This window comes from Vitis vinifera, chromosome 8 (assembly GCF_030704535.1).
Source record: "Vitis vinifera cultivar Pinot Noir 40024 chromosome 8, ASM3070453v1".
In the NCBI taxonomy this organism is placed as follows: Eukaryota; Viridiplantae; Streptophyta; class Magnoliopsida; order Vitales; family Vitaceae; genus Vitis; species Vitis vinifera.
This window is the reverse complement of record NC_081812.1, coordinates 19122412-19192304: the sequence shown is the minus strand read 5'-3', so window position 1 is coordinate 19192304 and position 69893 is coordinate 19122412. Positions and strand designations below refer to the sequence as shown.

General features: G+C 35.6%; 7 protein-coding genes and 1 non-coding gene across 14 annotated transcripts; 5 read left to right on the top strand and 3 right to left on the bottom strand.

Moving 5' to 3' along the window:
• The first annotated feature begins 297 nt into the window (after positions 1–297).
• On the top strand, positions 298–4818 carry LOC100259738 (glucomannan 4-beta-mannosyltransferase 9). The gene is made up of 9 exons (XM_002283636.5): positions 298–1260; positions 1366–1464; positions 1535–1787; positions 2575–2685; positions 2831–2967; positions 3102–3215; positions 3314–3513; positions 3881–4075; positions 4182–4818. The coding sequence occupies exons 1-9, from the start codon at positions 931–933 to the stop codon at positions 4342–4344; spliced, it is 1602 nt and encodes a 533-aa protein (XP_002283672.1). The 5' UTR covers positions 298–930; the 3' UTR covers positions 4345–4818.
• A 601-nt stretch (positions 4819–5419) lies between these two features.
• LOC100854858 (pentatricopeptide repeat-containing protein At5g12100, mitochondrial) lies at positions 5420–8531 on the top strand. Its single transcript, XM_019221405.2, has 2 exons — positions 5420–8060; positions 8135–8531. Exon 1 carries the CDS (start codon positions 5533–5535, stop codon positions 7990–7992), a length of 2460 nt encoding a protein of 819 aa, XP_019076950.1. The 5' UTR covers positions 5420–5532; the 3' UTR covers positions 7993–8060; positions 8135–8531.
• A 2805-nt stretch (positions 8532–11336) lies between these two features.
• On the bottom strand, positions 11337–12527 carry LOC100264932 (type II peroxiredoxin E). The gene has a single exon (NM_001281263.1). The coding sequence runs from the start codon at positions 12466–12468 to the stop codon at positions 11830–11832; it is 639 nt and encodes a 212-aa protein (NP_001268192.1). The 5' UTR covers positions 12469–12527; the 3' UTR covers positions 11337–11829.
• A 4089-nt stretch (positions 12528–16616) lies between these two features.
• Positions 16617–22538, top strand: LOC100242642 (bifunctional enolase 2/transcriptional activator-like). The gene is made up of 17 exons (XM_002283596.4): positions 16617–16900; positions 17399–17462; positions 18425–18489; positions 18583–18630; positions 18923–19009; positions 19088–19168; positions 19543–19644; positions 19722–19802; positions 20516–20590; positions 20707–20769; positions 20857–20934; positions 21170–21364; positions 21515–21565; positions 21668–21756; positions 21863–21914; positions 22007–22063; positions 22192–22538. The coding sequence occupies exons 1-17, from the start codon at positions 16835–16837 to the stop codon at positions 22270–22272; spliced, it is 1335 nt and encodes a 444-aa protein (XP_002283632.1). The 5' UTR covers positions 16617–16834; the 3' UTR covers positions 22273–22538.
• A 7611-nt stretch (positions 22539–30149) lies between these two features.
• Positions 30150–30232, bottom strand: TRNAL-UAA (transfer RNA leucine (anticodon UAA)). Its single transcript has one exon. It is a non-coding gene; the product is annotated as a tRNA-Leu (tRNA).
• On the top strand, positions 30226–35069 carry LOC100247727 (splicing factor U2af small subunit B). Of its 5 annotated transcripts, XR_786486.3 has the most exons (7): positions 30243–30617; positions 31335–31421; positions 31515–31596; positions 32905–33031; positions 33134–33650; positions 33784–33818; positions 34773–35069. XR_786486.3 is itself a non-coding variant. In XM_010655732.3 (6 exons), exons 1-5 carry the CDS (start codon positions 30381–30383, stop codon positions 33630–33632), a joined length of 1032 nt encoding a protein of 343 aa, XP_010654034.1. In that variant the 5' UTR covers positions 30226–30380; the 3' UTR covers positions 33633–33650; positions 33784–35069. The 5 variants fall into 5 exon arrangements, 4 of the variants coding, with proteins under 4 accessions (XP_010654034.1, XP_002277445.2, XP_059595177.1 ...); XM_010655732.3 differs by having other exon boundaries at positions 30226–30617; positions 33784–35069; XM_002277409.5 differs by lacking the exon at positions 33784–33818.
• A 2385-nt stretch (positions 35070–37454) lies between these two features.
• Positions 37455–41465, bottom strand: LOC100252840 (histone deacetylase HDT1). Of its 2 annotated transcripts, XM_010655733.3 has the most exons (10): positions 41355–41465; positions 39459–39529; positions 39145–39359; positions 38984–39009; positions 38849–38902; positions 38598–38764; positions 38317–38427; positions 38128–38218; positions 37802–37952; positions 37455–37718 (listed from the first exon to the last, which is right to left on the bottom strand). In XM_010655733.3, the coding sequence occupies exons 1-10, from the start codon at positions 41365–41367 to the stop codon at positions 37655–37657; spliced, it is 963 nt and encodes a 320-aa protein (XP_010654035.1). In that variant the 5' UTR covers positions 41368–41465; the 3' UTR covers positions 37455–37654. The 2 variants fall into 2 exon arrangements, with proteins under 2 accessions (XP_010654035.1, XP_059595175.1); XM_059739192.1 differs by having other exon boundaries at positions 37455–37952.
• A 224-nt stretch (positions 41466–41689) lies between these two features.
• On the top strand, positions 41690–64262 carry LOC100247778 (delta(14)-sterol reductase-like). 2 transcript variants are annotated; one of them, XM_002283540.5, is made up of 13 exons: positions 41690–42510; positions 42600–42717; positions 43320–43390; positions 44535–44591; positions 46213–46304; positions 52308–52355; positions 52588–52708; positions 52792–52838; positions 55294–55375; positions 55744–55820; positions 55919–56038; positions 63668–63742; positions 63829–64262. In XM_002283540.5, the coding sequence occupies exons 1-13, from the start codon at positions 42469–42471 to the stop codon at positions 63980–63982; spliced, it is 1104 nt and encodes a 367-aa protein (XP_002283576.1). In that variant the 5' UTR covers positions 41690–42468; the 3' UTR covers positions 63983–64262. The 2 variants fall into 2 exon arrangements, with proteins under 2 accessions (XP_002283576.1, XP_010654036.1); XM_010655734.3 differs by having other exon boundaries at positions 42323–42510; positions 63876–64262.
• The last annotated feature ends 5631 nt before the right edge of the window (positions 64263–69893 follow it).

Here is a 69893-nt window from a genome sequence, read left to right as displayed (position 1 = left end):
ATTACGTAATTTTGAACGACGTCACATGCACGTGCTTGTCCTTTTCTATTTATTTTTTTAGTTTTTTATTTACTTTTATTAAGAAAATAAACCGTATTGACGGTTGATTTACAGTTGATTACCAAACAAAATACGTATAGTTCGAATGGGAGAGGCTCTGATCGGTCCAATAAACAAGTGTTAAGTGCCAAAACGTGAAATGGTTAATGACGGTGGTGACCGATGACTAGAGGGTGGTGACCGGTGACAAGGCGGCGGCGATGACATGTGTACGTTATAGTGGTGTCTTTTTACTTGTTTATGTGTAGGCCGCGCCATTCGTAGTTGGAGCAGTTTGAGGACGTGCTGCTTTGGAAGGGCAAAGAAACAACACTATTAAAGAAGAGAGAGAGGAGAGAAGGAGGCCACATTAAACCCAGACCAGAACCAAAGAAAGCTTATATAAGATACTCTCTCTCTTCATCTCGGCACAGCTTTCTTCTTCCGCCTCCCTCCTCTGGTGCTACATTTATTTGTGTTGCTCTCTACTTCTGTTTTCTCTTATTAGAGGAGCAGAAGCTCTGGTTCGTGGAGATTGTTGGAGAGAGAGGGAAGAGAAAGCTGGGCTTTTTATGCGGCTTGCCTTTAAGGCTTGCTTGTACGAGTTTAGAGGATTGAGATTCGAACGGAGTTTGTTCTAGTCATCTCTTGTGTGGCTGAGCCAGGCGACTGACATTCCAACTCCACCACCATTGTTTTGCGTATATCGGAAGCAAAACCACCAGAAAAGAAGAAATATTCGTGCTCTTTTCGCAAAGGAACTTCTTTAAATTCATGCAGATCTAGTGGGTTTCTTTAACGAACTGTGCCGTTCAGTCATCTGATACTCTTGTTCCTAGCTTCCTACTCGCTTCTCCTCTGTATTTGCTTTTTTCAGAGCAAAAGACAGAAATGGATCGGCTTTCGTCGACAACTCTTCTTCCTGATGCACTTCAGGGAACGAGAGACGACATTTCTGAGCAACTTGGGGTAGTTTGGAGTCAGATCAAAGCGCCAGTGATCGTACCTCTCATGAGCATTGCGGTGGCCGTGTGCTTGGCGATGTCACTGATGCTCTTCTTCGAGAGGGTCTACTTGAGCATTGTCATCGTTCTTGTAAAGCTCTTTGGGCGAAAACCAGACAAGCGTTACAAATGGGAGCCCATGAAAGACGATGTAGAGTTGGGAAACTCGGCTTACCCGATGGTTCTGGTTCAAATCCCAATGTACAACGAAAAGGAGGTGCTCTCTCTTGCGGTTTCCTTCTGTGGTTTACTCTGTTTTAGTAAAATTTTCTGTTTAGTTTCGGTTTTGATTTTTTTGTCTTTGTTTCATACATGTCAACAGGTTTACCAGCTCTCAATTGGAGCTGCATGTGGACTCTCATGGCCCTCCGATCGTATCATAATTCAAGTCCTGGACGATTCAACCGACCCCACAATCAAGGTATCCACATCAAATTCTCAAAACATTCCGATCTGGGGGTGTCCTAACAATTTGGATGAAAAAAATGCAGGACTTGGTGGAGCTAGAATGTCAGAGATGGGCAAGCAAAGGCATAAACATCAAGTACGAGATAAGAAACAACAGAAATGGGTACAAAGCAGGAGCTCTCAAGGAGGGAATGAAACACAGCTACGTTAAGGAGTGCGATTACGTAGCCATCTTCGACGCCGATTTCCAACCCGAACCTGATTTTCTGTGGCGCACCGTTCCCTTTCTCGTCCACAACCCTGAAATAGCTCTCGTTCAGGCTCGTTGGAAATTCGGTACTTTTTTCTCTCTTCAACTCGACTCCATTTTTACATTCTAATCTCTTGTTTTCCCTCTACAACAGACACACACCCCCCTCAATTGAGTCAATTCTAATTTGCAAAACTGTCGGTGGGTCTGGAAGCACAGATCCTACCCTCACAACACCGGTTACCGCTGTGACAATCCCCACCGTTGATATCCATAAAGTTGTGGGAGTATTGGGCTGTTCTAGACAAGTATAGGAAATGGTAGGGTCCCACCTCTTGCGTGGTGGACCCTGGTCCAGACACGTGTGCCTTTTTTTGGCAACTAACCCCATGTTGGTGAAATTAATGGCATGAAGTGAAAACTAAAAACCCTACAAGTCTATTTCCAGCTGGAGTTTTGCTAATTGGAAAAAGTCCCAGTCCTGACGTACGGAATAGTCGTTTCTGGAAGTAGCAAGAATCGAGTTGGTATTGGTGATTGGTAAATGACGAAATAACCTAGGGCTTTTACTGAAAAAGCTGTCTTTGAAAAATGCTGGATTTCGGGGGCGTATCTCCCACCAGGATCCATGTCACAGACGCTCAATCACAAGAATTGACAAATTTGGAACTGCCGAAATGTTAAGGGCACTTCTGTCTTTCAAATCTTCCTTGCTTCCCAGCAGCAGCATGTGCGATCGCAGCGGTGGACCTCACTGCTTTACCAGCCGACAGTTGGAATTTAATTTTCTCTTTTCTCTCCCACAGTGTTCTGTTAAACTATTTAATAATAGCATCTGCCAGCTAGGACGCTGATGTGGCAGTTTCTTTGCAGTGAACTCGGACGAGTGTTTGATGACTAGGATGCAAGAGATGTCATTGGATTACCATTTCACCGTGGAGCAGGAAGTGGGCTCCTCCACCTATGCCTTCTTTGGATTCAATGGTGATTACCCAAGTTCCAGAATGATTTCGCTTTTCTTTTTATTTTTTTTTTTCCTTTTTTTAAAATTTATTGTTCGAACTTGGAAGGTGCTTAAAGATTAACTGAGTGAACAAAGGAACTATATGCTATGGTAATGGAAATACAGGGACAGCGGGTGTATGGAGAATTGCTGCACTGAACGAAGCTGGGGGATGGAAGGATAGGACAACAGTGGAGGATATGGATCTGGCAGTGAGGGCTAGTCTCAAAGGCTGGAAATTTGTCTACCTTGGTACTCTCAAGGTATATGCATATGTTATAATACTTCTGTGCTTAAGGCTTCCCAATTTTTGAATTTATTTTCTCGGACTGATTGATGTCTCTTTAGAATCTTGTTTTGTTGATGTTTCATTATTTGACTTTAAATTTTTCGATAGGTTAAAAATGAGTTGCCTAGTACCTTTAAAGCCTACCGCTACCAACAGCATCGGTGGTCGTGTGGCCCTGCTAATCTTTTCAGGAAAATGGTAATGGAGATTGTAAGAAACAAGGTCAGTGTTGTTTCTTGACCTCCACATTTGAAATGAAAATTTAGAACCTAAAATCTAGGTGATTAACTCTCCCTTTTTCTTGTTAATGTTTACTGCAGAAAGTGTCTTTGTGGAAGAAGGTCCATGTGATTTACAGCTTCTTCATAGTTAGGAAGCTTGTAGCTCACATTGTCACCTTTGTCTTTTACTGTGTGGTACTACCAGCAACTGTTTTGGTTCCTGATGTTGAGGTTCCCAGGTGGGGAGCAGTTTATATCCCTACCATCATTACCATCCTCAATGCAGTTGGAACTCCAAGGTTTGGTTTCTTGCAAGCTCAGTTTTCTTCTCCATTGGGTTGCATAAGCCCATGGTTCTCAAAATCTCAACTAAAAGTTCAATTTGCTTTTAAGACTGCCATTGGAGGAAAATTTTCGAAATGGGCTAATGGGCTTGTCGAGTTCAGTACTATTCATTTTGAAGATTGTTGTTGGAGTCCACCGGAGCCTTGTTCTTGAAGAGAAAAGAAAACACACAATTTCTTTCCTTGTAAAAGCATTCTTCAATAGTACAATTCTTTACTAGAAGTTGTCCCAAAACAGACCCACTTGGTTGCAGTTCAACTTTCTGGATTGCTTTCCCATGGTTTCTATTCCTCATGTCGCTTTAATTAATGTATCTTTCAGGTCACTCCACTTAATGGTTTTCTGGATCCTTTTTGAGAATGTCATGTCCCTACATCGGACCAAGGCTACCTTCATTGGACTGCTGGAAGGCGGTAGAGTTAACGAATGGGTTGTAACTGAGAAGCTAGGAGATGCTCTCAAAGTTAAAGCAGCCACTAAGGCACCCAAGAAACCACGATTCAAGATTGGAGAAAGGTAGGTATTAGTAGTACATAATTCAAATTTCACCCACACTGGGCATTGCTAGAATGATAAGACTTGTGAAGTTGATGGTGTCTGATTCATGTTTAAATGTGAACAGACTCCATTTGCTGGAGCTTGGAGTTGGTGCTTTCCTCTTCTTCTGTGGCTGCTATGATGTTGCCTTTGGAAGAAATCACTACTTCATATACCTTTACGTTCAAGCTATTGCCTTCTTCATTGTGGGGTTTGGTTATGTTGGCACCTTTGTTCCCAAGTCTTAGAGGGAAATCTGAGGTGATGCTGTACTTTTTTGCTACTCGGCCGGTCACTCTGCTTGTGCCTCTCTCTTCTTCAGCCTATCTATGTGGCGTTCCTAGCTACACTTTCCCATAACTTTTACATTCCATCTTGTAAAAAATAAAAATAAAAATAAAACCCTCCCCCCACCCCCAAAAAAGAAAGTCTGCAAATTCTTTTAAGACAGGACATAAGAAACAGTTGTTTCTCTTGTGAATATCCAAGAAACCTCAAGAACAGAACCAAACAAAATATTGTGGGAATGCAATAGGCAGAGAAGAAGATCAAGGAGGAGCAGCAAGCCAAGGCAGGTTATCCCATGGTGGATAGTTTTAAACATTTCGGAATGGTTTGTTTTGTAATTTTGTAGTTATTTTCCTTTCTCTTCTTTGTTGTGGTTGGGATTGTTTTGTGAGAGAGAATAAATCGATGGGAGCAAGATAATTTTTGCACTAAAAGTTTCATGTTGCTCTACACTTAACTGTTATGACTTTGTTTGAAAAGGAATGAACATATGGGAAAACAGGATCAATTTTACACTTGAACTCGACTCTACCTGAGTAGATGGAAAATTGATCATGTAGTGCAGGAAAGCACAAGAAATTAAAATACAAAAATATGATCCTGCTTAACGATTCAAACATGCTGCTTTAAATTCCCCACCCCCACCTTGATTTTATCACCAAAAAAAAAAATCAAATATAATATTTTAATTAGTTTAAATTTAAGTTGAATAAGTTTTAGATAATATATAGAAATAACTTGTTTATTTTAAATCTACTTTTTTTCTTTTGTTTTATTTTTCTTTTTCTCTCATTTTTCTTCAAATTTTTCAAAACTAAATATAACTTAAAATTTGAATTTTTTTTTTTTAAAAAAAAAAAAATATAACACTTCTAATCATTTATTTTATTTTTCATTGAATTCATATTTTGAAAGAATAAATTCACTTCTTATATTTATACTATCTTTTTAAAAGTCGAGTTGATTATTTAAAATTTTTTAGCGAAATCTTCCTTTTTTTCTTTTTCTTTTTGGCAAAAAAACTCAATATTTTATGGAAGGCTGTGATTCTAATTTCTATGAAGCAAGTTGCAACCATGTCCCATAAATAAGTGGTAGCGCCAATCTTGCAAGGGCGTTAAATCAAATAAAGGGTGAAGAGAAGGAAAATGGCGAAACGAATCCATCTCTCAAAATTCTCCGTCGGTAGTACCCTGAACAAACCCCAAAAATCCCTCTTGCTTCCTTCCTGCAAGCCCTTCTGCTCTCTCACAGAGAAGCAAGAACCTACGTCTACTACAAACAACAGCACCACCAACCTCCAAGGTCAAGTCCAAGAACAGGCCCGCCATGAACATGTTCAAAAGCTCCAAACCCTCCTCCAACAGGGTCGTACCGAAACCGCGCGAAGGCTCATCAGGTCTATGCTTCTACCCAAATCACCTTTCTCTTCACCCTCTCATCTCTACACTCTCTTCTCCCTCTCTTCAACCCCCATGAAACCCCTTTTCTCCGACATGCTCTTATCCATTTGTTCCGAGTCCAAAATGGTTTCGGAATCTGCGGAATTGTACATGTTGATGAAGAAAGATGGTGTATTGCCATCCGTAGCGTCTCTCAATCTGTTTCTTGAATCTTTGGTGTCGACAAAACGGTACGAGGATACTCTTCAGTTGTTTTCGGAGATTGTGGAGTCCGGGCTTCGACCGGATCAGTTTATGTATGGGAAGGCGATTCAGGCGGCAGTGAAGTTAGGGGACTTGAAAAGGGCTATTGAGCTTATGACTTGTATGAAGAGGGGAGGGGTGAGTCCGGGTGTTTTTGTGTATAATGTTGTGATTGGTGGGTTGTGTAAAGAGAAGAGAATGAAGGATGCGGAGAAGCTATTTGACGAAATGCTTGATAGGAGGGTGGCACCCAATCGGATTACCTATAACACGCTTATTGATGGGTATTGCAAAGTGGGACAGTTGGAGGAGGCATTTAATATTCGGGAGCGGATGAAGGTGGAAAATGTGGAGCCGACCATTATTACTTTCAATTCGTTGCTTAATGGGCTTTGTCGGGCACAGATGATGGAAGAGGCACAACGGGTGTTGGAAGAGATGGAAGTTTATGGATTCGTTCCGGACAGATTTACTTATACTACTCTTTTTGATGGCCACTTGAAGTGTGGGAATGTGGATGCTTCAATTACCCTTTCTGAAGAAGCAGTAAGGAAAGGGGTTCAGATTCTTGATTATACTTGTAGCATTTTGTTGAATGCGTTATGTAAGGAAGGGAATATGGAGAAGGCTGAGGAAGTTTTGAAGAAGTTTTTGGAAAATGGGCTTGCTCCAGTAGGGGTGTTTTTTAACACAATTGTGAATGGATACTGCCAGGTTGGTGATATTAACAAAGCATATACGACAATTGAAAAAATGGAAGCAGTTGGGTTGAGGCCCAACCATGTCACTTACAATTCCTTGGTCAAGAAGTTTTGTGAAATGAAGAATATGGAGGAGGCAGAGAAATGCATAAAGAAGATGGTGGAAAAGGGAGTTTTGCCAAATGTCGAGACATATAACACTTTAATTGATGGCTATGGGCGGAGTTGCCTTTTTGATAGGTGTTTCCAGATTCTCGAAGAAATGGAGAAAAAGGGGCTAAAGCCCAACGTTATAAGCTATGGTTGTCTCATAAATTGTTTATGCAAGGATGCTAACATTCTTGAAGCTGAAGTAATACTTGGTGATATGGTACACAGAGGAGTGGTGCCAAACGCACAAATATACAATATGCTGATTGATGGTAGCTGTATAGCGGGGAAGTTGAAAGATGCTTTCAGGTTTTTTGATGAGATGGTGGCAAGAGAGATTGTTCCCACGCTTGTAACATACAATATTCTTATAAATGGGCTCTGCAAAAAGGGTAAAGTAATGGAAGCTGAAAACTTGGCCTCTGAGATCACAAGGAAAGGTTTGAGTTTTGATGTGATCACATACAACTCCCTAATTTCTGGATATTCTAGTGCAGGAAATGTTCAGAAGGCTTTGGAATTATATGAAACTATGAAGAAATCAGGAATTAAACCTACTCTAAATACATATCATCGTCTCATAGCTGGATGTGGCAAGGAAGGACTGGTGCTAGTGGAAAAAATTTATCAGGAAATGTTACAGATGAATTTGGTTCCTGATCGGGTTATATATAATGCACTTATTCATTGTTATGTTGAACATGGAGATGTCCAAAAGGCATGTTCTTTGCACTCTGCCATGGAAGCCCAGGGGATTCAGCCTGACAAGATGACCTATAATTGCTTGATTCTGGGGCACTTTAAAGAGGGTAGGATGCATAAAGTAAAGAATCTTGTCAATGATATGAAGATTAGAGGATTAATTCCTAAAACTGAAACCTATGACATACTGATTGTGGGGCATTGCAAGCTAAAGGATTTCGATGGAGCTTATGTCTGGTACAGAGAAATGTTTGAGAATGGTTTCACTCCCAGTGTCTCTATTTGTGACAATCTTATCACTGGCCTTAGAGAGGAGGGAAGGTCCCATGATGCTGATGTTATTTGCTCAGAAATGAATATGAAAGGAAAGGATGATTGTAGAGCAGATGAGGATGCTTCTGCTGTTTGAAAATTGTAGTGAGTGTTTGTTGGGGTTAAGCTCTCAGTAGAGTAATTCGTCTACAAAGAAAGGCCTAGGTATATTGGGAGACCTTTACCATATTTTGATGTTTCTGTTAGCTTATTATTTCCTTGTTGATCCCAAAATGCAGGCAGGGGCTTAACTGGTCTCGAAGGTGGTAGATGAGGTTCTCCATTCAAAATTAGCATTAAAGCAGATATGTTCAGAGGACTAAGCGCTGGCAGACCTTCCACAATTATGAAGATTTGGCAGGGAGATATTCATGCTGTATAAGTTTTAACAAAATAATTAAATTGATCTCCAAAGAAAATGAGGTATCTCATACTTATAGCTTTGCTATGTTGTTCAGAGTTGTATATCTACTCTAGGCAGAATTCCTTTTCATATTTAAGGGTGTGGAATGGAGATATTTATTTGAATATGTTTTTTGATCTAAAAATAGAAATTGTGCCACATACTGCAATATGTTGGATTGAATTATGAGCCACATCTTATGAGATTCTTTTCAAAAGCTTTAGTTGGTATAAGTTCTCGGAAATTTATAACACAGATTTGTTATGGATCAATGTGGTTCCTCTAACTAAAGATGATTCATGTCCCTGTGAGCTGTACCCTTTTTTAAGCAACATGTGTCTTTCTGGGTTATTATTCTTTGTTATTACTGAATGATGAAGAAGGGATTTATATCTTGTTGAAATAAATCTATACACTGCTTGACAAATCATTAGATATTTCCATACAGATGTCTTGATGGGGAAAATTAAAACTTAGAGATGTGGTTATTCATCCTTTCCTAGTCATCTAGGAACTGAAGACAATCGATTATGGATATGAAATATATGCCACACTCAAGTATGACTCATTCTTAGTTTGCTGCAAGTTGACCAATCTTTCCTTTGAATATCTTTAGGGCTACAAGAAACCTGGGTGGGAAATTTCTCTTCTTTTTTATTCCTTCTTGATACTGGTTATAATGTAGGAACTAATATGGTTTTTCTTAACTGACTTAAATATATTAGATCCCAAACCTGAAGCGTGTTTGAAGTTGTTTATCTATAGGCTTCACATTGATTTGCACATGAGAAAACCTACCAGAATATAAAAAGCACAATAACTAACAACTATTGAGTCGAGGGATATGGCAGTGAACAAGCATGTTTTATCGAGTTAAATTAGTTTTCCTCACTCTTTTTCTCACTTCATATTACAAATCCTATTATCAATGATTCTTAGGGATACTTTCTGTGAACAATTCTAGTAACACACCTCGTTCAATTTAAGAATCCTCGCGACAAATAGTATCCTAACCTTCAACAATAGCTTCCAATAAATGAAAAATAAAAAGTAAACAAATTTTTGCCTAAATTATGGATGTAACTTTTGTGGAAAGCGTTACCCAGCTGATGTTGTTAACTAGAAAAATTGATAAGAGGAATTGAGATGAGAGTCCAACAAAGAGAATTAAGTTAATTTGATTTAGAGAAAAAAAGTCAGAAAAGTTTTAAACCATTATATTTAACTTCATATGATTAGAGGTAAGTAGATGGTTGCATCGCGTGAACTCAAGGTGCTTGATACTTCCTTTCTTTTTTTCTTTCCCAGATAAGTAATCTCAATGAATATGTTGAAGACATCAAAGAAACTATATATCCAGGTATAGAGGACATATGATGGGTAACAAAGGGCTTAGTCTGAAAAAGAGAGGACAAATAACTCCTTCCTGTCTTGGGCCTCGATCAGACCCAACTCGTTTTACAAAATCAATTAAAAGCATCTGGAAATTTTTTAAGTAGTTTGGTATTTGTCACTCTCATGGCACGGTTGAGAAAGAGATGCCAGAAAAGAAAAATGGGATGCTGAGGTGTATTCCAAGGATGGTTGAAGGGTAGTTAGTCACTGAACACCTGAGAGGTGTTGGACTGTTGCCATCAAGCCAATTGACCCTCCTCGGTTCTCGTATTTTTGTTAGGTAGATTTTCTTAATGGCGAGGGTTACTGCTGGAAAGTAGTCAAATTCTGGGGTGGCAACAAGGAAACCAACAGTAGCACCAAGCAATAAGCTGAAAATACTGTAGTTGAAATGAAATGAAAGGAGGGAGTATCATCTCCCTGCTCACAGGATCGTAACTCAATACCCATAGAGCACACAATAAAAGGAAGCTGCTTACACAAAGGGAAAACAGAGAATCGGAGTAGACTTCCCATTTGATGCCTCTCAATGAACTTGGGCAATTTCCATTGCAATTGTGAAACCACAAAGACCCAGGTGATGCCCTCAGAAAATCAATGTGTACTAATGTCATAAAATAAATATGGTACCGATGGAAATATGGTGGGTTCGAGGTTCTAGAACTTGAGATTTAAATTGCTTCTGCAAAATTTTACCATGAATTGTAACTTATATAGCTCACAAATCTTGTGATTTTGAATGACAAGTGGATGAACTTGTTACAAGGGTTATAGGATGATACAACAGTAGAGCGTTACCCATTGAAATTTAGTTCGTGTGTACACCCGTTGGAATGATGCTGTGGGGTGAAAATTCAGAACGAATCAACCCAAGTACTTAGAATCAGACACAGGAAACCACAAACCTATTTTACCATAACGTCACTCCCTCAGTAAGGTTAGCTGTTCAAAAAATATTGAAAAGACGTTACAACTCAACATATGAAAAATACGTCAAAGAAAGTATGGAACAAAGTTTGAGATTTTGGGTCTCCCTTGTTGTCAGAGGTTATTCCTGCACAACAGGCCAATATTTAGAGTTTCCTTTATGATCTTCCAAGCCTACAAAATGAGAGGAGAAATTCAGAATAACTGAAAATTCAAACACACCTCCAACAATTTATGCTAGGATTGTCCCAACTGATTTGAACAATTCAAAGGAGCATTTGAAGGAGAGAATCACTCTTGCATGATTTATGCTCTTTCAAACTGCATTGCTTCAACCCGGAGAGTATGAAGTATTCCCTCTCCATGCATATTATCATATACTAAAGCAGGATGAGAAAACAGCAATTACTCCCATAAATATTTATTTTCTTTCTCTTCTCTGTTTTTCTATCCATATCTTTTTCCCTCCTCATTTTTCTGTCTCCTTTAGTTCTTCTCTCTCTTGCTGCAGATTTCTACTAACATGAAATGTAAATTGCAACGAGCATTCCTATGGTAGATTGCCATTGCTTTAATAATTCAAAATTCAAATATCCCACATCCAAAATGTCACAAAACTTCAATGCCATAATTTTGGAGCAACCTCTCTGACAAAAAAAATGCAAAAATCTTCTTGTAGGAAGGCATTTCAATTCACAAAGCTTATAATATATTAATGAAATCAATATTGCAAAGCACTCTGATGATTAAATCATTTTACAAAATAAATTTGTGAATCAAACCCTATTCTACCACTGGGTGAGTAATTAAGTTGCCTACCTACCTCACCCAACCCAACAAAGAACATAGAACTACAGCTAATATTCTCCAAATGCCCCAATTCATCCAACAACCAGCATTCCACATGCTTAAATTCTTGTCTTGTCCAAAGGACAGCACCAAGAAATCAATATATTTGCACAAGACAACGCCTAATTTAAAGGGATTATTACGGCATCCCCACGAATTAATCAAACGGAACTGAAAATTACCCACACTTTCCCCATTCCCAGTCAGCATATGAGGCTTAATTGATCAAGAAAGACAGAGAGATTTCAAAACCATGGTTTAGCATTGCCCGAAATGCAGAAAAATTTATTATCAAAAGCAATCCAACAACGTGAATTCAAGACCTGAAATCACAAAACCGAGAAACAACTGGTAACCAAATCAGAGAAGTTTGAGGATATCCTCGGCGCCACTGAACGTAAACGCACCGCCCTCCTCCAAATTCAAGACCTTGACAACTCCATCGTCCACCAACATGGCGTAACGCCTCGACCTCACTCCCAGACCCACAGGCTTGTCGCTGAGATCGAGCTCGCACCCAATAGCTTTGGTGAAGTCCCCATTTCCATCCGACAACAGGAGCACTTGGTCCTCGATCTTCAAGTCGGCCTTCCAAGCCTTCATGACGAAGGCGTCGTTGACGGAGATGCAGGCGATGGTTTCGACCCCTTTTGACTTGAGCTCGCCGGACTTTTCAACGAAGCCGGGGAGGTGTTTCTGGGAGCAAGTGGGGGTGAAGGCGCCGGGGACGGCAAAGAGGATGGCTTTCTTGCCCTTGGTGAGGTCGGAGACGGTGGTGGTCTGGAGCTCGCCGGCGGAGTCGAAGTAGGAGAAGGTGGATTCTGGGAGCTTGTCACCGACGGCGATGGTAGCGGAGATGGCGGTGGAGAATCTGAGGGGCTTAGGGTGGCGGAGTTTGAGGGAGAGGGAAGCGGGTGGGAAAAGGGCAGATGCGGAAGAAGAGAAAGAAAGGGATTTGGCGGAAGAGAGAAGCCTGGCCATTGTTAGGGTGGTTGCCATGGCGGCTGCTGCTGCTCCTTAGATTCAGGATATTGCGGAGTTGGAGTCCTGTGCCTTGCTTGGCTGCGTTTGATTGTAACGAGCTTGGGTGATTTGGGGGCGATGGGAGCGATGTGGAATCACGTGAGCATGCAGGGGATTGGCACGTGACATGGCCGTTTTCCATTTTTTGTTTTTTTTCTTGCTTATTCAATCTCATACATCTGTGGCCACGTATCTCGCGAGCGAGACTCACGATGCCTCTGATGGTAGGGTTTGGGCTCTCTCTCGCCCTTCGGAGCGTCCATGGGCCTATTAACTAGCAATAGGATGAACAATAAATAACCGTCAGCTTCGATTGATTCTCTTCTCCATGTAAACACGTCTATTACCGTCTTTTTTATCTCCACCACATGAATGGAGATAAGAAGGTACAACGAATTATCTTGACATAAATATTTGGAATTTGAAGATATGCAAATTCAAACCCATCGTCAAGGGGAACGGGGCATACCCCACAAACAAAAGACGAACGTATTCGGTATTCCCCTGTATAATCGAGACGCTACTGCCCCATCGTAAACTTCTACTTCTCATGTTCTTCCTATTCCTCCCTTTCTCTGAATCTCCGTTATTTTTTACGTTGGAATCTTAGATGCTTTTGAAGTTCTTAGGAGCGACATGAGAGAACCAATTTCCTCGTCAGTCAAAAAGTCCACGCGCAATCAAAGAGAAGTTTGCAGGGAATGACGTCGAAACATGTATCTTACATTTTCAAAGACTCGCCCAGATTTGAGATTCCGCTGGTCTGCCTTTGCAACAGATTTATCAAATGTGTGTGTTAGTTTGGTCTGACTTGTGCATTTTTATATTTGGATTAGCTCCAACCAAACTGGCAATTTGCCATTTCTTAAATGAATTAGTTAGTCTCAGGCACCATTCCAACAAGGCACAAGGCCTATTTGACACATTATTTAAATTAGTTCTAAAAATAATAATTATTTATTATTTTTAATAATAAAATTCTATTTGTGAACTCAAAAGTTGAAAATAATTCTCATAAATCATTTTTTGTAAAGGTATTGCATAAATATAATGCAAAATTTTTCAAAATATGCAAGTGTTTGGCAAATAGAAATGTAAAGGTTGCACTCACTCTTACAAGCCTTGTATTGGAGTTTGATGGTTAGATATTTTGACTACTTCACATGGTTACATTTTCTACCACGATAAGCATGACATGACCTACCCTGACCTACCCACAGCCAATAATAAATCACGTATTGGATAAATTATGATTTTGAAGTTAAGACAAAGCATCCAATGAACATTTTATACCAATTTTTACTTTATAAAATGTAACTATTGAGAAAATTTTTAAATATTTATCCTCACTTTCAAAATAAATAATAGTTCAAAAAAATATTATATTACATTTATCTAGGCTAAAAAATAATAATATTTTGTATAACTTTAATCATAAAATATAAAATTATATTATTAAATAAAAATTTAAACACTCTAGTTAAACAATATAATTTTTATTAAGGTTAAATTTGCAAATATAAAGAATTTTCACACTTAATTGTTTTTTTTTAAATCAAGAAATTAAAATTTAAAAAATACCAAACATTTTTTCATTTTTATTAAATCAGGATTAAAGTTTGTTAGTGCTTAATTCTTAATTTTATCAAAGGCTGCCTAAGTTTCCTTTAATTTGAAATTCATTTATTTAATAAAATAATTCCAAAAAAATACCATTATATGCAAATAGAAAGAGTAAAGTAATTTGAAACTAATTTTAGTTAATTGTTTTTTAGTGTCTATTCATCATCTAAAATTTAATATTCTTTTAATATATTTTATTGGTATATGACGAATTTTATTAATATATTAATTTAATTTTATAATGAGATTATTAATTACATTAAATACAAATATATTATTCAACATATAAAATTTAGAAGCAATATTAAGCATATCATGTACAAGTCATGGTGCATGCGCGCATGAATCAGTTGATGCATCAGATGGTCAAATGCCAAGCCGCAAGCTGAAATAGTCGCATATTTTAATTTTCAATTTTTCAATGAAATAAAACAATGTTTGGAGTCAACACTGTTGGCCACAATAAAATGTCGACACCTCCAGAGTCCAGACAATTGATCGCTGACTGTATATAAAGTCCAAAGCGTATACTGAAAAAGCCATGCGCGAGAGGCCATCGACACGCCTAAAACTGCCCCCCTTTTATTAATTATTATCAATTTTCTTTTGGCTGTAGGTGCAACCACCCACCAGATGGGGACATAATGCAGACGTACGGTTGAGAGAGGCCTCCAGAACTGATAAAATCATCCCAACACTTTGCCGTTTCTGAGATATTCGAAAAAATCGAAGGAAAAAATCTCTCGAGTGCTAAGATTAAAAATGGACTTCACTGGATGGCATCACCTTATTTTTATGCAGCATACAATTTCATTTCTTTTAGATTTAATTTTAATGGCTATTGAAAGGGTAGGGTAGCAGAGTAGCAGGGTGATGGAGAGCAGGGAACTGTGGTCCCGACTCTTACTCCTGACTCTCCTCAACTACTACAGTCCTAGTCAGCACATGTGCCTCCAAGAAATCCGCCATATCCCACGCATTTGCAGCACCCATGAGCATGACAATCGGTCTGGAACTGTTACGTGGTGTCCGTGTTCTAAATGGCCCCTTTTAGCCATTAAAATACATTTTTTTGAGTCATTGGTTCAAATGACCATTTTTCTTTCATACTTTGTTTCATAATTTTTTTTATTAAAAAAAACTTTTTTTTTTAATTTGAGATTTCAATACAAATTTAAAATAAATGGTTAATTTGGACCATAATTTCAAAATATACCTAAACCGCTAAAGGGCCGATTTGACCAAAAATTATGTTACATGTCTTTAGTGGAGTGCTTAATGAATTTTGGATGAAAATAGCCCATGTCATGAAACAAATATTATCTTTAAACTCTTTCTCAAACTTGCACTCAAATTAGTCTTGACTTTGGGCCTATGAGTATTATGGGCTTTTTTTTTTTAATTGGGTTAGAATCATAATTTAGACTTTTAGACCACCTCTCAAACTTAGTTTCAAAACAGGTGTTTTTCTTGTTAAGATATATAAAGTTCAGTTATTATTCTAATAATAAGAGTGTTTTAAATTGAAGTATTTTTAAAATTTTATATATATAATTCGGTTATCCTATTTTATGCAAAAATATAGGAGATGGAGACATTTTGAATTTTCTTGTATTATCTTTTCATAATTTTAAGGCATGGTAACTCTTATTAAATTGTGAATCATTATAAATTTTGTATATTATTATACTTAAATTTTTTGTATTGATTTATTGTCGTTTTCAAAAAAATAGGATTAAGGTGTTTTAATCATTACCATTTATCACACCTATAAATTACCAAAATTTATTTTGATTAGATCGAAATCAAATTTTAAAATGTAATTTATTAACTTGTAAAAGAATGACATTTAAAAAGATGATTTCATTTCAAATAAAAAATAAAGGCATCCATGAGGTTCTTAAGTTTGAAAACATGGCCCAGATGATATTATTTGAAGAAAAAAAATGAAAATGAAAAAAGGGCATTTTGCTCAAAATTGGTGTTTCATTTTATAGGCAAAAATCATTCGAGGGCGCGGAGAATCGGATCGTAAAGATGCCGGTTTGATTCCTTTTTGGGTAGTTGGCAGAGCATGCGGCTTCAATTGTAAGTCAAAAACCACGTGAGGAAAGTCCAGTCGCCAACGGTAAAAAAGTGTAAAACATTAAGATTTTGAAAAAGAATAGGAAGAAAAGAGAAATGGGAAAAAAAATCATGGAAATCTCATTTGGGTTGTCTTCCGTTGTTGGGATGTCATTTGTTTTGAGTATATTTGGTTCTATGGTCTTCCCAAGATTCGAACTTGGGTCCAACCCTTAAAGCTTAGGATGTTACCCTCCTGGTACTATGTACGTTAGTACCAACAAATGACGTCCTAAGTTTTAAGGCTCAAAGTCAAATATACTCAAAACAAACGACGTTTCAACAGTTGTGTTCTAAAATTAATTATTTTTATTTTTAATTAAAAAAATTTAAATAAAATTTATAAATATAAAATCAATGATATTACAATAATAATTACTTATACTTAACTAAACCCCGACCGGAAGACGAAAGCTATGAGCCTATGAAATGATAATCACGGGGCGGCCCTAAAATCAAATCCCTATTTCTTAATCGGACGGCTGTTATTAACCCAAGCTTCCCTAAAAATACCCCAAGGTTCCCTGTCAGTCGTGTGAAGCCTTCTAAGCTCTCTCGATTTCCTTCAGATTCCGAAAGCAGATCTAAGCTCAACATGGTCACCATCCAGTTCGTGAAGGCGAGGCAGATCTTCGACAGCCGTGGCAATCCTACCGTCGAGGTTTGATTTCCAAAGATCGATCATCACTTTCGATGCTTTCTGCGTTTCTAACAGATCGATCATCACTTTCGACGATCTCTATGTCACCTTCGATCTGTGACAAGCTACCAAGTAGATCTGTTTATGTAGTTGGTAGCTTTGATTTGAAGCTGTGTTTGTGAATGAAATGTGGATTCAGCTGTAGAACTGTCAAAAATTATTATTTATTATCGTTAATATAAGATTTATCCCAGCTGAATCAGTTACCTTCAGTCAACGGAACAAGTTTAATTGAGTCATTCACTGGGTTTAATATCTATTCAAATCGTATTAAATCGTTTTTTTTAATGATTTATAAGGGTATTTCCAAATATCATTTTAGGCGTTGTATTTGTATTTATTGTGATTAATTTGGAACCATGTGATTAATCATTCGCCTGAACTGCGAGATTTGAAAGTCTCAGATCGGTAACGTCTGTTGATTTCAAATATATGATTGGATATGGGGCTTTGATGTAGGTGGATATTGGTCTATCAAATGGTGCCAAGGTTAGCGCTGCAGTGCCGAGTGGTGCATCCACAGGTGAGACTCTTATGGTTTAACTGGTTGGATTAATGATCTCTGTCTCTGTGTTCATGTCTTACTAATTATTGTTTATTTCTTTTCAATTGGGGCCGCACCAAATGAAAAACAAAAACAAAAAAAAAAAGAAAAAAAGACAAGAAAAGGTGATATTGTTGGAATAAGGATTCTTGGAAACGATAGGATCACTAAATCAGTGATTATATGTCTCTCAATGATTTGGTCTTTCTGAAAAGGCTAGGAAAAGGAATAGGTCGCATTCTTGAGCGATTGGGAGCATTTTCCTTTCTTCGTTCCCACTATCTGAGGTCACTTTCTTACGAAATTGGAAGAGTTGTTCCCTATCATTTTCAACAACGTAATGGAGGGTAAAGATTTTTTGAAAATGTAGAAACCATTGAGGTTGTTTTTCTTGCTAGGAAGGCCCCAATCTTTCATTGGAAAATAATTGTAGGAATATTTTAATAGCTCAAATACTGATGGTGGATATTTTATTTTGATACATTGAAAATCTACTGCCTCTTCAATCAACTTTGGGGGAAAAAAGGTTATGGCTTCCTACCTGCAAAACATGTTTTTGCTGGGTATGCACAAAGAAAACAGAACCAAAATGCTACATTTGACAGTCAGTTGTGAGCCTGAGGATTTGTCTCACTGCTTCACAGTTTTAGTTGTGGATAGGTTTTTTTTTTTCAGTGTTCTAAAAAATTACTCTCTGCATGTATGCTACCTTTTGGTTGCCTTGTAAATCTCTTTGGTAGATATAGTTTTTTATTTGGAAGTTTTAACATTGCTATAGCTAGTCATCAGTGGAAGAATGTTTCTATCTTCCATAACTTCATTTGTAGAAACTCTTGTTTTGAGAAATCTTATTTTAGTTGTGTTGTGACATTTCTATAACTGATGCTTAAAGATGTCTACTCTGTTAACATTTTTCTCATGCTATCTATTTTGCTTCTTAGGTATTTATGAAGCCCTTGAATTAAGAGATGGAGGATCAGACTACCTTGGAAAGGGTGTATCAAAGGTCAGTTATCACGGCCGAGTTCATATAGTTCTTGTTGAGAATGGATACCCCATGCTAATATTATTATTATGTTTGGTTCTTTGGCTTATTTAGGCTGTTGCCAATGTCAACACAATTATTGGCCCTGCATTGATCGGCAAGGTTGGTCCCATCCAGCTTCTTCACCCTGCAACTCTTTTTCCCTCTTTGGATGCTAATAATATATATACTTGGGCAACCTTAACATCACAACTCAGCAATGCTTAACAAGTGGAAAACTTTTATTTTTTGAACCTTAACTTTGATGTGTCCTGAGCTCAAGTTGGTTGAACTTTGAATTGATTAGCATTATTTAGGAATTGAAAAACAAAATCTTTTAATGATAAATCATCGTATATTGCTCTAAGATAGCTTCCTGCAACTGAAACTAAAATTTTCTTATTGGTTTGAACAGGACCCTAGTGACCAGACTGGCATTGATAACTTCATGGTTCAACAACTTGATGGAACTGTGAACGAGTGGGGTTGGTGCAAGCAAAAGGTAGTGGACCAAATAGCTTTTGTGTACACATTCTTTTTATAACACATATTCACCAATGTTCCAAATTTGTTTTTGCAGCTTGGAGCTAATGCCATACTGGCAGTGTCCCTTGCAGTTTGCAAAGCTGGGGCCATTGTTAAGAATATTCCCCTTTACAAGGTACGATATGGCCTTCTTTATATAATTTTATTTATTGCCTTATGTATTGCCCTAGATTTCTTCCTTTTTCTTCTATGGATTTATTAAGGTTGTTTTATGTCAATTGCCCATTTGGTATTGCCAGACATTGTAAGTGCAAAAAGAATGGCACATAAAATGCTGCATGTTATAGTCATCATCTTTGCATTATATGGTTGTTTTTCTTGACATCTTTGTAAAGAAATTTGAGAATCTGTTGTGTTGCTAGCCCGTATTGTATTAGGCACCAAATGATTACTATAATCAGTTGTAGGTCCTACTGTATTAGGTATATTATTCTAGGTGTTTCTTGTGGGGCTATTAGGTACTGATATTACCATGTCTTTTGAATACAGCATATTGCAAACATTGCTGGCAACAAGCACTTGGTGTTGCCGGTTCCTGCATTCAATGTCATCAACGGTGGTTCACATGCAGGAAATAAACTCGCAATGCAGGCATGCCTCTTGATATAACCTTCGATTTGTTTCTTAAAGATGCTCCCTGGTTGAGATTTATCCACTTGTGTTTGCAGGAGTTTATGATTCTTCCCATTGGAGCTCCCTCTTTCAAAGAGGCCATGAAGATGGGTGTGGAAGTATACCACCATTTGAAGGTGTTTGTTATTATTTATTTATTTATTTATTTTGGTACATTGCCTAGAGGACTACAACTACGTCATCACCTCTTAACTCTGTATAATACTGCAGTCTAGTTTACCATTTAACACTGAAAACATGCATTTCTTGTGCTTGCTATTCTATCCTGTTACAGAACAGTATAATTCTATGGAAAAACGCTGCCTAAAAATAGTAATTGGATGCCCAAATGCTGGGAAAGCTGGGGAATTGTCTGTTCTTGACCCTTTTGTGTAGGATATAATGATATGCATTTTCTTTTCTTTTGCTTTTTCCCCTCCTTAAAATTTTTTTTTTTGATAGATAAAGGGAATTATATTAATCGGAAAGAGGAAGCACCAAAACAGTGCCCTCTAAGTATACAGGGAGTATACAAAAGCAGCACAAAGGCTCGAAACCAAGGGGGGAGGAAAGAAACAAAACACTTCACCTTCCCTTATTTAGAGCCTAGCCAATAAAAAAAGCTAACAAGATAAAAAGGGCTCAAAACTATAAACACCCTAACCCAAGACGAAAGATTACATACAAAAGAATATTTCAGTCTTTGAGCAAGTATGAATACACCTTGTTGAGTAAGTATGTTGTGATTTTCTCATACATCATAAATTTCATTGCATTCAGTACTTACATTTGCAAAATCTCTCCCACTGTTTGGTCTTCTGCTAATTGCTATTTTCTCTTGCTTATTCAGGCTGTGATTAAAAAGAAATATGGTCAGGATGCCACAAATGTTGGTGATGAAGGTGGCTTTGCTCCTAATATACAGGTCAATTTTTCATGAAATGTCATGTCAGTCAGTTCCCCTGCTCATGATGAGTCAACCTCTTTTGCTGTTAATTTACTCACAGCATCAATGTTTTCCACTTTTTGGTGTGAGTTCAGGAGAACAAGGAAGGTCTTGAATTGCTCAAGACAGCCATTGCTAAGGCCGGTTACACGAAGGAAGTGAGTTGTTTTCAATTGTGTCAATTCTCTTAATGGTTTTTAATACATTGTTGGAGATTACAAAAAGTGAGATCCCCTTTTTGTCAGGTTGTTATTGGTATGGATGTTGCTGCATCTGAATTTTATGGGACAGATAAAACCTATGATCTGAACTTCAAAGAAGAAGTGAGTTTGCTTTCGATCTTCTTTGCTGCATGCACTTCTGGTTTTTGTAGGTTAATTGATTATTGAATAAAACTGGGCTGGATTGGGCCCTCCTCTGGTTTGGTGAACTTCCTCCCTCTGTTTTTAAGACATTGGAACTATCTTTTAGGTGCTCTTTCAATTTATAAGATCGTTTATTTTTGGCTCAAATATGTTTTTATTACTCATTTATTTCTGATCATTTGTGTTTATACAGAACAATGATGGCTCAGAAAAGATCTCAGGAGATGCTCTCAAAAATTTATACAAGTCATTTGTGAATGAGTACCCTATTTCATCAATTGAAGATCCATTTGACCAAGATGACTGGGAGCACTACACCAAATTAACATGTGAAATTGGAGAGAAAGTACAGATTGTGGGAGATGATCTCTTGGTTACCAATCCCAAGGTTAGCATGGATGTTTTGGTTCTCTAGTGATCCTGTTTGAATGTACAGAAGTGTATATGGACTGCACAGGAAATGACAATGGAACACGAAAACTATTATGTAGTTTTGCTGTCTTTTTTCTGACCTCTACATACCCATTCATGTCTGCAGAGGGTTGAGAAGGCAATCAAAGAGAAGGCTTGCAATGCCCTTCTTCTCAAGGTATTGTTATAGTAGATCATTTCTTTAAATGGAGATCTCATTTTCACATTCAGAATTAGGAATGGAATAACAGTGTCACTCTTTTACCCATTCTGGAAACAGGTCAATCAAATTGGAACTGTAACTGAGAGTATTGAAGCTGTAAAAATGTCAAAGAGGGCTGGGTGGGGTGTAATGGCCAGCCACCGCAGGTTTGGAGATTAAATCTGAGCAGAGTCTATTTTGGTTACTGTATATTATATTCCTCATTTTTTATACAGTTCAAGTTGCTGACATGGTTTGATGATTTTGTTTCAGTGGAGAAACTGAGGACACTTTCATTGCTGATCTTTCTGTGGGTTTGGCCACGGTAATTATATGCTTTAAATTTGAGGGAACATTATTTTTAGAGCCCTTTGGTGTCTCAACTGATCTTTCTTCCCCTTGAAATTGCGTTGGCAGGGTCAAATTAAGACAGGAGCTCCATGCAGGTCAGAACGACTTGCAAAGTACAATCAGGTTAACATCCTTGCTCCTTTGGCCTTCACTCCATCATCTTCGTATATAGTACTTGAAGTTGCACTTTCAAAACTTTGATTAAGCATGGTTTGTTCAAATTATGCTAATGTTCTTTTGTACTTTCGCAGCTCTTGCGAATTGAAGAGGAGCTTGGCGCAGATGCGGTTTACGCTGGTGCAAACTTCCGCAAGCCTGTTGAACCCTATTAAATTTTGGTAAGTGTTGAATCAAGACTTGTTAATGCGGAATTTACATTCCACTCTGCGGTCAATAAAGTTTTAAGTAGAACGATCAACCTAATGGGGACTGAATCCTCTCTTTAATAATTACTGTGGAAGTTTTGTTCTGAGAGCCAGCATAGTGCTGAACCTGAGAAATATTTTGGTAGTAGGGGGGCGTGTTTGCTCCTCTATATAGCCTATAACCAAGTTGCCTTTCCTGTGTGGTTATAGAAAGTTTATCCGTTTCTGTTTCCTGTCTTGTTTTATTTCTTCACCTGGATTCTCTATCATGAATGGAGAGCCCCCAAGATAATCATAATCTTTTGTGCTGCGTATGTAATTTTGTTATCAAACAAAACAAAAAGGAAAAACTCAAGCTCAGGATCCTCCAAAAAAATGCAATCATTAAAATAAATAAATTAAAGGTGAAAATCTGCTTATCAGGTAAGCATCTGTATGATGAGATCGTCTGTCTTCGGGGCGAGGTTCGAGCAGCAGCTAGGGAAAGCTTTGGGACTAGGATACAACAATATTGTTGGTGAAAATCTGCCCCTTTTTTTTTTCCAAGAAAGATTTTTTTTTTTAATAAAAATTTTATAATATAAAAAAATTATCATTGTAATTTCAATTATTATATATAGACCTCGGGGGCATTGTTGGCATGGTCGTAAAATGATTAAGGGTCTTTTTAATAGATTTCTGTTTTTGAGAATATAAAAAAAAAAGAAAAAAAAAATCATCTTTAATAACAAAAAAAAATGGAAAATATTTTTTTGTTCTTAAAAGTATAAAATATGTTTTAAGATAATATCTTTTGATTGTTTTAAAAAATAAATATAAATATAGGGACAGGTAAAAATTTATTTTTAAAATATATTTAAATACATACAAAAACATGTTAATAATATTTTAAGTTTCTAATCAAAATTTTTATTTACAAAATATAATAACAGAATAAATCTATTTTTTAAAATTGTATTTAAAAACACTTTCAAAACAAAAGTCTAAAAAGTTAGAGCTTGAACTCAACTTCAGAACTTCAAATATGTTGAAGATGATATATTTCTATCGGTGAACCTGCTAAGGTGTGTTTATATTTATTCTTTATAGTTCAAATTATCTCTTAACATAATTTATAAGAAGCATTTAAAAATACTACAAAATTTATTCTAAAAATTCACAATATTTTCAAAATAAATGTTCAAAAACTTGTTTTTAATCTAAAATTTCTCCTATTTGCTTTTTAAGTTGAAAAAATGTTTCTAATTTAAGAACAAAAAAATATTTTTAAAAACAATTATCAAACAACTCCTTTATTTTTTAAGGGTTCGAGAATTGAGGAATGAGTTGGGAATGAGGATGACATGCACTTGAATAGAATTTAGGTTAACCAAGCCGTATGAGCAAATAAAACGACTCATATAGTTCAAATTGTTGTAAAACAAGGACAAATACAATGCAAATCAAATTGAGAAAGTTGAGTATTAATGAGTATTAATGGAAGTCATAAATAATACTTAATTAACATTAATGTGGTGGCATTCATTACTACAATTATAACACTCCCCCTTGGATGTCCACCACATTGAAAGAATATGTCTCATTAAAACATTGTTAGTAAAAAATCCTATAGGAAAAACTTAGAGAAGGAAAAAGAGTATAATATTCTTTTCTTGGTATATCAGGATTGTCTCGCTAAAAACCTTGCCAATAAAACTTAGTAGGACAAAACCTGGACGAAGGAAAAAATAGTACAGTACACTAACACCCTTTTACAAGCTTACTCCCCCTCATATCGATATCCTTGAGTTGATGCATTTCAATCTTGTGTATTAACTTCTTGAATGTTGAGGTTGTCAATGATTTTGTGAATAAATCTGCTAGATTATCACTTGAGCGTATTTGTTGCACATCGATTTCACCACTCTTTTGGAGTTCATGTGTATAAAAGAATTTTGGTGAAATGTGTTTAATTCTATCTCCTTTAATATAACCCCTTGTTATTTGTGTAATGCAGGCAACATTGTCTTCAAATAATATTGTCGGGTCACCTTTGATAGAGGAGAGTCCACATGATTCCCGAATATGCTGGATCACAGACCTTAGTCATATACATTCACGACTTACTTCATGAATTGCCAGTATTTCTGAATGATTTGATGATGTGGCTACCATTGTTTGTTTGACAAATCTTCATAAAATAGTAGTACCATTGCAATTAAACACATACCCTGTTTGTGACCTACCTTTATGTGGATCTGAAAGATATCCTACATCTGCATAGCCAAGCAATTGTTGCTTTGATTCCCTTGAGTAAAATAAACCCATATCAGTAGTCCCGCGAAGATAACGCAATATATGTTTGATACCATTCCAATGTCTTCGATTTGGAGCGGAACTGTATTTTGCTAATAAATTGACAGAAAAAACAATGTCTGGACGTGTACAATTGGCAAGATACATAAGTGCACTAATAGCACTAAGATATGGTACTTCAGGACCAAGTAACTCTTCATCCTTTTCGTAAGGACGAAATAGGTCTTTTTTCACATCAAGTGATCGGACAACCATTGGAGAACTTAAAAGATGCGTTTTATCCATATAAAAACGCTTCAAAACTTTCTTAATGTATGTTGATTGATGTACTAAAACTCCATTTGGAAAATGCTCGATCTGTAGGTCGAGACAAAATTTTGTTTTTCTAAGATCTTTCATCTCAAATTCCTTTTTCAAGTAATTTGTTGTTCTTGTGAGCTCTTCATGAGTTCCAACAAGATTTAAGTTATCAACATACACTATGATAATTGCAAATCCGGTTTCTGATTTCTTAATGAAGATGCATGAGCATATAGGGTTATTCACATACCATTCTTTTAGCAAGTATTCGCTAAGGCGATTGTACCACATGCGTCTAGATTGCTTTAATCCATACAAGGATCGTTGTAACTTGATTGAGTACATGTTACGAGGCTTTGTATTATTTGTTTAAGGCAATTTAAATCCTTCAGGGATTTTCATGTATATATCATTATCCATGGATCCGTATAAATATGCTGTAATAACATCCATGAGATGCATATCCAGTCTTTCTGAGACTGCCAAACTAATTAAGAAATGAAATGTGATTGCGTCCATGACGGGAGAATATGTTTTCTCGTAGTCAATACCAGGTCTCTACGAGAAATCCTTGTGCTACTAATCGCGTTTTATATCTTATGATCTCATTATTCTCATTGCGCTTTCGTACAAATACCCATTTGTACCCAACAGACTTTACATCTTTAAGTGTTTGGACTACATGTCCAAAAACTTCTCGTTTTGTTAATAAATTTAATTTTGTCTGTATAACTTCTTTCCATTTTGGCTAATCATTTCTATGTCGACATTCTTCCACATTTCGTGGTTTGGGATCTTCATCATTTCTTATGACTTTAGAGGCCACTTGGAAAACAAAAATATTATTAATAACAATATTATTTCGATCCCATTTTTCTCCCATGTGTACATAACTTATTGAGATCTCGCAATTATCAGGTATTTGTGCCTCTTCAGGGGCTTCTTGTTCAATATGTGCCTCTTCGGGGGCTTCTTGTTCAATATGTATCTCTTCAGGGACTTTCTGCATTATTTGTGCCTCTTCTAGGGTTATAGATTTATCAATTTTAAACTGATTAGTCATTTTAATGGCCTCTTCTAAAGTGCCAAGTTTTTCTTGGGTTCTCCTCTTCCAGGGAGTTATATCCTTTGAGCCTACAGGTCTACCACGCTTCAGGCTTATCTTAGATTCATTTGTTAACCGTCCTACAAGGACATCAGTCCGTGCTGGAGTATTTGCAGCCGGGATATGTGACTTTGTCACTTTCTTTGTATCAATGAATGCATCTGGTAATTGATTTGCAAGATTTTGCAAATGAATAATCCTTTGAACTTCTAGTTCACATTGATTTGTACGAGGATCAAAATGGGTCATAGTATATGTCTTCCAACTAATTTCTCGTCGTTTTTCAGGAATTGACTTTTCTTCCCCTATTGACGGGAAAACACTCTCATTAAAATGACAATCCGCAAAACGGGCTGTAAAAACATCACCTGTCAAAGGTTCAAGATAACTTATGATAGATGGAGAATCAAAACCTACATAAATCCCAAGCCTTCGTTGGGGACCCATTTTAGTGCGTTGTATAGGTGCAATTGATACATATACTGCACAACCAAAGATTCGTAAGTGAGAGATATTTGGTTGTTTTCCAAGCACAAGTTGTGAAGGAGAGTATTCATAGTAAGTTGTAGGTCGAATACAGACTAAAACTGCAGCATGCATAATAGCATGTCCCCAAGTGGAAGTAGGTAATTTGGTTTTCATTAGTAATGGTCGAGCTATTAATTGGAGACGTTTGATGAAGGATTTTGCTAAACCATTTTGGGTATGAGTATGAGCAACAGGATGTTCAATATTTATCCCTACTGACATGCAATAGTCAATGAATGTTTGAGAAGTAAATTCGCCGGCATTATCAAGACATATTGTCTTAATTGGATAATCTGGAAATTGTGCTCGTAATCTGATTATTTGTGCAAGGAGTCTAGCAAAGGCAACGTTACGTGTAGAAAGGAGACAAACATGTGACCACCTAGTAGAAGCATCTATTAAGATCATAAAATAACGGAATGGTCCACATGGTGGATGGATAGGCCCACATATGTCCCCATGTATTCTTTCTAAAAAAACTGGTGACTCAGATATAACTTTAGTAAAATATTGTCTGATTATCAATTTACCTTGTGAGCAGACAACACATGAGTATTCATTGGGCGAAAGAATCTTCTAGTTCTTTAGTGGATGCCCATGTGAGTGTTCGATTATTCGACGCATCATTGAGGACCTTGGGTGACCTAGTCTGTCATGCCAAAGGACAAAAACTTTTTGGTCGTTGAACTTCTGGTTCACGATAACATATGATTCAATAGGCTTTATAGTTGTATGATACAACCCAGAGGAGAAAGCCGATAGTTTTTCCATTATAAGCTTCTGACCAGATATAATGGAAGTAATGTAAAGATATTCTACATTATTTTCACTCATAGTTTCAATATGATATCCATTTCTGCGGATATCTTTAAAACTGAGCAAATTTCTTCTGAATTTACTAGAATATAAAGCATCATTTATATGGAATCTAGTTCCATTTGGCAACGTTATGTTTGCTCTTTTAGAGCCTTCAACTAAGTTTGTAGTACCAGATATGGTATTTACATTAGCTTTTATTAATGTCAATTCGAGGAAATATCTTTTATCTTGAAAAATCATGTGTGTGGTTTGCATAGTCTGCGAGACATTCATCATCCTCATTCATCTTGAGACTAAATAACACATGGATTTTAGATATAACTAAAAAAACAAGGCATAATGTAAATAACAAAAGAAAATCAAATGTAAATATAAGACGTAATAATATATTATTTCATATATAAAGTAACATCAATTAATGTTAATTTTCTCATCATTTATCAAATGGTCTGTTTTTTCATTGAGACCTCCAAATAAATCAATGTCATAGTAGGTTAGGTCCAATCCATCACATTCGGTAAAGTTCATCTCTATATCTTTTCCTTTTGCTTTTATTGATGCTTGGTAAAGGTCAACCAAATGTTTGAGCGTACGATAGGTACGTGACCAATACCCCTTCATACCACATCTATAACAATTATTTTCATGGTTCTTAGGAGGTTTATCTTGTAAACGCTTCCCATTTTCTTGTTTTGCCTCAGTATTGTTCCATTTCGTATTGTTCCACTTCTGGTGATGCAATGAGGCTTTTATTTTCTGAGAATTATTATTATAAGAACCATGGTATCAGGGATTTCTTCCACAACCACAACCACGTTTTCATCCACGTTCACGAGTTTGAGACGATATTGCATTCACTTCAGAGAATGATTCAAATCTAGTTGGACGAGACTGGTGATTTTTCATCAAAAGCTTTTTTTTTTTTTTTTAAAACCTTCTGGAGATGATGACGAAGGAAAATCAGTGTTTTTGTGTGATCCTGCAGGGATGCTTGATTTCCTTCTTTGATCATAGCTCCAAGATTATTGTATCAAGATGTATTTCAACATCAAGGATCCAAGATAGAGAGTTCTTTCTTGAAATATCCAGTGCCACAAATTTGAGTTTTGTGAGATTCGATATTGTTAAATAATTTCAAATATATGACAAAACAATATTGTTAGAATCAATTATAATAAATTGATAGTATTGGTATAACTTTGATTATAAACATAATCAAATAATTTGTTTATAACTTTTAAGAATATGTAACAAAACAAATCAATAATAATATAAATATGTCAAATTTTATTCTATATAAATAACTTCAAGTTTAAGATACGAGAATTACCTTCAGAGCAATTCGTGCTGATAACGTGTTGTAAAACAAGGATAAATACAATGTAAATCAAATTGAGAAAGTTGAGAGAATGAAAAAAAAAAAAAGAATGAGAGGAATAACTTTTCTTTCTTCTTCTCAGGATGTATATTACAAGAGACGGGAAGCCCTTTTATAGGCTTTCCAAATGGTTTTCATCAATATCCTCATTAATGAATATTAATGAAACTCATAAATAACATTAATGACTTCCATTAATGAGTATTAATGGAAGTCATAAATAATACTTAATTAACATTAATGTGGTGGCATTCATTACTACAATTATAACACAAATATCCTCTTTCATTTGTGTTGTCATGATTAAAAACAATTTTTTTTTTTGTTTTCAAAAACATAAAATTAAGTAAAACATAATTAATAAATTTAATTCTTTAATGAATTGTTAATTTTTTTAAAAAAAATCAATCCAATTAATAGTAAATTAAATAAAATATATGAGAACATGATGTTTATAATTAAGTATTAAATGTGTATATATAATAAAATATTTTAACTTATTTACATGTTAAAAAAATTTAAACTTTATTAATTATTTATTTTAAATAATATATTATTAAAAAATATTAATTTTAAATTATCATTATTAATTTTTTATAAAGAAAATTACGATGTTGATATCTTTATATTCGTAATATATACTAAAATAATATATTTTTATAAAAAATATATATAATTTGTGATTTTATTATAATATTACTATTCATGCATAAAAAAATATTTATTTTAATTTATTTTCAATTACAAAACTTTTTTTTTTTAACTTTAATTAAATTTAATTAATATTATATAAATTGAACTTACACATTTATTTTTAAAAACAATATACCCAAACAAAAATTTGTTTTTTCTTTTAAACTATCTTTAAAAAATAACTCTCCAAACGCCCTTATTTTTATGAAACACTAATCTTTAACATAAAAAACAATTTATAAAAATAAACATTAGAAATTAAATAAATCAAATTTTTTTTTCTTATTTTCAAAAATACAGAAATCTCGTGATACAGTTGGTGTTTAAACCGCAGTTTTTGAATTTTAATTTTATTGAAATAAAAATTAAAAGATAAAGTAAAATGATATTTTTATTAAAAAACATTTTTATTTTTTAAGAGTTCTGTTTCTAATACTTAAAAGATAAATATTTTCATATGTTAAAAATATTAAAATACTTTTTAAAAATCATTATCAAATGATTCTAAATGTTTAACTATAAACTAAAAAAATTAATTTAATAGTTGTATTTGTAATGTATTAAAAAAATATTTTTTTGGACATAATTAGTTAGAAAATTATCAGAATCATTTGAAACCATTTTTTAGATTTTTAAAAATGATATCAAAAAATAAAAAATACCTAATTTTTTTTTTAAACATATTCAAACGTTCCGAAACATTTCGAAAAATAAATTTGAAAAAGATGCTGGCTGTGGGGTTCGAACCCACGCGCACTTATGTGCAGAAGATCTTAAGTCTTCCCCCTTAACCTCTCGGGCAAACCAGCTGAGCTAACTTCACTTGGATGGCAGATGGCTCGGGTTATGTCATATTTATCCTATAGTTTTGGTTCAACCCTTTATATACGGTTGACATAGTTTAAGCCAAAGAAGAGAAACCCTAGATTGAGTGGGTGCGAGAGACGCTGTTGTTCAATGGCAGAGCACTTGGCATCTATATTCGGAACAGAGAAGGATCGCGTCAACTGTCCGTTCTACTTCAAGATCGGAGCTTGCAGGCATGGAGATCGATGCTCCAGGCTTCACACCAAGCCCAGCATCAGCCCCACCCTCCTCCTTTCCAACATGTACCAAAGGCCTGATATGGTCACCCCTGGCGTCGATCCTCAGGGCCAACCTCTCGATCCTCGCAAAATCCAAGAGCACTTCGAGGTTGTATCCTTCGTCCTTCCCTATTTTTTTATTTTTTTTAATAAATTTTGATCGTAATTCATTTGTTGTGATTTTTTTTGTTTTACATTTTTTATTGTCATGGAAGTCGAATGGGTTTTGATTTTTCAACTTTTTTCTCATAAACCAAACAACAAATTAGGCTTCTTATCTCTTGTCGGAACGCAATTCCTGAAATTAAATTAAATTAAACTGAAATTTATGTTTGCTATATATAAAGAATTGGGGTCTGACAAGAATTGAGAAAATACTTTTTTCTTGCATATTCTTTAAAAGATGCTATGATATACAAAAACAATTAAAGAATAAAAGGTGATAAAGATTCTCCCAAGGATATCTCCATCCGTAGCATGGAAAGTCAAACACCCTCCATATCTCCCATAATATCTCCATGCGAAAATCACATATCTTCATATCTCCAATATACAAATGCATTTCATAATGTATTTTAAAAGGAATATTTCCGATATAATCACACTATTCACACCAGGTGGCTTGAAGGGAACCACTTAGACGTTCTGTATTGCTTTAGCTAGCTGATGGATTTGTGTATCCGTCGAAGCTGATAATTTTGAAATGCATTCAATTTTTACTCTTCTACAATTATTATGAGTGCTGTTGCCACTGATGCCGATATTTTCTGTGGTGGTACTGGTTTCTGTTGGCCATAATGTTATTGTTTTTTATGCTGTTTTGCAGGATTTTTATGAAGATTTATTTGAGGAGCTGAGTAAGTATGGAGAGATTGAAAGCTTGAACATCTGTGACAATTTGGCTGACCATATGGTATTCTTTTGCTGACATTCATTCGTTGTTCTTTTGATTTTCCTTTTTTTGGCCTAATAAATGAAACTGACTTTATCATATGTCCGTTAACAGGTGGGTAATGTATATGTTCAGTTTAGAGAGGAAGAACATGCTGCAAATGCACTTCGAAATTTGAATGGAAGGTTTTATGCAGGTTATTTTACCTCTATCCCTTTGCCCTCCTAATGAACACACACAAAAAAGAAGGAAAATGATAATAATTTAGGAAAAATAACCACTGATTTTGAATAAAATCACAATTAAGATGGTTGAATATGGAGTTGAACAAGTATCTCAAGGAATTCAATTAGCAAATTGGCTGTAATTGCAAAGTTCCCAAAGTGGTTATTACTATAGTAATTTGTCAAGATTGTGCATCTTTTAGATGGTTGCTCCCCATAAAGTATAGGCCGCCATTGGTTGTCTTTTGATATGTCTTAGAACATTTTATCTTTTTTCTCTTTTTTATGCGTTGATGGATCTTGGAAAGTAGTAGGGGAGTGAGAAAAAGGGAAAAAAAATGCCAATTTCTTTTTTGTTTGGTTGACTAAGGAGAACGAAAAAAAAAGAAATTTAATGAAAGTTATATAAGAATTTGTACAATTTCAAATTCTTCACTCTTTTTAAAAAGGGAATCAATTGGAGAATGATTGGAGAAAATTTTATTGAGTCCAAACTCTGTTCTTTTTCATTTTTCTCTTCTTTCCCTTACCTTTTTCTCATAATTTCCATGATCTAGATGGAGTCTTATTTCTTTACTAAGATGTTTTGTAGTAGACAAATGTGCTGCCTTATGCTCTCGTACAGATGATTATTTTTCCCTTTTGGATCTAAAATCTTTGACCTGGACTGTTCTGCATGTGTTTATATTTATGCTCATGCCAGGTTTGGTAGTAACATGTGCAGAATAGTATAATTAGAATGGTGAGTTCATATTTGGTCAATCTAATGTGAAAAGCTATTATCTATAAGTGGGTATGCAAAGCCTGAAATGGCTATAAGATGATTTATCATCTGTTAATTTACTGAGTGCCTGTGGTCATTCATCAGCAACTGGATGCTGTTTGACACAGATTTTTGATTATTTTGGGAATGGCATTGACACTTGCATGTTGTAACCCAATATCTGTTATGGCTTCACCATTATTTTCAGAGGAGTATGACATTATAACCACCTATTAAAAAAAAAAGGAAAGAAGGAATATAACATTATTAATGTATCCCATCAGTGCATCATAAGTAATCAAACTATAGAGAATAGTGATATTTTTACTGTGAATTCTTTTTCATATTAGGGTAGTGCTGGACATGGCTACACCTGCACAGCTTATGTCTCTAATCTAGTGGACTGACTATTTATTTGGGAAAGTGTTCTATATATTGTAGGTCAAAAACTTAAATATCTCAATAGTGTATGTTCTGAGAACTTATACCATGCTGATTATGTCAATCTTTTTATTAGGGCGTCCCATCATTGTTGACTTCTCCCCAGTTACGGATTTCCGTGAAGCTACATGTAGGCAATATGAGGAAAATATATGCAATCGCGGCGGCTACTGCAACTTCATGCATCTGAAAAAGATTAGTAGGCAAGTTTGTGGTTGTAATTCTTTGTTTTTTTTTTTTTGGGGTTTGTGTTCTGTGTCTTGCCTTGTTGCTTATGCCTTGGTGGTACACATTTGTTCTGTCAGGGAGTTGAGGAGGCAATTGTTTGGGAGAAACAGGCGTAGGCGCAGTCGAAGCAGAAGCCGCAGTCCATACAGACACCGTGGTCATGAGGAGCATCCACATGGTCCTCATGGTCCTCATGGTCCACATGGTCCACATGGTCCACGTGGTCCACGTGGCTCTAATAGAAGAGATGATGACAGAGATCATCGTTACCATGATAGGGGGGGTAGGAGGCCTAGAAGCAGAAGTCCTGCACGTAGAGGGGGACGAAGCAGAAGCCCTGGTGGAAGAAGGAATAAGAGTCCAGTCAGGGAAGGCAGTGCTGAGAGAAGGGCTAAGATTGAGCAATGGAATAGGGAAAGAGAACAGGCAGAAGCTACTAATAAGAATGATAATAGCCACAGTGACAATGGTAACAACAACAATGACTTTGAACAAGATGATCAACAGTATTATAATCCACAGCATCAGGAGGAGGACCAGCAGCAGCAGCAGCAGCATGGAGGATACAACTATTGATCCAATTGGAACTGTCTGGTTTGTCCCTGTGCCTATTTTCTATCAATATGATAGTCTTGGTCATTGGAATAAAAAATCTTTTTGCAACTTCTGTTTCACTAAGGCAGCCCATTTAGAAAATATAGCTTACAGCCCATTTTCCACTGTGCAGGTGGAGTACAGGTTCACTGTCCTGTGATATTGAAAGTAAAAACCCTTTTTTTCTTCTATATTTTTTCCTTTCCTATCCAAAATAAAAAACAAAATGAATGGAAACTAACAAATAGGAAGAAAAGATCTCCTGGTTACTTGGGTGCATACATTGACAATTTGAAACCTTCAGCATTTTTGTTGAGACACTTGCATAAAACCAATGTTTTCCATTCTTCAGAAAAATCCAAAAGCAAAATTTCCTTTTATTTTCCTTAACTATCTTTTTGTGCAGATTTTTGGACATTGATGTATTAATCCAAATTATATATTATAAGAATTACTCGTAAGTCATTGTGGAAAATATTTTTCATTTTTGTCCTGAAACTTGGGCATTTACCTCTGTTCCTTGTTTTGCTAAGTAGCATGTTTATGTGAAAAGAAAAATTGCTTTTGGAGCAAGGTAGAAAAGAGATTAAAAAACAACTAGATTTTAACATTTTCCTTGTTGAAGGAATTCTATTAGCATTGGATGGGATTCTTTGTAACTACTTCAATTTCATTATCTTACTTAAAATTCTTGCACATGAATTTTTCTTTTTCACATTTGAAATATCTACTTAAAGCTATAATTTTCTAACCATTAGAGTCTCTTTAGAGCACAGGGAAAGAGGCATGTGGTTTTGTGTACAGATGTTTAATTGGGTGTCGTTTAAATTGGCTTTTGAGAGTTGTTTTTAACTCCCCTAAACCCCAATTTCAACTGAAAGGACACAAACAAAAAATTGTTCGGTCCACTGCTCAATCTTAACCTGAATCCTTTGATGACAGAAGATTTACAAAGTGGAGCAGACAATCAATTCTTACAGGGTTTTATCAGTCCTTTGCTTTGTATTCTTTAGTGAGAGTTATGATCTTACATACTTTACGAGTTTTGCAGGTTCAGGTATTCCTGCTTCCCAGGATCGGGCCTCAATTTTTATGGCAGCTTACCATGATATTTGTATACAGGTTGGTTGGCTGATGTTGTCTGCAGAGCAAGTTTACAGGATTTAACGTTTTACATGGCGAAGAATTGGAGAAGCTGCTGAACCATCTGAACAAGAAAAATACTCAACATCTTTGTGATTGCTTGTTGAGGTCTGTTGAAGTTAACCTATAGAGCGAGGACAAACAGTTTGGAACCTAAATAGCAAGTTTGCTTTTATCAAAGCTTCACCCAGTTGTTTTATTTCCTTTTTTTGGATTATGTTTTTGTGATGACATTATTAGGCATTTTCAGTGGCATTTCAAGCACTTTCTGGGGTCTTTCTGCTTCTCCGGGGCTGGTTCAAAATTGCATTATTAGAAAATGAATCAGTATACCTGCTGGACCTTCTGGTTAAAGTCTATTTTTTATGAGAGTGATAGGATTCAATGCTTTGTTCTGGCATGCAGAGTAGTGTATTCTTTTTATAACTTGATTGATTGTTGGGCGTTCCCAGGATCAGCATATCAAACGTATATTACTGTTTGTGGTCTCGAATATGGAAATGATTGAATGGCAAGGCCTGGGGAGCTGTTGGCATCCCTGAGTTTGAGCCTGATGCTTGTAACAAGTTTGTGCAATCCCTAAATTCCAAAAAATGAAAATGAAAAAAAAAAAATACTACCATTAATGCATTAATAAATCATGAATGCCTGGCCCATCACCATCACCCTCCCGACCATTTCGTTGGGCATATGTTTTATTTATTTTCTTGTTAAATGAAGGGCTTCTCAATATAGTTTTGCAAGCCTATAAAAAAGCATCTTGGGATTCTAATCGACATATGTCAGCACAAGTTTGTCTCTTGTTTACATGTAATGTAACCTTTGCTAGGTTCCTAACATAAATAACTCTCTTATTTCCAACAAAATGAAAATTCTAAGATCCTTTTTATACTGAAAATAAAGGTATAAGTAGATACCTCTGGTCAATTACAATTTCAAACTAAACTTTGATAAAGCAAGGGTCTAAGAATGAAAGTTATGTGATTAGAAGTAAGAAAACTTATGTTTTTAATTTAGCTACCATCAAGACAATGGAAATTTATTTCAAAAGTTACAATCAAGAGTGTTCTACCAAAGCTTTATACCATAGTTTTTATATAAATTTAACAAAAAGGTTAAATACATTTTATCTTTTCAACTTTTGGTATGTTTTACATTTTATTCTTTTATATTCAAAACACTTTGCTCTCCAAAGTTGTTAAAATGCTACAGTGTCCCGTAAACTTATTAAAAAATCAATAAATAATTTTTTAAATAAAAAAACAATGCTAAAATGCAAATAAAAATAGCCAAAATACAACAAAAAAAACATCTATAACCCAAGTTCGAAGTCATCACACTTCATAGTTGCATGCAAAAATCATAAATAGTTATGCAAACATCTATTTAAAATTAAAATTGATAACTATTATATTTTAAAAGAATTTGAAAATTTTCACTTTAATGCTATTAATTCAAGTTAGTTTTACCTAATTCCATATTAGTGTTCATTCAAAGTACACAAAAAATCAATCTGTTTTATAATTTTATGAAAAATTTGTAATTGGGGACAAAATGTTATCATTTAATAAGTTTAGGATGCAAAATGTCAAATTTTTAATAGAGGGAACAAAATGTAAAACACACCAAAAATTAAAGAGTAAAATGCATTTGGTTCAGCAGTTGAGTTGTTGGTTGTGGGATTGGAAAAAGAGGCTTCATCTAGACATTTTGGTTATGTTTAGTTCTAGTAATTACTAAACAAAAATACCAAAACACATATTTTTCTAATGTTTGATGAAATAAAGTTAAATATAATTAAAATGAATGAAAGATTTATATATGTTTATATAATAATAAAAAATAAAATAAGTTTTAAAAAATATATGAAAATGATTTATTCATTTTTTCTTTTCCCAATTATTATTTAAAGCAAAGCTTAAAACAATTCACAATGAAAAAACTCTGTTAGATTAGAGACCTCCTTTCAATAACAGTTTCCAACGGGACCTTTTAGTTTTGTTCATTGTCTTAAAAGCGACCTGCAAGCAAACTGCCCAATCAAGGTGCAACAAGATGTCAAATTCAATTTTGTTAGAATATGATGTGTGAAAATGGAAAGGACCAATTTATTTATTTTATTCCTGGAGGGAAATTTGGCCCAAAAGAACCCACCCAGACGATGAAGCAGAGCTCGTTTGGGATCTCAAAGTCTAAAAAGGAAAAGGAAATCTAAAAAAGTTAAAAAAAAATAAAGAAAAGAAATACAAATGTGAATTTTGCCTCAACCACGACACTACCCAATATATTTCAGAGCTCACATGATCATATTTTGTTGGAACATTGCCAAGTGAAATAGCACCAAATGGGCAAGATGATAGTGACTGATTTGGTAGAACAATTGGCCAATCAAACATCACCAGCCATTCATTACTTACCTTTTGATAACCCATGAGAGGCTCCTTCCTCCATGTTAACAAATCGTTCACAGATCCAATCCCCACTCCAAAAATGTCAATAATCCATGTTTAATGAGATAAATTTGGCCATTGAGATTCTTAAAATCAATGGTTGCTATACTCAGAAACATACCTAGTTTCCTAGGCATGGATAGATATTTCTTCTTACAGGTAGCGAGCCATACCAACCCACCCCCAAGACACAAGCTCATCTCCGCAAATCTTTATGAAAGGAAAATGGATGTTATTTTATATTAACAGATGACCAAGAGACATTCATCAACAAGAGGTAAAAATAACACCAAAATCCATCCCACCAAGTTTTCAGTAATAAACTCCGTGGACATTAAGACAATGACTCAGTTCACCAGCTAAAAAGACAAGTTTGAGCTTCACACAAGGAACTACTGGATTTACCTCTCTTTACTTAGCAGCAGTGTGCTTGGCCTTGGTATGACTTTGTAGAGCATTCTCAGAATTGAATGACCTGCAAGGCAGAGGACGAAATAAGTTTCTTGGACCACATCAAATAAAAACAATCTCCAGAACTTCCAAAGGGAAGACCCATACCTGTTGCAAGACTTGCAAGAGAATGATCCACCAGATTTCTGAACCTGCTGCTTAGGTTTTTCTGTGTTTGCAGGAGTTTTTCCAGCCTGCTTTGAAGGGTAAGGTGTTGCTACATGACCACCACTCTTTTTGTCATCACTTTTTTTGCCATCTGCACCATCAAAAGTGGCCATTCAGAAAAATCACCACCCACAACCCAAGCAAAGATCTTTTGATGACTCTCATAATAATAAATTTTGAGTAATAAACATTCTATTCGAACTCAAAATTATGAAAAGACGTTCTAATGGGGAAAAAGAACATAACTCAAAATCCAAGCAACTCACCAGTCTTTTGGGGAGTAACAAATTTTGCCTTCTTATCAGGAACAGGTGTTTTTGAAACAGACTCTGTAGGTCTTTTCTTGCTTGGTCCAGCCTTCAAGTAATAATAAAAAACTTTGACACTGATAATTGGTGTGGGATAATGTGTCAAAACATAATGTACACATAGACCAAAGAAAAAAATCAAAATACCTTCTTTGGTGTCTCTTTCTTCTTAGAGATTTCATTTTTGTCATCCTCATTGTCTTCATTCTCATCATCATCTTCATCCTCTGAGCTTGCACTTCTATCATTGACCATATCCTGGACCACAGATCGCCATGCAGAATTCAAAACACTTCAGATGGCATCATCTCCCAAGAAAACAATTTATTCACCAATACAGCCTAGAAGGATTTAACACATCTGCATGTGTTGCAATCATATAAAAGAAATGTGGAGTAATAGAACACAAGGAGTACCAACTTCAGTACCTCATCCTCAGATGATTCATCTTCATCATCCATTGATTCATCACTATCTTTGTCGCTATCATCATCATTTTCCTTGGGTGATTTAGCATCTTTGTTTGGTTCTACGATCTTCACCTGCTTAGCTGCAGCAGACTCAGGTTTCTCTTGCTTAAGCTGTTGAGGCTTCCCTAAAAAATCGATTTAAAAATCCATATCAGATTTTGAGCAGCACAGAACTCAAAAGTGAAAAAAAAAAAGGCAATATATTTTACCATTATCCACAGTGGTATTATGTGGAAGATCAATTTCAAATTCAGAATCAGAATCTGGAAAATATGAAAAAAAATCAGCATCTGAACAAAAACGAAAATCTTAAATTCTCAAACTATGCATGTGTAAAGACTCACCAGAAGAACTATCAGATGATTCAGATGTTGGAAGATAACAGCAAGCAGTCAAGGTCAATAAATAAACAGAAGATAAAACCAGTTATTCTACAAGGGTTACAATAATTAAGAAATTAAACTATAATGGGAATGTAGAGTAAATGAAACCATGAAAAGGATATTCCACTGAATTAGCAGCTTTATATCCACAAAAGTACACACTCCCATTTTTCCAGTTGTGGGATAGCTCAAATTTTTTTTCAAACACCAAGTCAAACGAGATCTGTGGGAATTTCTCGGCAGAAAGTGTTCCAAGAACAAGCTTCTGCCCACCAATATTTGCATATAGACAAACCAACTCATTTCCTTTGTCCTTCTTGATTTCTCCGAGAGAAGCCTGCAGAATAAAAGAATTTTAAATTCTTTAAATATGTAATGAATGGAACCAGCAGTAATAAAATCAATCGCACTAGACCTACAGTTCATCAATCATAACCTGTGAAATGTGAACAAGCATGTCATCCCCAGGTACCACCTCGAGAGGCTCTCCTGCTTTGACCTCAACACCTAGAAATGCAACATGTTACAAAGGTTTAAACTTGAGCTTACTTGTGACAAGGTTAAACAATGTAGCTGAATCAGAATCATTTAGAAGTATAACAACATCACATCAAAAGTAATGGTGCAGGTCATATAACAAATGAAAATTGGGATCGGACTGATTGGTAGCTCAGCTATGGGTAGAAAGTAAAAAAGAAAACAAAAATCCCCTGTATTAGCCTGCGCCAAACTATAAAATCCAGATCATGTTTCAAAGCTATGTTATCGGTTTCTAACTCAAAACGTCCTGAGGCAGATTGGAGTCGGCATTTAGAATTGGTTGGGCAACAACATAATATACTAGTTAAAAGACTTTAAAAGTTTAGAAGAGTAATGACTTTTTTTTGGAAAAAAAATTACAATTTGCTAATGAAGAAATATTTAAAAATATAGAGATTCTTCATATCTGAGTCACAATGTTATGATTCCAAGTTGTCTCAAAAATCAGCCAAGTCAAACTATTTACATCTTAGCCAAGGCCAATTAGTTGTTCAACTACACCACACTTAGATTGCATCTTAGATTTGTCGCCAAAATGCACAATATGCATGCATGCATCATGGCCAAGCAGGATATGACTCAGCCAAGGTGCATTCCACAAGTCCAGGCCAATAATTTAAACCATGATTTACACACACTTTACCCTGTAATAGAAAGGCATATACCCTTTTCTTTTTTTCACTTCTTTAGATTTCAGAAAACATTATTGTAAAAAATTTTAAAATTCAAAAGTAAAATGCAAAAGTTAAACAAATTTTCTCTTTTAGAAATAATTTTAAAATCACTAAAGAAAAAAAACAAGTAGATAGTGGTTTCCAAATGACACTATAACCATGCAGTTCCCACCATAATTTTATTCTTAAAAAAGCCACAAAGAAAATAAGTTTAAAATGTGAAAACCCAGATATTTCATTGTTCAACACCCATTAATCCAAAAAAAACTTCCCTACTGTATTTAGTACAAGTACTTGACAAAACAGAAGTGAGTTCTTTAGTTGTTGACCAAAAGAACATATGGTTAAAGAGTTTTAGAGCTTGTTTGGGATCGTTTTAAAAAACAGTTCTTAATTGTTTTTGGGAACAAAACATTGTTTCGTAACTTGAATATGAAAAACAGTTGTTTAGCTTGTTCTCCTTGAAGGTCCTACACGCCAATGTAGGACACAAAAGTTTCAAAGTATTCTCTATATTTTCAATTGTTGCTCAAAAAATAACTAAAACATCTCAAATTTGTTTTAAAAAATAATATGTTTTTGGAACAAGTTCTCAAAAAATTGTTTTCTTTCAAAAATTTGTCAAACAGATTTCCCGATAGAAAGCCTCATTTTCTTTTATTTTACTTCAGCAACCACAGGACGTAGGGTATGGGAAGAGTGACATATGCACGTGAATTCAATAAACCAATGCAGCATTAGAATAAGCCATAAAGATATACGATCGTCCATCGAAAGCCAAAAGCCCTAAGGAGAATATACGAACACAACAGATAAAAAAAATAATAAACCGCAGGAAATCCTTAATAAGGAAAACAAGTAAAATCAAGGTTTTAGACGCTACGCTTGTCATTGTTTGGGAAATGAGAAAAGAAAAAAGCAAAAAACAAAACCACCAACAATCAAACCATTGCATACGGTTCCGTCGTGGCCAGCTTTTCATTTTTTTCCTAAACCAAAACAACATCACACATACGATTCAACCTTTTTTGTTTTTCCTTTTCGATTCCCGAAGTTCTCCTTATCCAAACAAGGAGTGACTACATAAATGAAAATAAACCATAGGGAGAAATATTTACCCCAAAACTCCATTTGAATGTCGAGACCGATCAATTAGGGTTTTCAATGCCAGATCCTGGAACTGAAAGATGGAATGAGAGTGTTAGGGCTGTTCGATGATATATTTATATATACAGAGAGAGAGAGAAAGAGAGAGAAAGAGAATGTGAAGGGAAGAAGCGTGATGATGTGTTGCGCGAAGCACCTTAATATGCAATGCACTAATTGGGACGGTCCATTTGCAGACTTCAGATCGAAGACGGTTAGACCACTTGGTACAACTTCATTTCTTGAGTTTATTTATACAATTTTCTCTCTTCTCTTTCCACATGGATCAAAAATTAATTATTTAATAATAAAATAAAATAAAAAATTTATTTTATGAGTCCTTAATCATTTTTTTTAATTCCTATAATTTTATTTTAAATATTAATATAAAAATGAATAATTTTATTCCAATAAAAAAATGCAACGTTAAAAGGCTTTTACTAATTTGTGATTTTGGATCAATGGAAAAAAATTGTAATAAAGACAATTCCACGTGTAATATCGAATTTTTTTTCCATCAATGGTTTTATTTTAGAAATGCCTTTTTTTAATATAGTTTTTTTTTTAAATAAACTAAAACCAATTAATATAAAAAATAATATATATGTTTGAAAGGAGAAACAAATTTACGCGGACCAATTTGGTGCTAAATACCAAATAATGATTTTAGGGATTTTGGAAACGAAGGGCCAGAATTCAGGTTCGGGACGGAAAAGCGTGTCACTTGCAGGTCTGTAAGTAAAATGAGGCGAATAATCAGAGATTTGAAACCAATTGCAAATATTTTTGACTTTAGGAACGTTGGGGTGTATCGATTTTGATACGGTCTCACGCTCCGAATCTTTTGTTCCTCTTTTTTCTGTTTTAAAATGGTGATGTGGCATCGTTTTATTGGATGTGCTTAACACGTGATGGCGGATTCACATGAGTACCCCACTTCAAAGAAATCATCGCAAATCTCGTTTTCAAGCGGAGAGAGAGCGAAGTGCAGAGGGAGTGAGAGCGAGAGCGAGAGCGAGAGTGTTCAGAGTGTTTATATCTGCATCTGCGATTTCTTGGAAGCCATAACAGGATTCAAAGAGAGAGATGTATTCTCTTCTCTACGCTCTGGCTCCTTCATGGACTTCAGTGAGTGTTGTTCTTTCTTTTCTCCCTCCTCTGTCTTCTTTCCATACCTATATGTATATTCTGATGCATTGTTTCTGGCGAGGAATTAGGCGGCGATACTATTGACATTCTTCGTCTACCTGGCGATTGCTGGATCTATTCTACCAGGAAAGGTGGTTCCTGGAGTGATCTTATCAGATGGCACTCGTCTCCATTATCGCTGCAATGGTCATTTTTTTTTTTTGAACATTTATTTTAAAATTTCATGGTGTCTATGTTTCTGATTGTTTCTTCTCAATTAAGATCATTGTTGTTGTCGTTTAATTCTGTATAAACCGTCTGTTTGATCTAGGAGGAAATTTAGGAAGGAATAGATCTTGACATTTCGAATTTAATGGTTTTTATTGACATTGTTTCAAGCAAGCTGACTGGTTGTATTAGGAAAATTGACTGGACGGTTTTTAATTTTCTTTGGTGCTTAATATTAAAAGTTTGAGATGTAAAATCTTCAGGATGTGTTTTGCTGCTCTTGATTGGATTTGTTTTTTTGGAGTTCCAATTATTCCAAATTCCTTAGATTTACTTAATAGTGGCTAATGGTTTTGGGGGTAATGGAATTCAAATTCAATACCAAAGTAATCAAGTCAATAGCAGAGTTGGACTAAACCTTCAACTTTCAACTGCATGCACCCAGGTGCCGCCTCATTTAATTTATCATGCTACATCTTTCTTCGAGAGCAATTTCAAGGATGATGTATGACATTGTGCTTCTTTGAATTTTAAAATGCTTCACTGGTTCTCAAATTTCACAATTCTTTTCTATTTCTCAGGCTTATTATCTCTTCTTTTGCTGGTTGGGCTCCTTGGTGTTGGGGTTTGGATGAATTACGTATCACCAACAGTATGTGCTCACTCCCTTCCTATGCTTTTTACTGTTTATTTGAGTCCACTGGTCCTAGACTGGTAAATTGTTGTTCATAAACATTATTTGATCAAATTGGAGCAGAATTTGGGTAAAAAAAAAAAATCAATTACATAAATTTGGAAATTTTGAACAAATAAAGGTTATCAAGAACTTTGATGTTGATTCATCAGAAATTTCAGTGGAAATTGGGAAAATACTTAAAAATTAGAAAAATCATTGCTCTAAAGCTGGCTGCCTAGTTGTTTGAACAAATTTGGATCCAGGTCAAGAAAAAGATTAGACCATAAATTATCAATTTAAAAATAGTATTATCCTCTAGCAGCATGATTGATCTTGTTTTTGTCATTCAATTCCAATTTATTCACACTTTGGGATTAGATTTGATGTATCTGAGGAAGCTCCATAGACTAGTTGACACTATAGGTTTTAAATTTATGTGTATCATGGATCTCCACTGGGGTTAAAGAATATTGCTAAAAAGACAAGATAAATTATTTATCTACATATACAAGCATAAATGTGAAGCATCCAAAACTAAGTAATTGAAAAAGCATGCTGGGAAATTCAAAATGATGTCGAACGCATTTGGGGTGAATCCAGCTGGTGCCCTTTTCAATTATTGCAATCATTTGCATTGCTATGAGGCAATGGTTTATTACTTTTTTAAACCTTAACTTGAGGAAATTGTTTGCCTGGATAGCATTTGAATTGGCCGCCATTTAAGATGAAGATGATAGAAAATAAAGTGATCCAACTGCTTTGCTAGTGATGCAAGCTTCTCATCATCAACACAGCATGATTTTCTTTTAGTTTAAAATGCAATATAAAATTTTGACATACGTATATAGCATATGGAGTATTATTATACTTAAGGTTAGGCTGATTTGGGCCAAGCACAGTCCAATCTTATCCAAGCTCAATTTGGTGTCCTTGGGGAAAAACTTCAACCAAGCTCAGCTGAGCTAATATTCAAATTGGAATAATCTTTTGTCCAAATGGGTGGGTGTCAGGCCAGTTTTGTCCTATCAGTCATAGCTAATGGAGAATAAAGTCATTAATACTTTAATCCCAGTTTTTTTTCCCCACTTGCTGGAAATTCAGTGGCATCTTAACATTGCAGGCAATATCAGACAGAGGACTTGAGCTTTTATCGGCAACCTTTATATTCAGTTTTCTTGTAAGTTACAACGTTATTGTTCATTACTCAGAAGATCTTTCTTTGGGGTGTTTTCCACTATTCAAGAATTGTTAGTATATCATAGTAAATATTCAACCGTAGCACTCTATTCTTTACCAACAATTTCAATTGGTGAACCATTATCCTATTTGCATGCTCCTTCTATGTCTTGGACAATCTCAGCAGGTCTCATCCCAGTTATCAATAGTAATGATGCTTGGTTTATGTGAATGTTAATATCAACCATTATAACTTCTAAGGTTTACCAAGTCTTGAAAATTGAAGAGTTCTTTTATAAAAATTTCCTAGTTATTTTATTGTATTTTTATTTTATTATTATGTAGTTTATATAGAAGGCAGTTAGTGTCTGCCATAGTTCTATATAAAACAGTCTCTTCAATACTAAGGGTAATAAATATATAGTGGGGAAAAAGTGGAACAAAGCTTGGAGGCTGGCCCTTGTGGTTATTTTGGACCCTATGGAAGGTCAGAAATAGGAGGTCGTTTAATGAAGTTGAACAGCCAGACCAAGCAATCAAATCTTATTTTATATCTATATTTTGGGAATGGGTTAAAGTATACATAGAGAACCATTCGATGTCCATGATAGACTTTGTAGATTGATTGATCTTCAAGAAGGGGAAGGTTGTTTTTTGTTTTCCCTTTCCTTGGTTAGCCTTTACACGCCTATTATATACATCATGTGTACTTTGGTGCACCTCCTTTTAGGTGCTTTTAGCATATATATGTGTGTGTCTATATATATATATATATATATCTATATTTGCCCATTAAAAAACAGTAAAATAATATTAATATATAGTGTCTATGGTAACATTGCATAAATCACTGGGAAAACATTTCATAAATTACAGAAGGGTGTCTTGAGATTTGTTTTCAGTCCTTTGTATTATATCAGATGTGTTCAATTGGCTTTCAACATACATATTGAAGACGCCTGTAGAACAAAAAACTAAAAGGAAAAAGACACTTGAATAACTGAGAGGACAGTAGTGCGTACATCACTTGAGCATAATGTCATATATGCTGGGGTGCTGCATAGAGGTGTTTTTTCCAGTTTATCCTGTCTGTTATCTTATTTTTAATTCCTATGCCTTCATGCCTTTTCACTTTTAACATAATGAAAATGGAATACTATTATGTCATGGAGGCACAGCAATTATTAAACTGTTATACAATTTTTACTCTTTGATACCTTATGATTTTTTATAAACTTGCAACTGTAGGAGGCTGCCTTTTATTAAATATTGGCTACTTGTACTCCTTTTAGTGTCATATATTCTCAGATTGGTTCTAAGCATTGTGTAATGTGATACCATTGCATATTTATTTTATGAAATATTTTCCTTTTTATGGACTACTTATTGATTTTATGTATCATTCCTGTTCTGTTTTGCCTTTTATTTAGTAGAATTTTGCATTTTGTGAATATTTCAATTCTAAGTAAGCAATTCATGTTTTTCACTCCAATCTGTGCTCGAGGTGCTCTCTGTTAAGATTATCTTTTTCTAATGTGGCTGATAGTTATTGCTCTTTAACTTCTCTCATAATTTTTCTTCTTTCTAATTGTTTTGTATATATTTCTATTTCTTAATGCTAGGTGACAATGCTACTTTATACAGCTGGTTGCAAGTCAAGGAATCTGGGCTCATCTCTAAAGCCTCATGTCACCGGAAACTTAATATATGACTGGTACTTTAACAAATGCCCCTATAAGATGATTCCCATTTCGATTAAATATCATTCTAGGTTTTGAGGAGTTGTTTAGAAAATAGGAAGGGTGTAATTTACATATGGATGTCCTTGGCCATTTTTTTGGCATTTTATTCTGACCTAGTTGCAAACAAATATATGCATATTTCTCATGAGAATTTTGATCTTCATGAGAAAGAAGTGAAGGAAAGAATTTTAGAAATGTGTCTTCACCTTACCACCCAATGGTACTCATGATGAAGCTTCAATCTCCTAGAGGATAATCCAAACCAGAATCATTGAATCCTCCTAGCTGAAGGTTAATCACAATATACTTGAGTCAATGGAGCTTATATTTTTTTTTTTTTTTTTGATAGATAAACATCAGAATATATTAGAAAAGGCTAAAAAGCCGCATGTATATAGGGGGTATACACAAGAGCCCAAGAAAGAGAGCTGAAAAAAGAGAGGGGAAGAACCTCACCCACCCTCAAGTGGCCGCAAGCCACTCCAAAAAGCCTAAGAGAGAATAGGTATCCTCACCAATGTACACCCTAGCCCAACTCCACAAATTACATACAAAAAAATTCTTGAATTTTTGAATATCTAAAGACCCCCCCCTAAAAGCTAACCTATTCCTTTCCTTCCAAACCGTCCAAAATATGCAAAACGGAATGGAATTCCAGGTATTTTTTCTTTTTTTCCCCACAAAAGAGCCCCTCCAGCTAAGTAACACTTCTATAACTGATTTTGGGAACACCCATTGGACTCCAAAAATGACGAGGGCAATCTCCCAAAGAGCCTTAACCACAGTACAATGTAACAGAATATGACTCGCATTTTCCTCTTCACAGCCACACAAAAAACACCGGTTAGGGAGCTGCCACCCCCTTCTTTGAAGCTTATCCAAGGTGAGGATCTTCCCCCACGAAGCTTCCCAAGAAAAAAAAGACACTTTTGTTGGAACCTTATCCATCCAAATGCGTCTGTTCGGGAAAGCACAGGCTGAGGACCCAAACAGCATTTTGTAAGCACCCTTAGCCCCAAAAACACCATTGCCTTCCTTTTTCCATCTCACAGCATCCTCCTCAGTCGAAGTCCTGAAATCCCTCAGCAGATTTAGCATATTTCCTATCTGGTCCAGCTCCCAATCATTGAAATCTCTAGCCAATCTGAGATTCCAACCTCCTTGACCCAGGCTAGAGTCCCACACTTCACTTACTTTGGCATTCCTATGACCCGCCAAGGTAAACAGCTGTGGGAAAATTTGAGAGAGTGCCTCATTGCCACACCACTTATCCGTCCAGAACAAAACTCTGGTCCCCTTCCCTACCTTAAAATCAATGCTCTCCCAGCACCAATCAGCTTCCTTCATGATCTCCTTCCACAATCCCACTCCATAAGGCCCACAAACTTCCTTAGTCCTCCACCCACACCCCTCTTGACCATACTTCACCCCTATCACCATTTTCCAAAGGTTCTCTTTCTCATAGGCATATCTCCACACCCATTTGCCCAGCAAGACTTTGTTCAATAAATCTATCTTTCGGATGCCTAATCCTCCCTCCTCCTTAGGGCTACAGACCACCTTCCACTTAATTAAGTGAGCTTTCCTCTCCAAACTTCCTCCCCCCCAAAGGAAATCTCTTTGGATTTTCTCAATCCTTTTTGTAACAGACTTAGGGATGCGGATAAGAGATAGAAAGTAGATGGGTATGCTGGCCAAAGTACTCTTGATAAGAGTAATTCTACCCCCCTTCGAGATGTATTGTCTTTTCCACTGGGCTAGTCTTCTTCTCATTCTCTCTTCCACCCCATCCCAGCAAGAAGAGGTTTTATGGTGGGCTCCAAGGGGCAGCCCCAAATAAACAATGGGTAAAACTCCCAATCTGCATCCTAGTTCAGCCGCCAGCTCCTCCAATTCATCCACTTGCCCAACAGGAATTAGGGCACTCTTAGCAAGATTAATTCTGAGGCCTGACGCCGCCTCAAACCACGCCAAGATCCAGCTTAGATTGGTTACTTGCTCTCTTTTCGCTTTGCAAAAAATGATTGTGTCGTCAGCAAAAAGGAGATGAGAGACAATCAGCTCCACACCCCCGAAGCCTACAGCCGGAAAGAAAGCCCCCCTCACCAGCCCGTCTAAGAAGGGTGCTAAGAACTTCCATACCCAAGACGAAGAGATACGGAGAGAGAGGGTCTCCTTGCCGCAACCCCTTTGAGTTTGAAAAGAAACCGGCAGGCACCCCATTGATTAAGATGGAGAATTTAGCAGTGGAAATACACCACCACATCCAATCCATCCAACAAGACCCAAATCCCATCTTCCGAAGCACCTTCATCAAAAACTTCCAATTGATGCTATCATAGGCTTTTTCAATGTCCAACTTGCATATCAACCCTTTCTCTTTCCTTTTGTGCCAGTAATCAATCACCTCATTAGCCACTAGAGACGCATCTAAAATTTGTCTCTCTCTCACAAAAGCATTTTGATCTACTGAGACGACCCTATCAAGCACCTTCTTTAGCCTATTCGCTAGGACTTTGGCCAAGAGTTTATACAACCCCCCAAGCAAGCTAATGGGCCTGAAATCCCCTAAGTCTTCAGCACCTCCTTTCTTGGGGATAAGGACCAGAAAGGTAGTGTTGAGACATTTGGAAAAGGACCCATGCTCAAAGAATTCCTTAAATAGATCCACCACCTCCTCCTTCACAAATTCCCAACATTCTTGCCAAAAAGCCATTGTGAATCCATCCGGGCCTGGAGCTTTATCTCCCCTCATCTTCATCAGGGCACTGTGAATTTCCTCCTCAAAAAAAGGAATCTCCAAGTCTTCAGCTTCCCGAGGGTTAAGTTGATTTAGATGCAGGCCCTCAATATCCGCTCTCCACCCCGGCTCTTCTGAGAGTAAATTCTGGAAGACGTTCACAATCCCCTCCCTCACCTCTTGGTCCTCAGTCAGCCACTCCCCATTGATCATTATCCTGTCCAGGGAATTATTCCTACGGTGGGCATTAGCCATCCGATGGAAGTAGCCAGTGTTCCTATCCCCTTCCCTGAGCCACAACTCCCTTGACTTTTGCCTCCAATGGACTTCTTCCAAAAGCACCCATTTGTGGAAGGCATCCTTGGCTTCCTTTTTCTGCTCAGTTTCAGCTATAGACAGACTCCTCTCGCTCTCCACACCATCCCAATATTCCACTTGCTGTAGGGCAGAATTTTTGTTAACTTCCAGCCTTCCAAACACCTCCCTATTCCAGACTTTAATTTTTTGCTTTAAAAACTTCAGCTTAGATGCCAACCTGAAACTGGCCCTTCCTCTCACCTCAATCCCCTGCCACCACCCCCGGAGAAGACCTTTAAAGCCGTCCACTTTCAGCCACATGTTCTCAAATCTAAACGGGGTAGGACCCCTCCTCAACCCACCACCCATCAACAAAATAGGAAAATGGTCAGAAGTAGGTCTCTGCAATTTGCATTGGGCGATCCCACTAAACATCTCCAGCCACTGCTGCATCACCAGAAACCTATCTAGTCTAGCCCAGGATTGGTTATTCCTACTCCCACTCCAAGTGAAAGCACCCCCTTGCATAGGGACAGTTTGGGCAAAAATTCTCATAGCGCCAGTCAGCCTTCCCTGTCTACTCCTTTCCCTCTGGGACAGGATGACATTAAAATCACCCCCTAAACACCACGGATCTTCCCACAAGCCTCTGATCGCCCCTAGCTCTTCCCACAAGCATTCTCTGTCTTCTTTGGAAAAAGGCCCGTACACACCAGTAAAAATCCAGGTTAGCCCATTTTCCACATTCCTAATCCTACAGGAGACAGAAAACTTCCCCACCTCCAGAGACCTTTTATCCCAACACACCAACATCCCTCCTGCAGAGCCCACGGCATCTAATGCCACCCAATTAGACCACCTACCAGAGCCCAAACTTTTCACCAGACCCTCCGACAATGACTGAATTTTGGTCTCCTGAAGACAAAAAAGATCCACTCTCTGACTTCTGATCACTGCCTTAATAACCCTTCTCTTGGAGCTGTCATTAGCTCCACGAACATTCCAACTGAGAAGTCGTAGCTTCATTTAACTTCCGTAATCTGGCACCCCCTTACTTGCTCGTCACCATTTTGCTTCTTACCCCCTTCATAGTTAATGGAACACTCTAATCTTTTCAATTCTCTCTCGAATTTAGATTTCTCCAGCAGGGTTTTGCTATGAACTCTTTCCCTTCTCTTACGAATTTTAACCAAGAAGTCCATAATATCCTTTTCCAGACCCTCTGTCGAAAATCCCAAAAAATTACTGAACTTGGCCAGATCACTTTTCTCCCAGCTAAGCTCCCCCTCTGCCTTAGTTGCTCGTGGCACTATTTGGTCTAAGGCCATCTCCTTTCCACCATCTTCAGTTCTGCTTTTGTTGACCTCCACCAAATCCCAGCATTCGACAGTCTCACCCATAGGAGACTTCGTGCCAATGAGCATTTGAAGCGGAATTTCTCCCTCATCACGCTCCTTTTCATTCCCAGAATGGTCGCAATACTCCCCCACTAGAGTCCGATCGAAAAAAGGAGAAGGAAAAGAAGGGGTCCCAGAGACCAGACAATCGGATTGAAAGAAAACCTTATCGTACCTCATTGCTTCCTCAGCCAAGGCGAGATCAATCATCGATCTCTCTTTTTGGATGAACTCAGCCTCGCTTAGCCTGCGCATGCCATCCTTCTCCCAAAACAGTAGATCTTCAGAGAATGGGTTCCTCGAACGGCTTGGGCCACAATTCTGGGCCACACTAGATTGGAAACTGGTCTCCACCGATGGGCTTTCTTCGGCTACCAGTCCAACACCCTCCATGGGCTTCCAGATTTTGGACCGTCTGAGATCCACCCTCTCCTTTGGCCCAAAGTAATCCACAGAAGGGGGAGGAGGGTTAAGACCCTCAGGCCCACGAGACTTCTCCAGAAGGCCCATCGCTAAAGGCCCGCCCTGCATTCTCGCCATTCCCTGAAGCCCTAGGTGCGACCCACCCCTCCCGCGAAGACAATCCAGAGAATTCTTTTTGTGGAAGATCCTTGAATAAGCAATGTTGGATTTTTGCCAACTGATGCTAAGGAGATACAACAGATTTAATGAATTTCTAATTTCTCATTATGTTGTATTTGTTTTTATTAGATTCAGAAAATATTTGCATTTTCTACTGGGCATTCTAGTTAACTTCATTTTAATATGATCCTAGTTAGAAGCTGTCTTTAGTTTGAACATATATCAGTTAGAAAATGCGTTTGAAGCTGTTTACTATATATTTCTTCTCATCATATCCTGGAGTTCTCTTAACTGCCTATTTGGAAGCAAGGAGATTCTAGTGTCATGACTATGCAAAATAGTTTCACATCTTCTTTGCTAAGATGATAAATTTTTTCTATCAAAAGACTAAAAATTATAAATAAAAAAAAAAATGGTGGGAATGAGGCATTTTTCTTTTCCACCATCTCATGTGTCAGGCCAGATATCACATAAGGTTTGGTCTTCTTAGGGTTACACCTTTTTATGCTCTTATTGTGCTCAAATTTTTAACATTAGACAAAATTCTTTTTCATAAACAGGGCACGGATTCAGGAATTTTCTCTTAGGGAGGCCAAGTAGACATATTTAAGTAATAATTGGGTTTGAAATTCAATATCTAATAGGGCCCTTGAGGCCTGGCTCAAGTGGTAAAGAGTTGGGATGGATTTATGGGAGGTTCTGGATTTCAGTCCCAGTGGGGACAAAAAAAGAAAATACCTATGAATATATATATTATAGATATATACACACACAATAGGTCTGCCATATTATTATTTTTGTAATGTTCTATGTATAATACAAAAGCTGGACTCTTGGAAACTTTACTAGGTTGTTAAATTTATGATGAATGAAAGATTTGGCATGGGCTGTTTGCTTTGTTTCCTTGGAGACTGGACTTTGCTTATCTTGATTTTGCTAATCCTTGTGTCATTCAATAGGTGGTTCGGGATACAGCTTAATCCTCAGTTTATGGGCATTGACATCAAGTATGTGATTGAGTCTTCAACTTTATGGACATGGAACTCTATGTTCAATTTATTAGAAACTTTCTGGATACCATACACTTAAATCAACTAGTGATCTTTTCTTTCTTCCTCTCTTACATATTATGGTTTTTCCTGATCTGAATTTGATGACAAAAATCAACCCATGGAGATTTGTTACATCATCATAGAAAACATCTTTTGCTTCGTAAGATGACTAGTTTTTCTTCTGTAGATTTTTCTTTGTAAGAGCTGGAATGTTAGGATGGCTGCTTATCAATCTTTCCATTCTAGCAAAAAGAATTCAGGATGCCAACTTGAGCCAATCAATGATCCTTTACCAGCTATTCTGTGTGGTAATCTGGCGATTCATTTATTTTTACCCTTTGTTATGAAATGAACGTCATGGGATTGCTGATGTCTTCATTTTTTGTTTCAGCTGTATATCCTGGACTACTTTTTTTATGAGGAGTACATGACCTCCACGTAAGTGCATTATTTGTATCTCTCCAGCTGAATTTGTGATATTCCAAACTGTAATTCTCTGCTAGGTGTTAGCTTGGCCCCACATTCCTTAAGTGCCCCTCTCTCTTTCTTTTAACTATTTTTCAGATTTAATTGTCATTCTTCTTCTATCTAATGTGGTTTATATGAGATTCCCCCCCCCCCCCCGTCCTTTTTTCTTCTTTTTCCTTCTTTCTTTCTTCTTCTTTTCTTTTTACATTTTTTATCTGAATTGGTGTGGCAGTTCCTGATGGCTAGGCATTTGATATGGCCTAACATCACCAATATTTTATAACAGAAGTTGTATTTGTGAAAAATTTATATAGTAGGAAAACATGCATGAAAGTAAGTTTTCTTTGTAAAGAATGTTGGTCTGATTGTGGATTCAAAATCCTTGAGATCTCAAAGGAGATGGTCGAAGGAAAGGAAGTTGGTCTGATTGTTTAGAGGGGTTGAGGTCTTTCTGTTGGATCAGATTTGGCAAGAGAGGACTTGTTTTGCTGTTGGAGGGTGTTGAACTCTGCTGTGATAACTTTAACAGAAGGCCTTTTAGGTTGGAGTGGAAGGAAGGAGGAAGAGTTTTTAAGTTGGTACTTCGAAGCAATAATGTGGGTAGTTTTTTGCAGTGTTCAGTTTGTCAGCAGAGGGGAAGAGGTTTTCTTTAATCTTTTCAGAAGGAAGGGGTGGTGTAGAGGGTTGGAAGACTTTGGCAAGCAAGTTGAGGAGCATCAGTGTTGTTCTTGTAAACATTCCTTCAAAGTTGCCTCAGGGGGATGCTTGCCGAAGGAGGGAGTGCTCAACCGATTTTCCTTGTAAAGGAGCTTCTTTTGTAGATGCAATTTCCAGAGGCAAGGGGGAAATGGGAGAGGTTGTTTGCATCCAATGTGGGTGGGAGGAGTTAGAGAAAAATATGAAGAAGCATTCTCTTGTGGGTAGGTGGGGAGACTTTGCAAGTGAGGCTCCAAAGTTGGGTTGTCTGAAATCTTGGGCTAGCAAAAATTGGAGTCTGGTTGGGAACCTTCATCTACTGTTATAGGGTGGGGCTTTGATTTTATTTGATTTTGAGAATGCTAAGAATGCCAAAAGGGTATTGTGTTTGGGGTGTTGTTTTTTCAAAGGAAAGAGTTTGAAGTTGGATTGGTGGAGCCCCGAGGTGGGTTGTTTTAAGGAAGGGGCTTCTGCTAAAGAAATCTGGGTAAGAATGATTGGGTTGTCCGTGCACTTGTGGAGAAAAGATTTCTTTAAGAGAGTGGGTGACGCTTGTGGAGGTTTTGTGGCTGTGGATACAGTGGAGAGATATCATTTACAGTGGGCTAGAATTCTAATCAGCTTTAACAGGAGGAGGGTGCCTAGGCTCTTAAATGAGGTGGCAGGGTCTTCGGCTAACGCCATTCACTTATGGTGGGAGGCTCCACCATGGTTGTTGTCGGCTTCCACAAAGGAGAACCACTGGATGTTGGAGGTCAGGGAAGATAGCGAGGAAAGGTCATGTGCGGCTAGATGTGTGGGTGTAGAGTTTAGGAAGCGTGCAAAAAGTCATATGGCATCCTCGGAACCTTTTGCGTGTTAACCAAGTTGTGCTGGACCCAATGTCTTTTCCTTGTAGCAACAATGCCATGTAAAAATTTTATTGAACATTAAATAGCTTCCTAGTTCCCATATAAACAAAAAAAATGGCCTCTATAAGAAGCAACATTATGCTCTTTTTTAAGGCAAAGACTCTTTTTGTAAAAAACAAGTTTAGAAACTGTTATTGAACTTAAAAGAAAGGCCTTTAACTTCTCAAAAGTCAATCTACACAAGGCATAAGATACTTTCTCATGAACAAAATGGGATTCTAAATTAGCATGGAACTCAAACCCCAATAAGGGTTTTTTTTTTTTTTTTCTTTTCTTTTGACTAATTAAGTTCTTTGTCATGATTTTGCTATCAGCAATTTCTATTATATCTTATTCTTCCATTACTTTTTAATTTTTTTAATTTCTGTGCATTGTTTTTGCATGTCACTACATACCATTTCACTTAAGTATATAAGAGTATGATGATATCAGGAGGGATAGTGACACTTGAAAAACCTGGATTACTTAGGAGAAAGTTGGATTTGATTCTGGTTCATATAAGATTTTGGAGCAGGATTTGGTGATTCTGAAATCTGCTGTAGGTCTTGTCCATCTTATACTCTAATATTGGGACAACACATCAGTTGAAGTATACACTTCATATCTCCATGTTTTATTTTATGTTCTTTCCTGACCATGAAAATCTTGATTAATTGCCTAGAGAAGTACTATATTTTCTGTACAATCTCATTCAGTTTATGTGTCTGACTTTTACAGTCTTGCTTCTTGTCTTTCTATCAGTCGATAATAGTAATGTTGTCACACTTTATGATTTAATTTACAAATCTGACTCAGCTGTATGTGGTTATCTTTTATAGATGGGATATCATTGCGGAGAGATTGGGCTTCATGTTGGTGTTTGGGGATCTAGTGTGGATCCCTTTTACTTTTAGCATCCAGGCAGGAAACTATGACTATGCCTTTAACTTAGATTACATGAAAGAATTGTCTCCTTATGGATTCTTTTTAATTTTGTTACTTCAATTTGTGCTTAGATGTAATTGTACACCCTGGTGTACTTGGGTTGCACCAACCTCTTTTTGTTGATTCTTCTCTTTGTATGCTGTCAGGTTTTTTCTGGTTCTTTATACAAATATTTTCTCAACTCTTTTGCCCTCATTTTTATTTGGAAAAGTTCTTTTAAGCTAATAGCTTTGCACTATTTTGTCAGGAGGTATTGGGTCACCATAACATGTTTCTAATGTTGTTCCTTGGAGTCTCACTTTATAAGTCTTTTAAATGATCAATCCTTGTCATATTTGTTATAGGGTTGGTGGCTTTTAAGAAATCAAGTGGACCTAACAACAGCTGCTATTGTTGCAAATTGCTTTGTTTTTCTGATGGGGTAGGTCTCTATCGACTTATATTTGGCATTTGGCAGACTCATTCCAACTTTTTCCCAGAGCACCTGCTAAAATGACACTTTTATATAAAATGGGGCAGGTATCAAGTGTTTAGAGGGGCTAACAAACAAAAGCACGTGTTTAAGAAGAATCCCAAGGCACTTATTTGGGGTAAGCCTCCAAGAGTTATTGGGGGAAAGTTGCTTGCGTCTGGTTATTGGTAAGATTCTCATTATCATCCTCATCTTTTTCTTTTTCATATTCATCCTCATGTTTATATTGTTATGCCTATTATTGTTATTGTTTTCTTCTTTTTATTCTTGCTCGTGTTTATATTATTAGTTTCATTATTATTGTCATCATTATCATTGTTGCCATTGTTGTTACCATTGTTACTTTTTAGTAGGGAAACAAAAGTATATTACATAAGTAGGCAACAAAGAAAGTTGTGTACAAAGGGTGCCAACAGGCATAGCCAAAGAGAGATAACAAAAACAACTCCCTCCCTCAATGAGAACCTACACAATTTATAAAATCAACCATAAACATTAATACCTCATCTCTAAAAATATCCTAACCCACATCATAAGAGAACAGGGAAGGGAACATGGATTTGAGCAATTGATTTGCTCTCCATTTCTGAATGATTTCTATTTTCTGTCCTTCTAGATAATCTAATAAATGCACAAACATGCAGCCATTTCTTACACTTTTTCCTAACAAAAGACCTATGCAACCCTAATAGAGTCTAGTAAACCAAAGCAGACAGAACATATACTACACCAAACAAAGAGAAAAATAGGTGCCATGAAAACCCCTGCTTTAACGTAATGGAAGAGAATATGATCAATTGATTTTTCTTTGCCCTTGCAGAGGAACAATTCACTAAGGTCGAGCCTTTCATTTGTAGTTGGTCTAGTGTCAAAATCTTCCCCTAAGATGCTTCCCAAGTAAAAAACCCTACTTTTGTCCGAACTTGAGAATTCTAAATTACTCCAATTTAGAAAAGGTATAGACCTTCTTAGATCCAAAACAAAATAGGGAGACTTAACTGAAAATTTTCATTCGTCAAATCCATCCAAGCCACCCTATCTTTGTCTTTATTCTACTAACTTTTCTTGTAATATTAAGAAAAATGTCTTCATGCTATCCAACTCTTAATCATTCAACGGTATAGAGAAACAAGGATTCAAATAGCCTCCCTCCCTTAACTAATCCCATAAATCCACCACCCAAGCATTCTTTGTTGAAGCTATGGCATATAATAAGAGGAATGAAACACTCAACAACAAATTCCCATACCACTTAGCCTTCTAAACTTTACTTTATTACCATCACCCATAACAATTAACAAAGGAGCCTCTACTTTTGAATAAATCCCACCCTCTTATCACAAGAATACCCACCCTCCTCATCTTCCTCAAACTTCATAGCAATAATGTGCTTCCAAAGAGCTTTACTTCTTGAATGATATTTCTAACTCCACTTGCCAAGAAGTGGCTCAAAGGAAAGATGTTTGATGGTAAGCCTCTATTTCCATTTCTTCATGCATGAGATCTATCACTTCACTAGATGAGGTTTTTTCTCAAGCACCTCTCCTTAAAGGAAGTCTTTTTGAATATTCTCCAGATTCAAGCTTACTTTCTTTGGGATAACAATGTTGCAAAGACATAGAATAGATGGGTAGGCTAGATAAGATGATCAAGAGTAAACCTTCCCTCTATGAAAGATGTTGCCTTTTCCACATAGCTAGCCTTATATGAAATCACTCTTCCACCACATCGTAAACCGACTCCAATTTAAGGGAAGCACCTAAGGGAAAACCCAAGAAATAGTTGGAAGTCTCCCCACTCTACAACCCAATATAGAAATGGACTACTCCACATAAAAAATGATAGAAAGCCTTTTAGCCTTAATTTAAACTATCAATAAAGTCCATAATGTGTGGTTTGGGATCATTGAAGCCTTGAGACTACTCCATGAGCAAGGGTTGATAAAAGACCTTCAAATTTTGATTTGAAAGCCCTTTCTCCCTAAAGTTACGCCATTACGTCCTCTCCAAATGCATTTGAACAAATAAAGGTGAGTTATGCATCATACCTTTCTTCGCCACTTGCTTCCAATTTTTCATCCCATATTCATTAACTTCCTTGGGAAATACCCATGTATTTTGAAAATAACCAATAAAAATCATAGAAAATAGAAGTTGGATTTTATCATAGTGAATGAGAATGTAATAAATTGATTCATGGCTAAACTTGCATAAAATACATCTAGTGCTCAGGTCTTACTTATCAAGTTTCAAGGGTTAAAATTTTGCCTCTATTGCTTTCCAAGCAAAGAAAACTATTCTTAAAGGAGGACAAGTGTTTGAAACCTCTGCCATGGGGAAATGATCCAATTTCATCTTGCACAAAGAGTTAAAATAAGACTTCACCTAGAACTTCCCCTTTTTCCTTCCTTCCACCAAAGGTAATCCTTCTCTCCACCATAAAATGTCACCTTATGAATGCAAACCATAGATCGAGGCACCTCCTTCCAACTCTCAATTTTGGAAATGCCTCTAAAAGCTAGGGCATCAATGACCACCTCCATTTCTAACCCCCCCACAAATCAATTACTCTCACCTCTTTAACTTAGACAATTCTAAAGAACACTGGAAAAATCTCTTTCCAAGGGCATTCCCTTATCCATTTGCCTGACCAAAGCTTGGTCCTCAAACCATTTCCAACTTGGATAACAGTTCTAAGACTAAACTCATCCCGTTCCCTTCTAATGTCTTTCCACAAATCTACTCTAAAGATGACTTCCCTCATCTCATATGTGCACCATCCCTTGTCCACTTTTCCAAATTGCCTTGAATTATCCTTGTCATAAGCTATCTCCAAACCTATTTACCAAGAAAAGCACTATGAAGACTTTCCAGCTTTTAATTCCTACCCTTTCGCTATTTTTATCCTAGCACTCTATTGCCTAATTCACTAGATGCAACTTTCTCCACCCATATAGCTTTACCCTATAAGAAATCTCTATAAATCTTTTCTAATATAATTCTTTTTGGGAATAACAAATAAGAATATTAAATGAATTAATAGACTTGAGCGCGTGCATTTGATAAAGGCCAATCTTTACCCTTTATAATCTTGTATCTTGCTAGAAATTAATCTCCTTTTAAATCTTTCCTCAACAAGAACCTAACCAATCTATAAAATCAACAAGTATTTGCGTCCTATCCATAAACATCCTACCTTGCATTATAAGGGAACAACGAAACATGGATTTGAGCTATTAATCCAACTTCTCCTCATTTTTGAACAAAATGCACAAAGGTCTAGTCTTTTAAACCTTCTTATGTTTTTCCCCAAAACAAGTTTGTACTACTCTAAAAGAGTCTCTCTAATCACAAATGAATTCCTATACTTCATCTATTCTTCCAAAATTTCACATTTTTTTCATTACCCACAATTCAGGATGTTCTATTTTTAAGCAGATCCCACCCTTTCTTCGTAACCTACCTTTAAAACTATCCCAAATATCACAAAAACACCAACCCCTACCCCATCTTTCTTAAATTTTCTAACAATAACTCAATTTCAAAGAGCTTTATTTCCTAAAGCATATCTTCAACTCCACTTGGAAATATCTTGTTGAGAAAAGAAAGATGTCTAATGCTAGGGCCACCTTTTCACTTTTCCATGCATGCGATCAATGACTTCATTAAGTGAGGCTTTTTCTTCTAGTACCCCTTCATCCTAAAGGAAGTCTCTTTAAATCTTCTCAAGAACTTACTGTCCTTGGAATGATAATGTTACAAAGCCATAAAATAGATAGACACAAAGATAAAGTGTTTCTTATTAAAGTAAGCTTCCCTCCTTTTGAAAAATAGTCTTTTCTACATAGTCAACTTTTTATGAAATCTTTCTCCCACCACATCACAAAGCCAATTCAAAGAGAGCACCAAAGGGGGTTTGCCCCACCTTACAATTGAGTATAGAAGCCAACTACTCCACATTAGCTACTCTCAAGATGGGAATCACCTTGCTTTTCTCCAGATTGATCTTTAGCCTTGAGTTAGTTTTTTTGTTTTTTTATAGTCACATAAAGACGTAACAAGAATCACTTCAAAACAATGGTGCACCCCCATGTACATAGAGGGTATACAAGTTGTACTAGAAAGGGATTGAAAGGAAAAGAAAAAAAAGAACTCAACAAACAATAGAAAGCCACCTAGCCCAAATTTAAACTATCAATGAAATCTTGTAATGTGCAATTCAGAATCCCTAAATATGCTCTTGACCACTCCACGAGGGAGTTGATAAAGACCTCTTTCAAATTTTGATACAAAAGTTCTTCCTCCTTGAAGGTCCCGTCATTATGCTCTCTCAAATTGTACCAGAACAAACTATGGGGAGCTATATGCCATATCTTTCCGTCCCATGAGGTGCTCCTTAACCGACTTCAAAAATAGCCATTGCATTTCAAAAATGGCTAGTAAGAAGTCATATGGCAGTTGAGTTTTATCAGAGTGAATGCGAATGTGATATACTAATTCGTGGATGGACTCACACAAAATACTCACCAAAGACCAACTGCTTCTCATCAAGTTTAGGGTTAAACTCTTGCCCCATATCGACTCCTAAACAAGGAAAACCACTTTGAAAGGAACACAAGTGTCATAAACCTCTTTTGATGTGGGAGGATTAAATAGCTTATAACTCAACATCCTGACATGTATATGCTAATAGTGGAGCATGTTTGTCAAATATAACAAGAATTGAAGATTTGGAATGATCCATGTTAATGGTTTTTTTTCTTTTTTCTTGAGAGAATATGATCATAGGCTAGGTTTTTTCCCCCCTTGAATTTTCCCATTTCTTATTCCCAAAAAAGGAAAAAAAAAAAAAAAAAAAACAACAACAACAACAGCAGCAAACTATGAGTAAAAAAAAAGTACGAAGATCTATAAATAGAGTTGTAGCCTTTAGATAATGTTCATATAGAAGATTAAATGATGCTTCTATCCTTTGATTGACTAGGGCATATTTATCAACTTCTAGCCATGTAAGGGAAATAGCCTATATACCTCAACATCATGACCTATCTATGCTGACAATGATACATGTTTGTCAAATATAGCAAGAAATGAAAATTTGCAATGATCTACTTTAATGTCTTATTTTTCCTTCTTTCTTTTTGTTGAGAAATTATGATCATGGGCTAGTTTTTTTCTCTTTAACTGTCCCATTTCTTATTCCAAAAGGAGGAAACAGAAGTGAAGGAAAAAAAGGATTTTTTGATGTCATCCATTATTCAAAATTTTATTAAAAACCAAAAATTAAAGTTCCAACTATTTCTATTATTAAAATTTCTTAATGTTAAAGAGTTATTACCGGTTATCTGATAAAGGGTAAGCTTGTTTTTTTTCCTTATATGTGCTCTGTAATCTTTTCTTAAGGAAGAAGGCCTTGTTTCCTTTCTCTCACTCAACACTCAAAAATGAAATTAAATCTAAAAGATAATTAAAAAAACTCTAAGCTTTAATCCCAATTTCCTTACTTTGAAAACCTAAGTCCAAAAGTGGAAAAAACCATGACTTGAAAACTAGCCCAAGAACCCTTGCATTGTATTAAATAAAAATAAAATATAAAATATAAAAAGAGAATAAAATAGTCTGAAATATAAATCAGATCTTAACTTATTCTCCTGTGGATGTTTGAAAATGATGGAGATGAAAATCTAATTAGAACTCAATTCTTGAAAACATGAACTCCATCTCTAAGTCTGATGTGAACTTGAAACTCCTAGCATCATAAGCTCTTTACTCACGTTTTCTTCGCACATATGGGTGTAGGTCCTTTGCAATCACTCAATAATCAAACCTTGAGTTAAAGATTAAGCAACTTGGAAGCAATATTGGGAGAGTAAGGTTAATGTGTTTGAATGGGATATATTCTTGAAAAAGTGTGGTAAATTTCAGCTAATTATGCCTTCACATAGAATCCTTCCTTGACTCAAAACATTAATCGGAACCTTTCTAATTAATTAAATGTTTTGAATATCTTCCTAAGTAAATTAGGAAATAAAAATTAAATCACTTAATTAGGAATGCAATAAATATTTGAATAGTCAAAGACCTTTTAAGATACATTGTCCCATCAAGGAAACAAGTTGCACCTTGTTTTTCTTCCCCAAGTCAACTTACCAAAATGGTGATATTCCCTTTTCTCACTTTTTCAATAACCCAATATTGGTTTAATCCATGTGTAAGCTAAAGAAACACCAAACTCCATAGTTTTGTACTTTGGCTCTCCCATGTTACTTCCCATTTTAGGTCATTTTCCATTTGAATAAAACTTTCTTGCTAGGAAAATTTCCCGAACATGAAACTTTTCATAAATGGAAACGTAAGGAGAAGCGCACTCTACCAAATACCAAATTTCCGAGCAAAACCCTGTGGTCTAGTTGATGCCTGATAAGCCATAACCATCTTCTACTACAATGTTGTGATTGCACTCCAAAACAGTTGAAATTTTAAGCTAAGCTAAAGTGAATGCAATCAGGTCTATCAAACTTCTATATATGTACAAGTAAGGCCCTATGTTAATGATCAATATGAGGACATAAGAGAACCATCTACCTCATTGATCTGCCATATATGCTCTTCTTAAATCTATGATTCATTCACATTTAATCACATTAAAAAGAAGCATCCTTTCACCAAATACATCGATAATACAAAAATCACTTTGCAAATATTTTCTTTCAAATGTAAACACACGTGTCCAAAATTTGCTACAATTAAACAAGACTAACCATGAACATATTTACTACATGGGTTCCTTGTTCAGATCAACAAGCCTACATATTCAATAGACCATGCACCCAAACATATTCTAATTCCAAGTTTTAAGACCATATACAAACATGTAAATACACAATGCAAGAGGCTTAGATATGGCAACTCTTGCAAGATTGAGAACTAATTGCTATTTACCATGCTAGTCATGCTTACACTAATGATGGTCATTTAGTGAAACACCTAACAAAATCATTCAACATAGAGAGTAACACACTAATTGTGAGCTCAACTCCTCCTATCACTAAGTCTAGTCATACCTATGTTGCAATCGATCAAATGGATTGTCCAATGAAGGTTTTAGAAAGGATCAATAACCATGAACTCCTTGCACTTGACTAATGCTTTGGACCATGCTCATCTCCAATCCAGATTCTGAACACATTTGTTCATTGCTTATGTACTAAAATAGATACACCTTATTCATTGTGTGCAATCAATTTCATAACATATCGCTTTTGTTACTAAAATATCATGTCTAATAAGTGACAGTGCTTACATACATTTATCACCATGCTTGGTCTATATCGACTATTTTCCACCAATTTCATCTCCTGGATGGTGCTACAATTGATTATTCATAGAATCAATTATATAAGACATCATTGCCCATATTTTCTGATTCAATGCTGTTCTACTGTTTTCAAGATGTGTCGTCTCATGTAAATTCTTAGCCTCCCAAGATTCTCAATTATCTTGTTGAAGGGGATTCATGAGGCACTGTATTGCAATTACCTCCAGGACTGGTTGCTGGCACTTCCCTTTAGTTTACCTGACTTTATGTTGGGCTTACAGACAATCATCATTGATGTTTGGTCTATATTGACTATCTTCTAGTAAACTCGTACATGGATGGTGCTTCAGTTTTTTATAAAATCAATTAGATATAAAGCATGATTTATGCCTTTTGCTGATTTGGCACCTTCTACTGTTTTCATGATTTGTCATCTCATTTAAACTGATGTCCAAAAATTTTCAATAATCTTGTTGAAGGGGAATCGCAAGGCACTGTAATTACCTTGGGGACTTGTTGTTGGCACTGTCCTTTAGTTTACCTTGTGGGATAAGGTAATTCCTAAATCATACTGTGTTGACATGGTTACATATTCACAATTTTCATTTTGAATGTTCTCTTTTTTTTCTACTTTTTGCAGTTCCCCAGTTCCATATTTTTATCCTACTTATCTTCTTATTCTACTAGTATGGAGGGAAAGAAGAGATGAAGCTAGGTGTGCAGCTAAGTATAAAGAAGTGTGGACAGAGTACTGTAGGCTTGTTCCATGGAGAATATTGCCATACATTTACTAGTAACAAGGTTCTGCATTTGTTTAACATAACCTGTCTGGCAAATTAAATGCTGCTGGTTTGTACTTCTACATGTAGGGATGTTGTTGGCCCTCAAATTATATGCTGCTTGCTGGAAGAACCTTGGGGCTCTTGTTTGTACACTATGTATTTCTTTTTAATGGTTTGTCATTTCAAAAAGATAAGTTTGGATCCTTCAACAAAATGCAGGCTTTCTTGTAGGGTTATTCCCTCTTTGATATTTGATGTTTTAATATGAAGGAAAATATCCAAATGTTTGACATTCTCTACTCTCTTTCCCTTCCCCCTTATGGGAATGAAATGGAGCAAACTTCTCATCGTCTGCTGCGGTGTAAAATTCCTATTTATCTTCTCTCTTCCTCATCCGTGGTATGCCAAGTTTAGCAAATATGTAAGTTACAAACTTCATTTATTGCTGGAAATGAAGCTCGGTTATTGGCAGTTGTGCGCAGTACGCAATGTGTCAGCTTATTGGGCTCTATGAAATGTGGGCCCATCTGTGTTCCTTCGTGTCCCACATGTCCCATCTTCATCTCAAACTCAGAGGCTGCAATTGGCTATATGCTCCTTCATCGGTACCAATGACGAGGGTAAGTATCCTATCTTATCTATGTTGCCTTTTTCATATTCAATAATTAATAAAGACACGAGTGAGTCTTAACTGAAACCCAAGCTACCCATTAAAACATCTTTTTGTTTTTTTTAGTTGTAGTAGTAGATCGGTAGGTGACACTGAAAGCTTTTTTCAACGGCATGGTTATGCGTAGCCAATTCCAGAGACCAAATGAGTAAAGGAGGTGGTGGAGGTGGAGGTGGTGGGGTGGTCCCCCGTGTCATCCTTGTCTCTTTTATCTATATGCTTCTCATCTTTTATTCTAGGGAAAAAGAAGGCAGAGGCATGCCCCACTGTCTATGCTTTCCCTTCAGCAGGCGAACCGGAGAAAGTATGCTAGAGAAAGAGGGTTGGGGTAGCCTGGGAAGCTTTTCAATGAATGACGGGGTGGTCCCCTTCGATTCATAGCGAGAGAAAGAAAAGATAATACGAGATTGGTGATTGTAGCGTGCACCCCTTGGGTCCCACCGAATTATAGGCGTCGTTTCTTTATGATTATTTTCCTTCCTAACTCTCTTTTGATCCACTTGGCTTTGGCGGTATTTGAGAAGGTAGGTTAGGTGGGAGATCGGAAAATGAAAAGCTTTCTGGGACTGTTCTCGCCCAGCATCTCACATATTTTCTTTCTTAAGCCAATAAGATTTCTGTGCATCGAATCTAATCAACAACAGGAAATGCTTTCTACTAACTTTGGCATAACTTTCAAAATAGAAATAGATTATTTTATTTTTTGAACTATTTTCAAAAAAACATAAATAATTAAATATTTTGAAATTTTAAATTAAATAAAATTGTGCTTTATACAACACTGTTAAGGTAAAAGCTGAAAAGTATCGAATCATGGTATTATTTTAAAGAATTTGCTCAAAATACAATTAAAAATAAATAAATTTAAGAATTAAAAGAATACATAAAATTAATCTAATTTGTATAATAAAATAATACAGTGTTAACCATTAAACATGCCTCCCGATGTTCCCATTTTGGAAGTAGATTTCTTGAGAATCTAGTGGTCAAATAAAAATTTGGGTGGGCACGTGGGCGGTGTAGCCCTTGGCATGGTGAAAGGGCGATTCCCCTGTACGGATAGAGTTGGTAGCTCGCAGTCTCACAGGCGTACTTGCCCCCTTTCCACCCGACTTTATCTTCTTCCCATAAGATTAAAAAGACAAAAAACAAAAAAAAAAAAAAAGCGAATTGATTCCTTCATTCGCTTTACTTTTCTACTGCCATTCAAAAGAAAGGCTGCGTTAATTGCATGTTGGATAATACATGTCATCAAAAACTAACTAGTTGTCAAATCTTTAACCCCATCTTGGCTCCTTTTAATGTTAATAATGAGACCAAACTTTAGCCTCTTACCGTTTCCAATAAAGAATGAGTCCATAATGCCACTTAAATGCATAGATAATAAGAGGCTTTAGTAGAATTAAGATGTACATTAATTTGTTTAAGTTACACAAATTTTAGTTGAAAAAATTGTCCAAAGTCATCAATTTAAACTTCACCAGCTTCTTGGAGAAATTAAAGATATTTATGATTTTGCTTATTTATAAAATATTTTGACAAATTATTAAAAATTCTAGTCATCTTCGTAAAGTATCATAATTTAATTGGATATATAAGCGGATTTCTTTTTATATTTTTTGTAAAGTTTATTACTTTCTAATAGATTGACTTTTATTATTTTAAAATGTATAAATTTTAAAATGCATATATATATATATATATATATATATATATATATATAAATACTGGACGATGGGTTGTTGGGCTTACGCAACGATTGGCCTGTGGGCTAAGGAAGTGAATCTCAGCCTCACAAGTATAAGCAACCAAGGATAACTAGAAATCATGATGAGCACTGAGTGTTGAGAATAAAATACCAAAAGATTGATATAAAAAGAAAACAAAAAAGAATAGCAGGGCTTGGGGGTAGATTCTTGGAAAATGTCTGCAGATGGGAAATCATTGCATGGTTGTGTTAGAAATTACGGGAAAAAAAAAATTATATCGATAAATTTTAGTCAGAAACGGGACTTGGATATAAAAACCTTCCATAAACCCCATTTTCAATCCTTGAAACCTCCCATAAATTCTCTCCATTCTTTTACCATTGGAAATTTTTTATATGGGCTAACATTAATTGAATAATTTGTATTTGCAAAAACAAGTTAATGGATAGTCTATTATATATAATGAGCCCAATCAACTAGTGATCATATTTTGAATTGAGTTTTGCATCTTTTGAATAGAAGTTCAGTTGAGTGACAAGTGTAGGCTATGGGTCTCATTGAAGCCCATTATAGAAGGACCCAATGAGAACCCAATTTGAGTTATGCTAAGTCCCCTCTCTAATCTATCCAGTGAACCATCTTAACTGTTATCAAGATCAAGGAGAGAAAGACTTGATTGCAACAATCAATCACAGTTGTTTATAATGGTTTAAATAAGTCTGTTCTTTATAGTGATTTCCTATTGTTAGTATCCTTTAATCATGTATGATTAATCTATATGATTATGTAAATATTTTACATTTACCACTTGAATAGAACATCGATATATTTCTTTAAAACTATAATATGAAATCTTAAAAACAAGACACCCATTACAATTGGAAGAGAAAAACTGAGAAGACAAATAAAATATCATTGGAATAACTTTAAAAATAAAAAGAAAAATTATTAGTTATATACATATCTTAAGTTGATATCATTATTGAGAACATTTCCTCTGTCATAAATTTAATTTTACATTATATTTTAAGTTTCCATACCTGAGGAACCTTAGTTGGGTTGTTGACAGCAATCAACCTGAATCTTCATTTCAAAAATTCAAAATAAGAGATATTTAAAAAAGTAAAAATATAATGGATATGACCATTGAAAGTTTAAGAAGCCTGAAACCCAAGTCTAGCCCATTACCTTTGGTTGGAATAATAAAATGTATTCTAGATAATTCAATATCATTATTATCGCAATCAAGTCTATCAAATTCTTCTTATACTTATCTGCCTAATCAACTCTGTCTATCAAATTCTTCTTATACTTATCTACCTAATTCGATATTTCTTCGTAATCTAAGTTCTTGCTCCAGCTTCAAGGCTTCATGTTCCAAATGATAAGTGGGAAGTGTTTCATTCAAGAGTGTCTATTAAGGAAAAATAAGAATTTCAAACTCTTTTCTAATTCCCATAATATATTTTGTGAGTTAACATAAAAAGTTTTTATAAAAATAATAATATTTATATCTTTAAAGTTCATTTTAAAAATATAATCTAAATATTTTTGCTTACAAATAGACGAGCACTCGTAATTATTTTCTCAATGCATAGCAATGCGGAATCTGAAACTTTGATTGTCTATTTATAATACTTTAGCAGGATGATGCGTAATATGAGATTATTATTTTTTATTTATTTATATTCTTTGTCTCACCCTTTTATCTCCCAATGGATTAAAATTCTATTATTAATTTAAATTACAATATGAGAAAAATTAAATTCTTGTAAATTCAAATATATTTATATATAAATATTTATCATTAATGTGAATTAAATATCATAATTTTCTTTTCTTTTTTTACATCTTATTTCATACAAAATTGTTCTAAAATTGTTCTACACTTATGTTTGATATAAAAACTATTAATCAAATCAAACAAATAGAAAACAAAGAAAAAGACAAAAAAAATTAATGTTGTTCAACAATTAATGTAATTTATATGTTTACAAAATGCACCAATACTTAATAATTCACTAATCATGACGAAAGAAAAGAGTTATAATAGTGAAATTTAAAAAAAAAAAACAAAATCTCTCAATTAAGACTACACTTTCATTAAAAAAGACAAAACTTTAAACATAAAGAAGTTAAATATATAATAGGGGTAAATTCATTAATTAGTATACAAAAAAAAAAAAAAATCTCCAAGAAACGATGTCCTCTTCAACAATTGCTAGCTAATTGAATAATTCGATTCACTAGACAACTCGAACTTAACATCCCGAACAAAACCTAATAAAACTAGTTTATGTTTCATAATCCAAAAAAATGATAAGAAAAAATTTAATGTACTTTTTGCATATTTTTATGATAAATTAAATATTAAAAAATGATTTTTTTTCATCTTTAATACCTTTTAGAATCCGGCATAATAAAAAGTTTTTAAAATAATTTTTATCTTTCTAATTGTTTCTTATAATGCTTTATTAAACAAATAGATTAAAACACAATCAGAAGAATTAAAAAAAAATAATACATTTTTTCTAAAATTCTGTGAAATATGTTTTTTTAAGGTAAAAGGGCTGTTTTCTATTTTTAGGAATAAAAAATGTAATTTTTTACAAAGACGTCTAAAATTTCTGCAACATCGGATTTTGGTGGTTATGACTTACGACTTACGAGTACGAAACCTTGATTTTTTTAATGTTTTAGTTATAATGTTGTCATGTCAATAATAAATCAAATAGGGGTGAGAGAGGCAGTCAGAGACTCAGAGCACAGAACCTGAGATGAGCACGATGGGGATGTGGCCCACCTTTCAGAAGGATTACTGTCACCTCCCAACACCTACTAATTATTATCATCATGAAATTCAGAATATTCCACCACCCACTACCACATCCTTTCATCATAGACCTAATTCATCCTGAGCCCCTTCTACTTTTAGATATTAGCTAAAGCCAACTCAAAAATTATTAGGGTATTCCTATACAACAAAAATGTACTTTTTTTTTTTTTTTTTTAAGCAAATGTTTTATTAATCTGTTTTTTTTTTTTTTAATATTATCTTTAATGTTTTATGAGTAAAATAGTGAAAATTAGATGAAAAAGTATTTCCTAATTTTTAGGATTACTTAATATAGTGTTTGAATGACTTAATTTAAGTCATTAACACTTTAAATATATTTATAGTTTAAAGTTAAATCTTGGTATCATTTGGCTAAGAGGGTATTTGCTTTGTTATTTTTTTAATTAAAATCGAATTGATTTGAAGTTTCAAACTTCAAGTAGTTTAATTTTTTTATTTTTTCTTAACTTATTACTATCTTTTTAATTTTTTTTACTAAATAAAAAAATTAAAATATTTGATTTTTTTAAATATTAAATGTGAATTAATATAAGGAGAACTTGTTGATTTTTTTATTTGTTAATAATTAATAGAAATGTAATATTAAAAAAACAACTTAATACTTAACACTATTAAATACTATTTAATTCTAAATTCTATTTAAGTTATAAAATCAGAAGAGATTAACTAATTTAAGTTTCTTTTATT

What these genes read in the sequence shown, in the direction of transcription:
- LOC100259738 (XM_002283636.5), top strand. Translation starts at nt 931, where the DNA reads ATGGATCGGCTTTCGTCGACAACTCTTCTTCCTGATGCACTTCAGGGA. An exon ending in TGGAGATTGTAAGAAACAAG is followed by an intron (nt 3,216 to 3,313) that starts GTCAGTGTTGTT and finishes TGTTTACTGCAG; the next exon opens with AAAGTGTCTTTGTGGAAGAA. An exon ending in CGATTCAAGATTGGAGAAAG is followed by an intron (nt 4,076 to 4,181) that starts GTAGGTATTAGT and finishes AAATGTGAACAG; the next exon opens with ACTCCATTTGCTGGAGCTTG.
- LOC100854858 (XM_019221405.2), top strand. Translation starts at nt 5,533, where the DNA reads ATGGCGAAACGAATCCATCTCTCAAAATTCTCCGTCGGTAGTACCCTG.
- LOC100264932 (NM_001281263.1), bottom strand. Translation starts at nt 12,468, where the DNA reads ATGGCAACCACCCTAACAATGGCCAGGCTTCTCTCTTCCGCCAAATCC.
- LOC100242642 (XM_002283596.4), top strand. Translation starts at nt 16,835, where the DNA reads ATGGTCACCATCCAGTTCGTGAAGGCGAGGCAGATCTTCGACAGCCGT. An exon ending in GGGGTTGGTGCAAGCAAAAG is followed by an intron (nt 19,010 to 19,087) that starts GTAGTGGACCAA and finishes TTGTTTTTGCAG; the next exon opens with CTTGGAGCTAATGCCATACT. An exon ending in TCTTGGTTACCAATCCCAAG is followed by an intron (nt 21,365 to 21,514) that starts GTTAGCATGGAT and finishes TCATGTCTGCAG; the next exon opens with AGGGTTGAGAAGGCAATCAA.
- LOC100247727 (XM_059739193.1), top strand. Translation starts at nt 30,381, where the DNA reads ATGGCAGAGCACTTGGCATCTATATTCGGAACAGAGAAGGATCGCGTC. An exon ending in AAATCCAAGAGCACTTCGAG is followed by an intron (nt 30,618 to 31,334) that starts GTTGTATCCTTC and finishes GCTGTTTTGCAG; the next exon opens with GATTTTTATGAAGATTTATT. An exon ending in GAATGGAAGGTTTTATGCAG is followed by an intron (nt 31,597 to 32,904) that starts GTTATTTTACCT and finishes TCTTTTTATTAG; the next exon opens with GGCGTCCCATCATTGTTGAC.
- LOC100252840 (XM_059739192.1), bottom strand. An exon ending in AAAGCTGCTAATTCAGTGGA is followed by an intron (nt 39,010 to 39,144) that starts ATATCCTTTTCA and finishes TTATCTTCCAAC; the next exon opens with ATCTGAATCATCTGATAGTT. An exon ending in ATCATCTGATAGTTCTTCTG is followed by an intron (nt 38,903 to 38,983) that starts GTGAGTCTTTAC and finishes CATATTTTCCAG; the next exon opens with ATTCTGATTCTGAATTTGAA.
- LOC100247778 (XM_002283540.5), top strand. Translation starts at nt 42,469, where the DNA reads ATGTATTCTCTTCTCTACGCTCTGGCTCCTTCATGGACTTCA. An exon ending in GAGGAGTACATGACCTCCAC is followed by an intron (nt 52,839 to 55,293) that starts GTAAGTGCATTA and finishes TATCTTTTATAG; the next exon opens with ATGGGATATCATTGCGGAGA. An exon ending in CTTTTACTTTTAGCATCCAG is followed by an intron (nt 55,376 to 55,743) that starts GCAGGAAACTAT and finishes TATTTGTTATAG; the next exon opens with GGTTGGTGGCTTTTAAGAAA.